Source organism: Pyrus communis, chromosome 11 (genome assembly GCF_963583255.1).
Source record: "Pyrus communis chromosome 11, drPyrComm1.1, whole genome shotgun sequence".
Taxonomy (NCBI): domain Eukaryota; kingdom Viridiplantae; phylum Streptophyta; class Magnoliopsida; order Rosales; family Rosaceae; genus Pyrus; species Pyrus communis.
Window position 1 is genome coordinate 21,005,021 of NC_084813.1, and position 69,133 is coordinate 21,074,153.

At 38.8% G+C, this 69,133-nt stretch overlaps 10 protein-coding genes across 10 annotated transcripts; 9 read left to right on the top strand and 1 right to left on the bottom strand.

Annotated features, from left to right (window-relative positions):
• Window positions 1–10,072: 10,072 nt before the first annotated feature.
• Window positions 10,073–12,675, top strand: LOC137707621 (xyloglucan endotransglucosylase protein 6-like). The gene is made up of 4 exons (XM_068446532.1): window positions 10,073–10,344; window positions 10,788–10,888; window positions 11,168–11,361; window positions 12,050–12,675. Exons 1-4 carry the CDS (start codon window positions 10,194–10,196, stop codon window positions 12,468–12,470), a joined length of 867 nt encoding a protein of 288 aa, XP_068302633.1. The 5' UTR covers window positions 10,073–10,193; the 3' UTR covers window positions 12,471–12,675.
• Window positions 12,676–16,922: 4,247 nt separating this feature from the next.
• On the top strand, window positions 16,923–18,956 carry LOC137708662 (putative dehydration-responsive element-binding protein 2H). Its single transcript, XM_068447784.1, has 2 exons — window positions 16,923–17,052; window positions 18,204–18,956. The coding sequence occupies exon 2, from the start codon at window positions 18,250–18,252 to the stop codon at window positions 18,841–18,843; it is 594 nt and encodes a 197-aa protein (XP_068303885.1). The 5' UTR covers window positions 16,923–17,052; window positions 18,204–18,249; the 3' UTR covers window positions 18,844–18,956.
• Window positions 18,957–26,538: 7,582 nt separating this feature from the next.
• LOC137709185 (uncharacterized) lies at window positions 26,539–27,783 on the bottom strand. Its single transcript, XM_068448293.1, has 2 exons — window positions 27,240–27,783; window positions 26,539–27,131 (listed from the first exon to the last, which is right to left on the bottom strand). Exons 1-2 carry the CDS (start codon window positions 27,781–27,783, stop codon window positions 26,539–26,541), a joined length of 1,137 nt encoding a protein of 378 aa, XP_068304394.1.
• A 1,175-nt stretch (window positions 27,784–28,958) lies between these two features.
• Window positions 28,959–31,802, top strand: LOC137709389 (F-box/LRR-repeat protein At3g26922-like). Its single transcript, XM_068448481.1, has 3 exons — window positions 28,959–29,958; window positions 31,038–31,211; window positions 31,315–31,802. The coding sequence occupies exons 1-3, from the start codon at window positions 29,020–29,022 to the stop codon at window positions 31,570–31,572; spliced, it is 1,371 nt and encodes a 456-aa protein (XP_068304582.1). The 5' UTR covers window positions 28,959–29,019; the 3' UTR covers window positions 31,573–31,802.
• A 556-nt stretch (window positions 31,803–32,358) lies between these two features.
• LOC137709390 (F-box/LRR-repeat protein At3g26922-like) lies at window positions 32,359–35,262 on the top strand. The gene is made up of 3 exons (XM_068448482.1): window positions 32,359–33,371; window positions 34,459–34,632; window positions 34,736–35,262. Exons 1-3 carry the CDS (start codon window positions 32,424–32,426, stop codon window positions 34,991–34,993), a joined length of 1,380 nt encoding a protein of 459 aa, XP_068304583.1. The 5' UTR covers window positions 32,359–32,423; the 3' UTR covers window positions 34,994–35,262.
• A 5,365-nt stretch (window positions 35,263–40,627) lies between these two features.
• On the top strand, window positions 40,628–41,089 carry LOC137709187 (uncharacterized). The gene has a single exon (XM_068448294.1). It carries the CDS (start codon window positions 40,628–40,630, stop codon window positions 41,087–41,089), a length of 462 nt encoding a protein of 153 aa, XP_068304395.1.
• A 2,689-nt stretch (window positions 41,090–43,778) lies between these two features.
• LOC137709188 (F-box/LRR-repeat protein 25-like) lies at window positions 43,779–45,396 on the top strand. Its single transcript, XM_068448295.1, has 3 exons — window positions 43,779–44,711; window positions 44,848–44,902; window positions 45,124–45,396. Exons 1-3 carry the CDS (start codon window positions 43,834–43,836, stop codon window positions 45,394–45,396), a joined length of 1,206 nt encoding a protein of 401 aa, XP_068304396.1. The 5' UTR covers window positions 43,779–43,833.
• A 442-nt stretch (window positions 45,397–45,838) lies between these two features.
• Window positions 45,839–49,255, top strand: LOC137708513 (F-box/LRR-repeat protein At3g26922-like). Its single transcript, XM_068447608.1, has 3 exons — window positions 45,839–47,036; window positions 48,294–48,467; window positions 48,586–49,255. The coding sequence occupies exons 1-3, from the start codon at window positions 46,098–46,100 to the stop codon at window positions 48,889–48,891; spliced, it is 1,419 nt and encodes a 472-aa protein (XP_068303709.1). The 5' UTR covers window positions 45,839–46,097; the 3' UTR covers window positions 48,892–49,255.
• Window positions 49,256–52,154: 2,899 nt separating this feature from the next.
• On the top strand, window positions 52,155–54,163 carry LOC137709475 (F-box/LRR-repeat protein At3g26922-like). Its single transcript, XM_068448571.1, has 3 exons — window positions 52,155–53,224; window positions 53,362–53,535; window positions 53,644–54,163. Exons 1-3 carry the CDS (start codon window positions 52,292–52,294, stop codon window positions 53,926–53,928), a joined length of 1,392 nt encoding a protein of 463 aa, XP_068304672.1. The 5' UTR covers window positions 52,155–52,291; the 3' UTR covers window positions 53,929–54,163.
• Window positions 54,164–61,025: 6,862 nt separating this feature from the next.
• On the top strand, window positions 61,026–63,561 carry LOC137708715 (F-box/LRR-repeat protein At3g26922-like). The gene is made up of 3 exons (XM_068447849.1): window positions 61,026–62,041; window positions 62,880–63,053; window positions 63,171–63,561. Exons 1-3 carry the CDS (start codon window positions 61,109–61,111, stop codon window positions 63,438–63,440), a joined length of 1,377 nt encoding a protein of 458 aa, XP_068303950.1. The 5' UTR covers window positions 61,026–61,108; the 3' UTR covers window positions 63,441–63,561.
• Window positions 63,562–69,133: the final 5,572 nt, after the last annotated feature.

Here is a 69,133-nt window from a genome sequence, read left to right on the forward strand (position 1 = left end):
TACGTAGTCGATAAGCTTCACCTCTGCCAAGTGCGGAACGACCTACATCAAGTCCTAAAGTGTTATGACACTTGCTACGCAACCTACATAATTGAAGAAAGCTAAGGTTAACAACCTAGTGGTTACGCGGACCTGTCTACTTCTATAAGTAAGGCGTCCGACTGCTAACCCTATGGCTAACAACTTTGCAAAGTTCTACACCAACACTTACGATTGCATAGTCTACGTGGGCCTGTTTGCTTATAGAAAAGTAGCACGCCTACCACTGGTCTATAAAATCTAAATGTTTGGGCATGAACAAAAGAAGCGAAGATGGAGAAAAGCGAAGGAAACAAGTTTATTAAATTTTCTAGCAAAATTGATGAACAACTAGCAAAGACCAATGGAGTTCAAGCGAAGCAAAAGCAACAAGGAAAACAAAGAAAATCTTAAAGGCTACCTAGAAGACTACTCTTCAGTAGCTTGGATATCTCACGACTACTCAATCACCACACCTTCAGTAACCGCGACGCTCTCAGTAGCAGCATCATCCGGTGTTTCACCCCTAACTGCTCCAGCCTGGGCACCAACTTATTCGACTACTTCACCAATAGAAACCTCAAAAGTAAAGGTAAGCAAATCTTCTAAAGAAATAGAAAATGTCTCAAAATCTTTACTAGAAAACTCTAAGTTAGACGGTCGCCCAAAGAGATGGTCTACATATCCCAGCTTGTAGAAATCAACTTGACTCTGAGTAAACGAAACCTCGAACCCTTCAACTGCTCATTCTCCTCGAGCAGACAAGCATGAACCCGTTGCAGCTTCTCCACTTCTTTCTTCAGACTGTTGTTGATCTTTAAATCACCTTGGAGTTCCTACACTTAAGGCTCAAGCCTATTAATGACCTTCTTGAAGCGGATCACTTAGTTGTAAGCAGCGATCAATTCTTCATCATTTGCGTAAATAGTGGAGCGGAGCTCATATACGACACGCTCAAGGTCTTCAATCTGAGGTATGCAACACCCGATCTTCTTCTCTGCACTTTCATACTTTGTTTAAATCGCGTCAAGCCTAGTCTTTAAATGCACGATCTCTTAGTAATCGATCTCAAGCTGCAAAGAAGTGGAGGCGTAAATATTAGACCATTTCAAAACAGCAAGCTCAGATTCCAACTTCTTGATTTTCTCGGTCGATGAGTAAACTTCGGCTACCACGATTCTTACCATTTCCTTGGCAGCCTTAGTATCCTCTTAATCAAGGAACATAGACTCAGCTACTAGAATCGCCGTTTTCTGCATCATAGCTAGTAGAGCAGTCCTCATATACTCAGTCTATACTTCGCAAAAGAACTTAGGCCAACAACCCCCTCGACGTCATCAACAAACTTAGCACACACATTTATATCCTCGAGCAGATATGGTCTCAAGAGTGCACAAATCTCAACAGTTTCCCCAAAAACTGACTTGGTGGATTTCTCACAACTGTCCGCCGCACGAGCAGTTTCCTTCTTTTCAGCAGACGAATTGGCCTCAAAAGCAGATGGAACGGGTTTTGGCACTATTTCAGCAGGCAAATACACCTTGTCACTCTTCATACTAGCAAGCTTCTCCAATGGTGAACCAGACTTTGCTCCAAACAGACGTTTTGACACAAATTTCAGCACTATGGGCATAAAGGAACTTCTACGCTGAGCAATCCTATCAGCAATCGAGCTAGCCAACTTTGAAACGGCAGGCGTCACCCGTACGGATCTAGTAGCCTTATCATTCTCACCTTTGGGAGAAGTTAAGTCAATCATAAGCTTGGGAGCAGCCAACGAATCTTTGTGAGCAGCGAAAGAAGTCTGTGGTTTTTTCTCAGCCGGCGTCTCTTGAGCAGGCGGGGAAGAACTCTTTTTCCCACCTTCATTTGTAACAAGCTCCACCATAGTGATAGGACAAGTCAACGCCTCAGCCTTTATTCACTTTATCTTCTATCTTGGGGACAGCCCACCTTTCTCCCTATAAAGAGGATTAAGCAGCCAACGTCACTCCCGATACTCAAAGGGAATGCCTAGTACGATATGCACCTTCCTTATGTCTGGAGAAGTCTTAGGAGTAAAGCCAAATTCTGAATCTGCAAAAGCAGCATAAGATAACTAGAAGATTAGAGAGTAGCTTAGCGCAAATACAAAGCAGCTGAGAGATTAAGCAGCCTACTTACCGGATATAGACATGTTATTCCGTTGAGAGTGTGAGTGAAGTGTGTCAAAGATGGTAGCAACTGTGAGCCATGTGGTAGGGCTCGGAAAACCATCAAGTTCCAACCTTACTACTTTGTGTTGGGATTTACTTTTCCCATGCATTGTTTCTTCTAGGAAGTACTTTACTCTATGAAGTGTGCCCTCCCTCAATGTTCTCCAAATACGATTCGTGTGATGGTGGGATTTCTAAATCTAAGCTAGTTTTTTGACTTAGATCTAACCGTCAACGAATTTTGGTACTTCTTTGACATAGGCCACATCGAGGGAGTTGAGCAGACCTCAACGAAATCTCTAAACAAATCACCAGAACCAGCTTTGAAGTAGCCAACCTTGCTCAAAGACCCGCCTTGACGATACAATGGCGGCACCCCATCATCATTCTTGTGGCTTGAGGAAAATATGCTTGAAGAAATTCTGCAAAGACGCAAAAATTCGTTAAACGGCTGCTTGTGAAAAAAAAATAAAAAAGGGCTCGGCACAACAAGCCTCACGGTCCAAGCAACTCTCGGCCTCTTTCTCTTTCTCCTCTTGAACAAGGGCCCAGGCTCGTAAGCAAATAAAATAAAATAAAATAAAAACAAAAGCAGCCAACGGCCCGTAGCTTAGTCCGATTCCATAGCCCAAAAATCCCTTGGCCTATTCCTCTTCTTCCTTAGGCACGACCCCGAGCTTCGCTTTACAAAAAAAAAAAAAAAAAAAAAAAAAAGGCCCTCGCCTCGCCCCCTAGCTCGACACCAGCTTGGGCCAAGCCCAAACCACGACACCCAAACAAATCAACTCTCAGCCCAAGCCGAGATAGGAGCTGTGCCAAAATCACAAGCCTATCCCACGACAACCCTTGTGTCGTGACCTTTCCAAGACCTTTCTCACACTTCCTCGACCACTTGTCAAGCCAATTTAAAGCCCCGAGGCTCCCAAAAAAATTAAGAAGACAAGGAAAATTAATTTTTTTTTCTTACCTTGAAGTGGCGTGAAGACAAAGCAAGCAACGAAAGACGATCCTTTGCACGGGCAAGAGTAGAAGATTGCTAGGGGAGGGGGAACAAATATCCTCTAAGCTTTCTCTCTCTTGTAGGGAAAAATAAATCGCTCTCCAAAGTTGATTTCATAATCTACTTAAGGTAGACTTAAATAGGCTTTGAGAGAAATTTATTTCCCTTTCCTAGAAGGATTTAATTTCCAATTAAAGAAGGAATCAACATCAAAATATGAAACAATCCAATGTTTCCTAAAGTAAGAGGATCTCTACATCTATTGCCCTTTCCTGCGAGCAACCCAACAGGTGTGGGGGCATTTGTGGAGCCAAAAATGATCCAGAAAAATATGGTGGCGACACGTGGATTCTAAGGTAAAAAGATAAAATTACCCTCGAGGCACACCAAAGCTTTTATGCGCGAGCAGCAAACAATCATCACTCAATCAAGGTCAAAAGTAATCAAAATAGGTATTTATTCAAAACCTATTTCATTTATGCTCATCAAATCCTCCCCACAAGGTAACTCCCAATTATTTCTTTCAAATTATATTAATTGGCTAATTAATTGATTTACTACTCAATTAATTTATTAATTAGCTAATTGATTGTAATTAACACCAAAAAATACCTCATATGGTTGGTCTTCATTCTCCTAATAGGTCCGGCCATACCCCTATAAATACCACTTCATTTTCTCCAAAAACCTAAGTTGAATCCTCTTGCAAAATTCTCTAAATTCTCCAAACATTTTTCCCTCAAAATTCTAACTTTGGCATTGATGGTTCTTCGGCTTAAGCCCTCCCTCATTCATCGTGGGTTCATGAGGCTCTTGGTCTTGACCTCAGGTGTTAATTGTTTTTGCAGGTGCATTTTCATCCATGAACAAAAAGGAAGATATTTGCATCCACAAACATCATGTGTGACTCCATGGGATTTGGCCTTTTCCCTTTGGCTCTTTTCGTTTCAACACAGATTTACAATGATAAAATAGCCATCGCCTCTATCCAATAAAAAATCACCTCCATTTTTCAAACACATTTCACTTGCAAACACTGTGCCTTTTCGGCTCTTCCCTCTTTCATGTGGAAATTAAAAGAGACTTACACAAAACGAGATCATTGCACGCAAAGTTTAAGTTTAATAGTGCAGAGTAATGTGTACTCTTTTTTCTATTAAAAAAAATGCGTTATTAGCCTGGAAAGGTATAATGACGACAAGTTTGTTGCATATAAATTGCTCTTGTGAAAACTTAGACTAAGAGAGGTTCATTGTCACGTGGTGGCTAAGTCTAAATCTAGTAGCTAGTGCATTGTTACGTGCAAGTTTCTCTTCATATGTTAATATATTATTCCATAAGAGCATCACAATGACAATAAACTCATTTTATTTAAGTATTCTTAAAAATCTAGATTGAGAAGCAACAAATTACCACAAATCATAAAGAGAAACGTAAGGGTTACAACTTGAAGTGGACATTAATAATTTTAGAGAAGTGTTATTGACACTTCAAAAATCTCATTCTACACTCCTCACAAGTGTATTTTTCTTTCTAAATATTGAAAGTTTGGAGTGCCGAATAAGAAATTTGGAGTGCCAATAACAATTCTCTAATTTTATTGTGATTAATATAGTATAATAATAGGGATTTGAAAAATGAGTGAGGGTTGTGAGAGTGCGTGAAGATGAGAAATGTTAATAGGACTCTTACAAAAATTAAATTTTTTATGTACCTTATGTCACTATATGTTTTAAAATTAATACTTATACTAATATTATAAAAGAAATTGTTATTGACACTTCAAAAATCTCATTCTATACTCCAAACGTTTTATATTTGGAAAGAAAAATACATTTGTGAGGAGTGTAGAATAAGATTTTTAAGATACCAATAACATTTTCCATTATAAAATACTGTATCAAAATTATAAAATGACAGAGTTCATAAAGAATTTTATTTTTGAAAATCTTCGTTAGTAGTTTTTTGTATGAGGATAGAAAGCTTTATGATCGAAAAGACATTCACGTCAAAATGCATGCACTCTTCATCATATTGCCTCTGCCTCCCCATAATCCTTCTCTATTTTTAATTTGACACGTGATTTGAATATTTCATATTCTCAATTCTAAATTATTATAGGGAATTTTAACGAAAAATTCATGATACTGTTAACTTTAATGAAAAATCATATTTTTACACTAAAAAGTCAATTCTGGTACTATTTACTTTACCCTTTATTTTGTCCTTATCGTTAAACTCAAAGTTTTCAAACCATTTTCATTAGTTTTCCTATTATTATAATCTTCATACAGCTGTTTCAAACTTTGAATGTTACGAGATCAGCACAGTTTTATTCAACTGATCGAACCATTTATGTTAAACCGTATACTATTTAGAGTATGACATTGTCAATGTAGAAAACGGTTAAAATTAACACTAAAATCCCAAGTGTGCGTGCTTCTGATAAAGAAACATAACAAGTGCTTCCTATAAGCACTTCCAACCCTTTTTCAAACAATCATAAACATCTAGTAGTCATATAAAACATTTTTAGTCATTTCATAAATGATCTCAGTCGTGCCCTTTGTACATATTTTAAAACATATCATTAACATGTATACCCACAATAAACTAGAACGAATCATAAGTTATATTGTATCGAACTCACTTCAAATCCTAAGTGATGTCATATTTGTGCGAATTGTAACTAAACCTTCCTTCAACCAACTAAAAATCGAATAATGCTAAACCAACTGATCGTGTCCAATTTTCTCCCATATTGCTTTGGATCCTCTTCACAATATTTAAATTTTTATAGAAACGTCATCAAATTCCAAATGGGTTCCAGCTACACCATAATCTATAAATGGGTAGAATCTTGAATCACCATTTCAATTTAAGGGGATCTAGAAAATGAGTGCAACCAAAATTATAGTCTGAGAAACTCTGATGCGATTCAGAAGGGGCATAAATGCCAGAGTCTATTATAATTTTTGTTAAATACGAGTTTAAACTACATTATTGTTAATTTATTATAAAGTTTGCTTCTTTCCATCAGTATATATAATACTGTTTCTTAAAAAAAAAAAAAAATTACAAGTGAATTGGTACGTAGAACTGTTTTGCCAATAATAGTCCTATTACGTCATGAGCCTATAGCCCTATAGTATGATGTGTCACAGGCCTCATAGTTACCACCATGCCCTTGTTTGCAAGAAACCATCAATGCCATTACACTTACTCACACAAGATATTTTTCTATAATTTAATACATATATCTATATGTATGGGGTATTGCTACTTGTCATCATTCATTCTTCAATAATATTTAGTTAACCAAAATTTCCACCAAACAATTACAATATCACTCGATTTTTTTAGGTATTTTAATGAACGACAGTAATTTTATTGAAACAATCGATATTTCTGAGATTATGAATAATCATAAATAGATTCGTTTTGAGGTTGTAAGTATATTCTGGCATTGGTAATAAGAGTAATTAACTTTCCTTTAAGCTTTTGTTATAACAAATAAATAGGTTCAGCTTTTCTTTATTTTAAGCATTAACAACACTAGTTGTTGTCATTTAGTATCACGATCTAGTAGTATTCTTTTTCGTTTGTAAGTAAGATGTCTTATGTTTGATTTTTACTAAAGGTGATTGCTAGCCCATTATGAGACTTAACCCACCCTTCACCCTTTTAATGTAGATAATACCGTTTGTTCAAATTTGTTTTTGGGGAGAATCAAACATAAAACCTCTCACTTATAAATGAAGAGGAATATCACTAAATTGTAGTACTAAAAAACAAACGACACTAGTTTATAGATATTAAAAGAGAAAATATAGGGAAAAAAATTGCATTACATTTACCAGGAGGATATATTTTTGTATAATATAACGTAAATTGTTATTGGATATTTGAAATTTTGAGAATTTGATTTGTAATTTACTTTTAGTTATCGTCTCAATTCAATAAAATTGATCACTTTTCATTTATTTTTTTGGCAACTCGTAAAGTAATGATATTCATACTATATTTTTATACCATATTTTCATACCACCTTAGGTGACACTTGATGTGGATAGTTATATCATTTGAATTAATCAGATTTTTAAATTTAGCTCATTATTTAATAAACTAATAATTAAGAAAAATTAGTTAATTAAATGATGATTATGGTATACGAGATGTCACCTAAGATGATATAAAAATATAGGATAAATAGCATTACTCTAAAATATAACGTTTTTTTTTTTGCAAAATAAAAGGAGAGAACATTTTGGCAATTATGTTTTTCGTCACCAGAAAAAACATCAAAGATGGTTCATATAATTTCAAGGAAAAATCGTACTAAATAATAAATCCAATTGAACTCTGGGGACCAGCAGGCCTGCCAAATTTTCCACGGCTAGGTCCCACAATGAATGTCCACAAATATCTCTTGCCATGTGGATCTGTGCGATTGAATGATTACATCAGAAGCCTTCCTTAAGGCTGTAGACCAATAAAAGCACATTGCAGAAATTTTTGTGTATATGACACTTTTCTATTGTAAAGGGTTGATTTTACCATATACAATAATTAAAATAGTACATTTTTTTTTTAGAAAAACAATATATTTTTTATTAAAGAAAATAAGAGAGTTCGGTTAAACTACACAATGAACAGCCTAAGTAAATTAGCTTTCTACGAGGTCGAACCTAAAATCTTTTACTTAGACAAACTCCAGTGGTGGGTTAAAAGCCAAATTACCCCCTAAAATTTTCCCCCAAACCCACTCCAACCCAAGGGAAAATTTTGGGCTAAATGCTAAACCAACGCCAAATTCCCCAAAAAATTTAACCCAAAAATCGGAGTGGACTTCACCCAAAATTTAGTCTACATATTTATTTTAAAAAAAAATTAATTTAACAAGAAAAATAGCCTAAGTTCATTCTTTAATAATTCAGGGCTAAAATTTTAGGCTAGAACGGTTGGAGCAGAAAAGCTGTTTCTAGACTAAAATATTTGGCTTTTAGCCCAACCATTAGAGATGGTCTTACAAATGAAAATGAATATCACCAGATCATAATACTTATTGGATACAATAGTAGATTAAATATATTATACAGTTTTTTAGCATTCTAAACACTCATGTTTAATTAAGTTCGTTAATTTTATTTGATTTATTCAATTTAATAACTAAAAATAACACGTAAAAATCACCTCTCTATACACATAAGTGCTGGACAGCTTCTTCTCTCGGCTAACCTGAACTTTATCGGTCATTGTTAAATGATTTTGTATTATTACTAGTTGGCGTGTTAGTACAACCTTTTTTTTTTTTTTTTTTTTTTTGGAAAATAGTGTAGTAAAACAATTTAGATCGGAGTTTCATGAAAATATCTGTAACTATCATTGTCAGAGTCCTTGCAAAATATTTACCAATCTTTGGACCCCCATCGTCCTTCACACTCATCATCTTTACAAACTTCAGAAATCAAGCTGGTAATTCGTGTTAGTTGGATGTGATAATGTTCATGCCATGTTAAATATAATTTTTACTATTTAAGTAATCACGACAAAAAACTTAATACTAGCTCAAGCTGTTTAATAACCGTATTTTATTGTGATTGATACACAATACATTGTGAGTCATTCGTGTTACATTCGTATTCATTTCAAGCAACAATCAATCTAAACTCAATAATTATGTATTCAACATAAGTTGTTTATGTACTTGTTGGATGTGCATATGGTTTTAGAACAATTTGTGTTACATCCACATTTGTGTCAAGTAACAATCAATCTACACTCGCTCATTTCTTATCAATTCGAGAATTTTGTTATAATACTTAAAAAGTACTAAATACTATTAGACATCTAAGTACTAAATATTGTACGAATATTCAAGCCGTGTTATTTTGTTGAGTATAAAATTATCGTCCTGTAATAATTCAAAAGAAGTTCCGTACACACTAAATCCCTCAATAAAAAATTTAGAAAAATTCTTCACAAAAAGGCACGCATCTCAATGACTCAAAAAAAACAAAGGTTTTGTTGCCATCATAGCAAATGGTATAGTGCGATTCTATTGAGCTGGCATTGTCATTACACAAATCAAAAACTAAACAGAAATGTTACAGAGATTCTCTCAAACTGACTCAACATAGACTATCTGATATATTACTATTTAAAGTTAATTTCAATGTTAATATTATAAAAGAGTAATGTTAAAGAGATTAAATCTGAAAACAAAAAATTTCAAAACTTAAGAACATAGAAGTTAATGATTGATTGATTACTTAAACGTTGATAAACAAGTTTATTTTTATTGATGATATATCATTTAGTTTATAAATTTAGTCTTTATTCTAAAATATTATTTTAAAAAATATAAAATAACAAAACACCTATGTAAAGTTTTACTTTTGAAAGAATCTCTTTTAATGTTTTTCAAAACAAAAAAACAAAGATAAAGTGAAGAAAAAACCATTCTCACAATTTTTCCCCAATTCCCATTCCCCAGCTTTTCTTCCAATACCACCAAGGGGATGCTTCACCCACAGCTGGCCTGGCCAGTGAACCAGCTGGCCTGTACCATGCTTTTGGGCAGGGACATGTCCTACACTGTAAGGCACTAGTGCCCCTCCACAGCTTCACAGCGTTGGCCAGCTAATAAGTGGGGAACCCACACAGGCCAGATTAACGGCTACATTTTTAATCTTTTTGGCTCTGTCCACTCCATGCATTTATCGAAATTTGAAATCCTACGTGGTGGCTGATGTGGTGTTTGAGCCGGTGACGTGGATCGTGAGTAGCTGTTGAGAGAAGTGGCTTTTGAAAGAAGCCGAATTAAAATTGGGCTATAAAAGCCATTGTCTTTGGTTTGTGTCTCCACAGACTCAGAGCAGTTCAGTGAAGAAGAGGCTCCAATCTCTCTCTCTCTCTCTCTCTCTCTTCTCACACTGTTCACACTCTTCTTCTGTTCCAGTCTCTTCTTCTTGTGCTTCATGGCTTTTTCTCTGAGTGTTTTTGTGAGTCTTGCATTGCTGGGTTTGGTCAGCTCAGCAAAATTTGATGACCTTTTCCAGCCAACCTGGGCTCTCGATCACTTCACCTATGAGGGAGAGCAAGTTCACATGAAACTCGACAACTTTTCCGGTATTTAAAAAATCTCCCACATAAAAACAACCAATCAATTCCCAAAAATGTTTTCTTTTCAGTTTTGAAGCAATTACGTTCTGATTTTTTCACACCAAGGAAAATAGCTCTGTTTTTTCGCACCCTCAACGAAATCGTTAATTTTCTTGTTAAAAATACTTTCTTTGCTGCGGAAACACTGACATACAACCCTCGAGTCACCGCCGCGTCCTGCGTCGATATCAATAATACAATGGTCCTCGTTTTAACTTTCGCACGTAACATTGTATTATTGATCTGCGACGCCGGACGTGGTAGGAACGTCTGGAAGCCTTTCATTTCATTGACTAATGACATGCTGGGTTTAAAATTTGGGTGCTGGGTTTTCAATTTAAGAACTTTATGGGTGTTTAAATCATAGACCTCTTGCTGGGTCTAATATATTGCTGGGTGTTAAATTTCAGGAGCTGGGTTTCAATCCAAGAACAAGTACTTGTTTGGAAAAGTGAGCATTCAGATTAAGCTCATCGAGGGTGACTCTGCCGGAACTGTCACTGCTTTCTATGTAAGTAAAAATCCGAAGTGTTATTTTTTAGGAATAATTAGAAAATATTTATTTCTTACCTACTTCCCCTGTTTTCCTCGTGAAAATTCTGTACTTTTCCCCATTGATCTGCATTCATTATTTTTTTGTTTCTATCTATATTTAGTAATTAATTTAAATAAATTTAATTAATCCCAGTAAATAATATACTCTGATCGCTCAGTAATTTTATATCTTTATGGTCCCAGCTAACATCTATCAGTTTCTGACACTGATATTTTATTCCATTTATCTGATTAGATGTCATCGGACGGTCCACAACACGATGAGTTCGACTTCGAGTTTCTGGGGAACACTACAGGGGAACCTTATTCAGTGCAGACCAACATATATGTCAATGGTGTGGGAAACAGAGAGCAAAGGTTGAACCTTTGGTTCGATCCCACCACGGAATTCCACTCCTACTCCATCTTCTGGAATCAGCGCCAAGTAGTGTAAGCGTTCTCGACTTCTCGATTACGAATTAGTAAACGGACATTAATCGTAAACATAGCAAAACAAAAAGATAGTGTCACGAAATCAGCGTGTGTTGGTCTGTGGGCCACTCTGCATAAATTATATAAAAGTTGGAAAGAAAAACAAAAGCCAAGCCATGAAAAATGGGGAACGAATCTTGCATGATGCATGTAGGGACAGAAGTATTCTTCTGCTCTGTTTTTCTGTCATTGGCATTTTTGCATGACATAACTTATGTACAATCGGGACCCCGAGTAAGACGGTATTCCAATCTAATCAAACATTGTTATTTGCACTAACCTACTTATATACTAATATTTAATTAGTTTGAGATACCACTAATCAATCAAGCATTGTTGCTTGTTTTATTAGTTTAGGATACTGGGACAATAAAATTATAGTTCTACTTGACCCCAATAGAAACAAGAAAATAAAATATAAAGTGTCTTCAATGATGCGTAGAACTTAGTGTTACGGTTATAATATTCTTCTGAAAGTTCTCATCTTTGATGTTCCCAAAAGAAACCCATTATATTAAAACAAAAAGAAAGGACCAATAAGCAAAATTATATGTGGGATTTGCATAAGTAGTTGACAATAGACATTGGCTTATATTATATTCTTCATCAATTATTGACATTTTTTGTTTGTTTTTATTTTTGTCAGGTTCCTAGTGGATGAGACGCCCATTAGAGTCCACACCAACATGGAGAACAAGGGGGTGCCCTTCCCCAAGGACCAAGCCATGGGTGTCTACAGTTCAATTTGGAATGCAGATGACTGGGCCACACAGGGTGGTAGGGTCAAGACAGATTGGTCCCATGCACCCTTCGTCGCAACCTACAAGGGCTTTGACATCAATGCCTGTGAGTGCCCAGTTTCTTTTGCAGCCGCAGATAAGGCAAAGAAGTGCAGCAGCAGTGGTGACCAGAAGTACTGGTGGGATGAGCCTACTTTGTCCGAGCTCAATCTCCACCAGAACCACCAGCTCGTGTGGGTTAAGGCTCACCACATGGTCTATGACTACTGCACCGATTCCGCTAGGTTTCCGGTGACTCCACTTGAGTGCGTGCACCACCGCCACTAGTTGATGGTGCGAGCAATAACAATCGAGAACGAGAAGGCGAAAGAAAGAAACATTGTATAAAAGAAATCAAGAAGGGGGTTAAAAAGCTATATATAAACATGTGCTCCATGTTTTGTTCAATTTATTTTTTCTTGTTTCTTTTGCTCGTGTAGCTTTCGGGTTGTATGGTAATTTTAATGTGAAATATGAAGTTCTCTTTTTCAAACTCTTTGGGGGATTTTGTCCAATTTTGCCGACTTGCTACTACCAAAAATTGTACAATTATGGTATAGGTTGCATGCTTTAACTGTGGATTAGGTCACGGGAAAAACAATCGTATGAAAGAAATGGTGAACCCCAACTTTTGATCATTTTTGTATGGGGGTAAGATGTAAGTTCAAAACAACTCGGGTATAGCTCGGCTTATTAAGAGTATTCATCTTAACTTACTACAAGAGCAAAAGTAGTGAAGTAGCTCGATTGGTTAATAATATTTACTCTTACAACTAAAATTATTACGTATGATTCTCCCTCCTTCAATGTCGTTTTTTATAAAAATTTTGCGTACATTTCAAATTGTAATGGCTTTTTAGCCAAAATGGTTCTTGAAATTGGCATAGCATCTCACTTTGGTCCTTAAAATTTAAAATCGAGAAAAGTGATCTATGAGTTTGTCTACCGCCAATCATTTTAGATCTTGTATAAAAAATCTCTGTTAAATAAAGATAAAATGACAAAATTTAGATTTTTATTTAATATAAATTTTTACGGAATAACCAAAATAATTGACGGTGAATAAACTCATAGATCATTTCTATCGATTTCAAATGTCAATGATCATTTGGACAAAAAAATCAATCGTAAGTAGATTGTATCTTCCAGGATTGGATTTTTACCAAAAAAAAGGAGGATTGGACCACCGGGTACTAAATAATTGTAGTCCATGATTAAAGTGAAGTAACAAGGAACCAAAGTGACTGGCCATAAGTGTTTGTGATTCAAATTTTTGAGTCACGGACTTCAAATCACTTTCCTTGTAAAAGAGGAATGTGGGAACAAAGTCTTTGTTGGTAGTTGTTACCTTGTATTTTTAACACTGATATGACATTACTTGACATTGTCTTAGACAACACAAGAGTTTGAGTCTTTGGGAGGAAGAAATCAAAGAAATATAACAATAATACACTTTGAAAGTTTCTCTTTCTGCTTTTCTCGAGTTATTTCTCGTTCTAATGTAGTGTAGATTGTCGTTTGCATAAAAAAAAACGGTTATGTTGCGTTCTTGCTAATATTGTTAAGAGTATTTTAGTTAAAATAGTTTTTGAAATTAGCATAACTTCTCATTTGGCTTCTGAGATTGGCATAACCTCAATTTAATAAACAATAATACCAAATGATTTGACAAAATCTGTGTGTATATTTGTTATTTTAGTCTTATTTAATGGATTTTCACGGAATGACCAAAATGATTGACGGTGAACAAACTCATGAACCACTTCTATCGATTTCAAATTTCAAAACTAAAATAATGAGTTATGTTAATCTCAAAGATCACTCTGATACCATTTTAACTAAAAAGCTTATTGTTGAGCCAAGGCTTACGTATAGCCCCTGCGACAAACATGTGAAAGACCCTATAGTGATTAAAACTTAGCATTATATGCATGATTGAGTTAATAAAATAGCTTTTTTTAGTTAATTTTATGGATCATAAAGGTTCCTTTTTTTGGGTCATCAAATCTTCAATTGGGTGTTTCACTACAGTCCAAAACCGAGTGTAATTTGGGATAACTTTACTGCTTTTGTGCTAATGATTTTTGGACATAATTCAAAGGACTAAGGTCCCCCATATAAGAAAGGATAAGAAGGGGGATGTGGAAGGAGGTGGTATTTCTCCAATCACATTGAAATAATCTGGGGCATTGTAAATAATGGAAGAGGACACTAACAAGAATTAAAAGATAAAAATAAATAAAAATGTGCCATTTAGTATTACTGTCTGATGATATTCCTCTTTATTTGTAAGTGAGAGGTCTTAGGTTTGAATCTCATGAATGACGAATTCGATACCAAATTAAGTTGCCCATTGTGTGGCTTAGTCAAACTCCCCTTCCTCTTAGTATAAAAATATATCATTGTACTTAGAAAAAATTGTGCAGAAGGAGAAAATAGTGCGCAAAATTATCTTGCATAATATAAAGCCTGAAATAAAAAAAAAATGGTTAAGATGGTTTGGACACGTGAACAGAGTACTTACAAATACTCTAGTTAGAAGATGTGATTATAAGACAAAGGCTCGGGATAAAAAGGTAGAGGAAGACCAACATACAGTACTTGGAGCTAATGGAAGACTTGGCACAAAACCGAGCACAATGACGTTCTAAAATTCATAAAACCTCATTCCTAGTAGAATAAGGCTTTTTTATTGTTGTAAAAAAGTGTAAAAGCTAAATGAAGCCATATTATTATAACAAACTAAATGACTCACCTAAGGTCCCTCTTCAACTTAAAGTAATGCTTAAGAGTTAAGATCATATAAAATTATAGCTCTGAACCCGAACGAAAATGACGGATTGTCTATAAAGTGTCAATAATGTTAGTAAATAATATATCAAAATGCTATCAACTCATTATCGAACAAAATTAAATTTTTCAAAAGACGAACGTCATACACTGAGACTTACAAGCTCATGACAAAGACCGCTCAGCTCTAGTGCTATGAAGAGATGGAGCTACCACTCATTTAAGAAGTATAAGATAAGGTGGATGATCAATAGTAAAGGCAATAATTATATGTGTTGTGTGAGTAAACACATAAGGTCCCATCCCATTGATGCCCACCGAATTTTAAAGACTGGAAAAAGGGTTGATCGATCATTGAGTACAAGATACAAGTGAAAGCATCAGAATATCCACAGAAAGACAATGATGGCATCGAATTTGGAGTTCATTGTATATGAAGTGATCAAAGTGGGAGACAAAGCTAAATGTAAGATGACCTAAAAGCGATATTATGCATTTGTTGAACAGAAAAATGAACTGTATATTATATGTAAAGGAGAAAATTAGATGCTTTTAGAGAATATCATAGATTTAACTATGGATGGTTCAATGGTTGGGGACGAATTTTAAGTTTGTATTCCACACAGCAAGTACATGGTTCGATTCTTGACGTGTGTGAATCCTATGATGGCGGGCAGAGGGAGGCCGAAATGCCTTTGTGTGAGTTTTCCTAACCCCTGATAAAGTAGACTACCGTGACAAAATCAGGAGTTGGTCTCTATTTATAAAAATAAAAAAAATAAAAAATAAAAAGAATATCATAGATTTAATTACAAAGAGCCTAACAAAAATGTATGAAAATATTTCATCTTAAGTACATGTATTAGTAACATGAGGTGGCGATTGTATAATGGTCACGAATCAAATCCAAGGTTTACATGGTTAGCCATTTTTATTTTTGGAATGGAATAGTGACTATTTTGAATACATGTGATATTGTCTACATCAAAGGCAGGGGAGTAGAGTAAGTCTTACAATGGGTTAGCCAACAATAATTTGGTTTGAATTCACCTTTGATAAGAATCGAATTTGTCTTTCACTTACAAATGAAGAAGATTACTAATCATAGGAAACTATCCAAACTACGAGTGTCATGTCAATAAATTAGGATGTAGGATGATTATGAGAATAGAGATCTTAGACACCATATTTAGATTGACACTCTATTGATTTGGAAAGAACAATGATTTTCACTCATGTTTTTTTCCTTCTGTACTCTAAGAGTCTAAGGCATTGTTTTTATCTCTGGATTTTACTTTGATTTATTTAATAGCATTAAAGAGGAGAGAAAATTGGTGTGCAAAAATCATTCCCAAAAAGAATAACAAAATTAAAAATTTTAACTAAAAAACAAAAGGATACTAAATAGACAATCAATCGTGTATGAACCATGGTTTAGTGCCCTTATCCCTCGAGTTATGTTTTGACTTGAAGGTTTATAAGTAGTTCATATTGTATATAATTTTTGCAATAAACAAGAAATACTAGAAGTGACAGGCTGAAAATGCTTATAGTTTTTTAGAGTGCTTAGAAATACGATATCTCTATGACTCGGAGAGCGGCGTGGCTAATGTGTTAGCAAACTGATTATTTGGTGTGAAATACATTTTTAGGGGTGCATAACGTTCGTAATTTAAAAAATATCTCTTGCATATGCGAAAGTGCGTGCAGAGACACTAGTGATAAAAAACAAACTTTCATTTAGGTTTTGAGCCCAAAATTATTAGTTTCATGGGCTCTCTTTCATCCCACACTTGACAATATTTGGGCCGGAACTAGTGTCTAAAATTCAAATAATGAGAAAAATCCCAAGATTAAAAAAAAAGGAGCTCCAAAATTTACAAATCCATCTCGGGGCAAAACTGAGGCGTTTAGGGCTTATTTGGTTTTTTCCCTTGTCATTTTGTGCTGTGTCAGTTGTGAGCTTGAACCTCAAACTCTCTTTCCATGGAGCATTGACCATTTTTCTCTTCCAAGCTCTGCTGCCCCCTCTTCAGATACCAGCCTCAATTCTTAAAGGGGGTCCCGGAACAAAAACAAGGTAACAGTTTCGATTTTTTTTTAACATCAAATTTTGCTGAGATCTGTGCTAGTTTAAAAATTATTTGACAGATTTTATTTTTCATCCATAATTTTAGATTTTTGGTATATAAATTTTTTAAGTTGCAAAGTTGAGGCTGTAGGAAGGGTAATGTTCATCTTAGTTTTGGGTAATGTTCATCTTAATTTTAAATTTTTATAATTTTCGATAGAGCTATATGACAATGTTCATCTTAGTTAAATTTTGTTATTTAGTTATTTTTTTAATTGGAAAGGTAATGTAAATTACAGTGGAAAATCTTAGTTGATTAATTGCTTGGTTTGAATGGTTTGTGCGGGAAAATTGAAGAGAAATTCATGTGGTTTTTTGGAAATTTGGAATCGTATTGCTGAAAAAGTCAACCTTTTGATTGACTGTTTGTATGCTTGTGTCGTGCCTTTCGTGCATTCGAAAATTAAGAAGTTGGAGGTAATTTTCGTGATTAGGAATCTATTGTTTTGAGGGTGAGCCTTGGCGCAACGGAAAGGTTGTTCCCTTGTGATTAAAAGGTCGGGGATTCCAGCCGTGAAAATAGTCTCTTTGCAAAGCAAGGGTAAGGCTGCGCACAATAGGCGTTCCTCCCCCGACCGTCGCAAAGCGAGGAGCCTTGTTGGCTTAAGGTCACCTTTTTAAGAATCTATTGTTTTGTCCAATGATAAAGTTGTTGGGGGTGTGTAGTCTAGTGTCTAGCTTAAAGAGTGCATTTTCTCGATAAGTTGATGGCAGCTGCTAATTTGAAAAATGTGTTAGGTTAGTACCGTATCCAATTTCTCCATGCTTAATCATGCTTTTTAGAGGTTAAAAATCTTAATCTTTCGAAGGTAGCGAAATCATCTGCGTTTTCTACCTTAGAAAGACAACTCCTTTTGTGATAGCCCTTCACTCCGGAGGGAGCTTCAAGAGGTCGCCGTCTAGGAGCTGCATTTCTGTTAGTTTCAGTGTACACTGAATCAGTACTAGAAGGAATTGTAGTTGCATTGCGCCCATATATTGGTTTGATCGGGTATTGGGTGTGTGGTGCATGGAGTTGAAGCAAGCAGTTTACCAGTGATTAAGTATTGCTTTGGTAATAAAGGTCATTTCTAAAGACAAAGTCCTCTTTGTATTGGCAGGTTACTCATCATTATTTTTCCTGTTGTTCAATACAATTTGAACTGCATGCCCAAGTTGGTCAAGATTGATACAAGACGGGATGGACCTAATCCTGTGGCCGAGACTCTTGCGAAGTGGAAAGAGTACAACGACCATTTGGATTCATGCAATGATGAGGGTGGACCGTTCCGTAGAGTACCAGCCAAGGGATCAAAGAAGGGATGTATGAAGGGTAAGGGAGGACCTGAGAACTCTCGCTGTAACTACAGAGGTGTTAGACAGAGGACATGGGGCAAGTGGGTTGCAGAGATCCGGACACCCAACAGGGGAAGTAGGCTCTGGCTAGGCACTTTTCCAACTGCCATTGAAGCTGCTCTTGCTTATGATGAAGCGGCAAGGGCCGTGTATTGTTCTGCTGCCCGGCTTAACTTCCCTAATATCTCAATTTCCACTTTATCAAAGGATTCTTCATCGACAAAAACTCTGTCCTCCCTTCCTTTGTTAGCATCATCTGCAGGTTCAGAATCCTCAGCGAGATCAGACCACTCGGGGGATTGTGCTGATCAGGATGAGGATCAGGTGAATGGTCTTTCATCTAATGTAGAGAATGATGATACGACAAATGTAGATCGAACAAATGAGGATCGAGATGATGAATGAAGAGTCGGTCTTTGATCTTCTTGGGCATAATGTACATATTCAGCATACATGCACGGTGACTGTGGGAGATGAGCAATTTTTTATTTTATCAGTCGAAGTACACTTGGGTTGGATGAAGTTTTCATTCGTTCCAATCTTTTGTCTTTTGATTTTATAAAGCGATTTAAGATCTTCGTCCTTCAGGTTTTGACACATTCGTATAAGCATGGGGCATGCCATGGGCATTGGTGGTTTCCGACCGTTAATGAGTTTATTGTAGGCTCTACATCCATCAATTAGGGTTTAGGGTCTAGAATTGTAAAAATCCTCGAAAAAATTATCACTAGCACTGCCAAATCAGGTACTTTTGGTGGAAGCAATTTTGAGTGCTTTTACGAGTCTGGAACCTTTTCAACTTTTTTTCATGTGATTGACATAAGCGTTTTTGGTTTTCTGAAAGAGCTTTTGGTTATCTAACACAGTTCTAAACAAACGTGTAGTCCAAGACTCATCCTATCAGGCTCTACTCCCGGCACATGGACGGGGTGCGTATGTTGTTCAGCTTCACTTGCGAGGAGGCTCGAGAACTTTTCCAGCGATTTCTGACTGAGCATCCGGATCCCAATAACGAAAATATGGTCGGATATTATAAGAAGTGGTGCTGGCCAAGAGAATGACGGTATCCTAGCTCTTGGAGGTGTTGAGGCAATGCACTGCATTCTGCCGACTCATTCTGATCTTTCGTGCACTGCATGTGAAACATACAAAAAGCATGAAGCACGACATCGAGCTTGGCATGCCGATGGAGCACTATCTCCGATTCACCAGGACCACCGCTCGATCCATTTCCTGGAGTTCTGCAACATGAAGCATTGAAGAATGAAGTATCTTAAGCCGTCAGAATTTGGATAAGGTAGTCGTTGCCAATGCTATTCGGCCAAAGACATGGTTTGCTATTGACATTATGGGCACAAACATGCCGACAAATGTGTTGCATCTATCAAGCCAGGCAAACATGGGATTCGAATTTAAGGGCAGGATTAGCATACCTCAACTGAAAAACCAAGGCCACAGGTATCCCCAACTAACCTAATTATGCACTCAAGTCTTGACCTTAGGAAGAACCTATGTGATAGTTGCAACTTACCAGTCCTACACATGGCCACTATAGGACCACAAAGCTCCCTTAAACATTACAATCAAATAATACATGTCATTATTATCATATCTTATGTATCGTTGTAGTTCAAGATGGCAAATTCACATAAATAATCCTTGTTAAGGTCTCATAAAGTTATGAGTGAACGTGATAAAAGATCGATGTACCTAAACTCGATATATCTTGATCACATATTAGAATTTTTTGTGGGTATAAATTGAAGAAGTTATTTTGTGCAACAATTCATTCGTATGGGATATCACACTCAGACTTGTAAAACTAATGTGGAGCTGGATGAAACCAACTACAATTGCTTGTGCTTTTCAGAAAGTGTGCTTTATGGAGCAAAATGACGACTTTTGAGTTTTAAAGTGCAAAGTGAAATCAAAATCGAGTTCCAAGAGTCAAAGTGAGATCAAAATGGAGTGAACTTGACAGAAAAAACATAAACATGGTAAAGTGGAGCGAATATTGAGTTGCAGTAAGTAAAGTGATGACTTTTACGTTACAAAAAACAAAATGAGATCAAAGTCGAGTTCCAACAGCGTAACTAAAAATAAACCTAACACTAATTATGGTAGTTCCAAATGGAAACCATGTCCACTCAATCCGGCTAAATTGTCATTGGGAAGGGATGACGCCATCCTGGTTAATTTGTCCTTGTTCTGGTTGACCAGTGAGTTCACCTAAACCTAAGTCACATAAATGTTGAGGAAATGGAAGCATGCGCATGAAAATGTGAAAAAAGAACCGGCGATGCGTTCATAACTTCATATAGTATTTTCCAGAATTCCACTGTATTTTAGGGGATATGAAAAGAGAATTGAATGTGCGGCCAAAAAAGTATGCGTTTATAACTTCTTATAGCATTTTTGAGAATTTTATAATAATACGGTGGCATGCATCGAATGAAAAGGGAGCTAGATGATGGTTCGGACACCCCAAAAATAGTTTTAGCTCTCTCTCACACACATCACACATGGGACCTACCCTCCCCCAACAACACCATACTCCCTTGAGCACCAAGCAACTGAGAGGAGAAACCCCAAATTAACACCACATATTCATTCCCCTCTATAAAACCCCCAGCTCCTCCCAAATCTCTCCCAACCCTAACCAAAGGTTCAGTCATTCAGCATCTAAAAGCGTCAAATTCCAAACCAAATAATACCCAGATTCTCAAACTCTCAAACTTTCAACCCAATGGCAAGACTTGGTCTGATTTCCGTCCTCCTTGCTGGGTTCCTTCTGGTTTCTGCAATGGCTGCCAAGAAATCTGATGATTTGGGCAGGGATACAGAACACTTTGCTTCCACTGCGGCAGAGCCATCGTCGGATAGTGAGAGCATGGAAGAAGTCGCAGCGACGGAAGCTCCATCTTTCCGGCGTTTGGGACCTGTTGGAAAGGGTGGAAAGACTGGAGAAGGTGAAAAGAAAGCTAATAATTCGGTGGCTGGTGGTGGTATTATTATTGCCGGGCTTCTCACTACCATTTCTGCAGCTGTCTTCCTCTACATCAGGGTCACCGGAAGAAGGGGTGGAGTTCAGTGATTATCTATCAGGACTATATCATCTGTAAAAAAATATACACCAAGAGATATCATCTTGAATATGGACTAGGATTCTCCTCCTAATCTCCTTCATTTCCTTCCCCTCCTTTCATACTTCTCTCTTTATCTTTCTCTTTCTATAAAAAGTTAACACAAGATGTTAACATAGTTTAATCGTAACCGTTCAAATAGGAGGAGAGATTTGGAGATGAGAGAATTCAAAGATATTGCCTTCATGGATCTTCTCTAGCGGCACTCCTTGGTGGTTAGCAGCTTTTAAAGTGCTTTTTGCACTATTTGGTAAAATTATGGGAGTGCTCATAAGGCGAGTGGCTTGTCTACCCCAATTTTATGTTGATTCATTTGGTTCATTGGTTTGTCTTCTAGGTGGTGGCAACTCAGCAGTCGTCGAGTAGTTGATATGGTGGAGGCGGCTGCTTGCTTTTTTCAATTCTAGGTTTTTAGCTTTTGTGTTAGTATAGGTAGTCTCTTTTGAGCCTATTTCATTGTAGTTTCTTCATGTGGAGTTCGGCTTTGCTTGACAGTTTTGGACTCTCTCTTTCAATCATCCTCATTTTTGTATTAGCTTTTTCTTTTAATGAAATTTAACAAAAAAAAAAAGGGTAAATTACATTTTACCCCATCAGGTTTGGGATCAATTACAACCTTATACAATATCTTTAAAATCCGTTAAGTGATGACGTGGCAAATATAAGATCCACATTTGTGCTGACGTGGTTGCCAAATTTGTGTCACGTGGCAAAAATTATGCATTTAAAAGATAAGCATTTATCCTATTAAAAAAAATTAAAAACCCTAAAACCCATCTTCCCCGACCCACCTCCCTTTCCTCCGCTCTCTTCACCTCCCCTCCCCTCCCTTCTCTCCCCAAATCAACCATTTCCTTCCCTCTACCAGTCCCCATTCACCACCCTACATTTTCTTTCTTTATTAATTTCGAAAAAAATATCAGCAAAAAAAAAAAAAAAAAAAGGCATCCAAAATTTGCCTTCACTTGTTGGCATATCTGGAAAGCAATGTGTAACTTTCTGTTTAATCACTCTCCTATTAATCCTTCCCAAGTTCTTCTTGCCATTCCACTTCCATAGGCGTGTTCCTCAGAGTGACGGAAGCTCATCCTCTTTCCTCCTCGCCTATCACCATGGGAGAAGTTCTGGCAGCTCGGTGGTCTCCTCCTCCATTTCATTTCCTCAAGGTAAATGTGGATGCTAGCTGGTCTGCATCATCTCTTACTGGTTTTGTTGGGGTTGTCATCAGATATGAGAGGGATTTGTTTGTGGATGTAGTCTAGTCTGAGGTTCAGGCTACGAATGCAACCACGGCTGAAGCTGTGGCTATTTTAAGAAGGTGTCAATTGGTTGCCTTTTTAAGGCATCGTAGAATCATCAATGAGTCTGATTCGAAGGACATCATTTCCTCTTTATCTACTTCATCGGACAATGGCAGATGGGAGGCCTTCCTTACCTTAACGGTTGCTCAGCGGTTAGGGAAGTCCTTTCAGGACTGTAGCTGGTCTTGGATTTCAAGGTTAGCCAATATGACGGTGGTGTTTGAAATGGTATCAGGCATGTTGTTTTGGTTGATAAAGATTGAAACTTTGAATAATGGTTTGAAGAAATTTTGTGTTTGTTTTTCTAGAGAGAAACGGAAGAGCAAAAGTCAGTCTGTATATTTCTTATCTCAAAAGACAAATTACAAAGACTATATCTTTCCACAGCTGGTCTAAAAACCAGATCCTACATATAGGGACCTAGTACTCCTCTCCAACCATTAATGGTTATCGGAGGATATCATCCATCCACTTGGAAGAAGATGAGAATGCTCAGTACAATTAAAAGATAAAAACACCGGCTGTAATCTTTCTAAAACTAGAAAAAGAAACTAGCCGTTGAATTTAAAAAGCTCATTCTAATTTTAGTAAGGTCTTCATTTCTTCACACTTTTCTGCTTCCTTTTGATTTCATCTACAGGATTACCTTCTGCAGGTTAACTCTAAAGCTAGGAGGCAGCTTAATTCTCAACAGCCTCTCCTAAGCTGCTTACTGGCTTCACTCCTAACTTCATCCTCAAGTAATTGAATCGATCTTTAGGCAAAGCTTTTGTAAGTATATCTGCCAACTGTTCTTCACTCCTGCAATATACCACATCAATGGATCCTTGCTGCAATGCTTCCCGAATAAAATGATATTTCCTGTTTATATGTCTGGTTCTCTAATGAAAGACTGGATTTTTGACCATCGATATTGCTGACATGTTGTCACAAAACAATGGTGTTGCTTCAGTTTGCATTTCACCAAAATCATCCAACACAAATCTTAGCCAGATAGCTTGAGCTGTTGCCTCAGCTACTGAGATATACTCAGCTTCTGCAGTTGACAAAGCAACTGTGTTTTGTTTCACTGAGGCCCATGAGAATATACCACTTCCAAAACTGAATGCATATCCTGATGTGCTTCTACTGTCATCTTCACTGCCAGCCCAATCTGAGTCACAAAATCCAATAAAAACAGCATCCTTGTCCCTCGTGAATTCAATGCCATAGCTGAGAGTACCTTGAATATATTTGAGAACTCTTTTAGCTATTCCCAAGTGCTTCTTCGTGGGACCATGCATGAATCTAGATAACAAACTGGATGCATACATTATATCAGGCCTGGTTGCAGTTAAGTATAACAGGCTGCCAACAATCTTCCTAAACAAACCTTCATCAGCCAGCTCACTTCCATCAACTTTCTTTAGTTTCTCACCAGTGGGTAGGGGAATTGTCACTGACTTACAATCCTCTAGGCCAAACTTTACAAGTAAGGACTTTGCATACTTGCTTTGATGAATGAACACCCTTTTATCAGTTTGTAGAACTCTCATTCCCAAGAAATGATGTAAAAGTCCTAAATCTGTCATCTCATACTTCTGCATCATGTCTCTTTTAAACTCACTGAGTAATGCATTACTGCTTTCAGTATAAACTATATCATCAATATATATAGAGACAATGATCAGCTTTCCTTCTTCATCAGTTCTGGTATATAAGGTGGCCTCATTGGTGCTTCTTTTAAAATTGCAACTAGTGAGATAAGTGCCAATCTCACTGTACCAGGCTCTAGGAGCCTGCTTCAAACCATAGAGGGCCTTCTTTAACTTATAGACCTTATGACTTGCATTTTCCACTTCAAAACCCTCTGGTTGTTCAGTGTAAACCTCCTCCTCAAGTACTCCATTCAAGAAGGCTGACTTAACATCTAATTGGAACAACTTCCAACCCTTTTGTGCTGCAAGTGCAATCAGGGTTCTAATTGTATCTAACCTTGCCACTAGGGCAAAGGTTTCATTATAGTCAATACCAGGTTTCTGAGCATACCCTTTTGCCACAAGCCTAGCCTTGTGTTTTTGAACTGTTCCATCCAGATTCAACTTAGTTTTGAACAACCATTTGACTCCTATGACTGGTTTGTCTCCGGGCCTTTCCACCAGTTCCCAAGTTCCATTCTTCTCAATAGTTTCAATCTCAGCATTCATTGCTTCCTTCCATGCTTTGTCTTCAATAGCTTCATGATAAGTTTCAGGTTCAATAATGGTCATATGACATCTTGCATAAATGTCCTCCAAACTTCGCAACTTTACTGGTGTATTGCTTGGTGATGACTCTTGACTGGTACTGCCAGTGTTGCTTCTAGAAACATGTTCATCATCTGAGACTAATTGAATGGGATTTGAATAGTCAATGCTTTGAGTTTCATGAGAGAATTCTTCTGTTTCAGTTATCTCAGAATTTTCATTTCCAAAAATGAGAGGCATGTAGACTGTTTCAACCTGCTTGCTTTCCCAATTCCAGGATTTGTTCTCATCAAATACAACACTTCTTGAGAGTATAATCTTCTCAGTTTGAAGATTATAGATCCTGTAGCCTTTCTCACAACTGCCATAACCCATAAAGATTCCCTTGCTTGCTTTGCCATCAAATTTCTGTCTAATATTTGATGGAATGTGACTGTAACAAATGCTTCCAAACACCTTCAGGTGTTTTACACCTGGTTTTCTTCCTGTGAAGGCTTCAAATGGAGTCTTGCCCTTCACTGAGGTTGTAAGACACCTATTCTGCAAGTATACTGCAGTTGCAACTGCTTCAGCCCAAAAAACCACAAGGATGTTCTTCTCAGCCATCATTGATCTTGCCATTTCACCAATGGTTCTATTTCTTCTCTCATCCACTCCATTTTGTTGAGGGGAATATGCAACTGTTAATTGCCTCTCCATTCCAGTGTTAGAACAGAAATCTAAGAATTCATGAGAGGTATATTCACCTCCTCTGTCACTTCTCAGCTTCTTAAGCTTGAAACCACTTTGTAGCTCCACAAAGACTTTAAATTTTTTAAACACATTGAACACATCAGATTTGTTCCTGAGGAAATACACCCAACACATTCTTGAGAAATCATCAATGAATGTGATGAAGTACCTGTTGCCACCAATAGATTCATTCTGCATTGGTCCACAGACATCAGTGTGCACCAGTTCTAGTGGATGACTTGCTCTCCACACTTTTTCTTTATCAAATGGTTCTCTGTGCATCTTCCCAGAAACACAACTCTCACATATTTCCTTCATTTCCGATAATTCAGGCAAACCAAGCACCATTTGTGTTTGCTGCATTTTCTTCATGCTAGTAAAATTCAAGTGACCCAATCTTTTATGCCAAACCCATGGATCTTCTTGTATTGCTGATTTCCTTGCCACTGAGTTGACAGATTCCATGGACAATGGAAAACATCTATTTCCAGTCATTGCAACTTTAGCAACAACATTATCAAGACTACTATCATCACATATTAATGCATAGTTTCCTCCAAACAGAATGTAGTACCCATGCTCCATCATTTGCCCTATGCTCAGTAGGTTTTCATCTAATCCAGGAACTAGCAGCACTTCATTTATGTTTTCATCTAATCCAGGAACTAGCAGCACTTCATTTATGTATCTTTTCCCTTTTCATGTCTCAACTACAAGTGTCCCTTTTCCTGTAGCTTGAACAAGGTCTCCAGTGCCCATTTTTACTTTGCAGGTCACTGACTTATCAAGATTGATCAATAAGGACTCTTGAGAGGTCATGTGATTGCTACATGCGCTGTCCACAAACCACACAGATTTGCTTGATGCAATTGAACTTGCATGACACGCATAGAACATTGTTCCTGTGACTGCATCTTCTTCTTTTGCACAGTGTGCAACCTGTTTACCATTGTCACAATCCTTATATCTGCATCTTCCACACTTGGGTTTTCCTTTATATCTGCATATACCAAAATGGTATTTGTCACATACTTGACATAGCGGTTTCACATTTCCTTGGCTGCCACTTGATTGCCTGTTGTGTGCAGTAAATTTGTTGTTCCAGCCACTACCACTGCCATTATTCCAGCTGTTTTGAGACCAGTTCTTACCCTTCTTATACTGACCCCATTTTGGGTTTGTCTTATACTGAGACCCTTTGACACTTCCAGTCCCATTTCCATTTCCTTCGACTTTAAGGCTACTGAAAGCTCTCTCAGTACCTGTATATTTCTCTCTTTCCTCATGCAAGTCTTCTCATTTATCATAGACTTTCACTGAAGCTAAGACTTCCTCAACTCTAATAGTGTCTAGATCTCTGGTTTCTTCAATGATTGACACTATGGACTTATATCTCCTACTTAGACTCATCAACAGCTTTTGAACAATTCTTTTCTCTGTTACATCTTCTCCTAGAGATTTCAAGTTGTTTACTATCTCAAAGAACCGAGCCAGGTAGTCATCCAGAGATTCAACATCATTCATCCTTAGATATTCAAAATCAGCTCTAATGGCTTGTAATTTCACAGCTCTTACCTTTTTGTCTCCTCTGAACTCTCTTCTCAGGATTTCCCAAGCACCCTTTGCAGTATTCTCATTTCGGATTCTGGGAAAAAGTTCATCAGTGATTGCTCCTTGAATGAGGCTTAGAGCTTTGGCATTCTTGATCTTTTCCTCCTTTGAAACAACTGGTCTTTCAACTGGAATGTGCTCTGACTCGCTTTCTCCTTCTTCCTCAGAGATTTCCTCTCTGGAAGTTTGTTGTCCAGCAAGACCAACTTCAACCACATCCCATAGATCGTAGGCTATGAGAATGGTTTCCATTTTTACAGCCCAAAAATCGTAGTTTGAGCCATTAAATTGTGGTGTTCGTAAATCACCACCGGAGGAGCTTGATCCAGCCATCTTCTCAGGCAGCACCACTCAAATGGTTATAAAGGTACCACCTTTAAGGTTTTTTTTTTTTTTTTTTTTTTTTCGGAGATGGATCTCTCTGACAATATCACGCCCTTTCTTCGGAATCAGACCCGGAGCTCTGATACCATGTTTGAAATGGTATCAGGCATGTTGTTGTGGTTGATAAAGATTGAAACTTTGAATAATGGTTTGAAGAAATTTTGTGTTTGTTTTTCTAGAGAGAAACGGAAGAGCAAAAGTCAGTCTGTATATTTCTTATCTCAAAAGACAAATTACAAAGACTATATCTTTCCACAGCTGGTCTAAAAACCAGATACTACATATAGGGACCTAGTACTCCTCTCCGGCCATTAATGGTTATCGGAGGATATCATCCATCCACTTGGAAGAAGATGAGATTGCTCAGTACAATTAAAAGATAAAAACACCAGCTGTAATCTTTCTAAAACTAGAAAAAGAAACTAGCCGTTGAATTTAAAAAGCTCCTTCTAATTTTAGTAAGGTCTTCATTTCTTCACACTTTTCTGCTTCCTTTTGATTTCATCTGCAGGATTACCTTCTCCAGGTTAACTCTAAAGCTAGGAGGCAGCTTAATTCTCAACAGGTGGATACTTTGGCGTTGCGCAAAAGTACGGATATGTGCAACACCACTTGGGTCTGCAGACCCCCATCTTCGTTGGTACATGTCCTCAATAAGGATGGCTTACCTTGTTCCCCTTGATGTCTGGTGGCAGTTGATGGGGTGACACTTGAATCAAGTTCTTGTGTCTTTCTTCTTATCCCTTTCACTACTTTGTTTTGCTGCTCTGTTCTCTGTTGGTCTTGGTGTAGACTTTCTTTGTAGCTGTTTGGCATCTTTGCCATGGTAATACATCTCCAGTTTCCATATTTAAAAAAAAAAAAAAAAAAAAGGAAAAAGAAAAAGAAAGAGGTAAAATGTAATTTATCTAAAAATAAAAATATAACAGTTAAATTATACGTAACATTATCACACCTCTTTTTACTTCTCACACACCTTTCTAATTTTCGGCCGTCGAATCAGATGAATTGAAGATGATCAACAGACAGAAATTAACAAGAACATATGATAAGTAAAAAAACATGTGTGAATGGGACACTCCAACATTAAATTATACGCAAAGATCGCTAACATTTTCCCGTTGTTTAACAGGAAATAAAACGCCTTGCTGACAGAGAAAGAAAACCGAAACTCAGCAAACTGCGATGGAGCCAACAAATGAAAACCCTACCACCGCAATCACGAATCGAAACCTAAACGATCTCCCTGACGAGATCCTCATCCACATCCTCACCTTCCTCCCCACACTAAACTCCGTCGAAACCTCCCTCATCTCCCAGAAATGGCGGCCCCTCTGGTCTCGCGTCCCCTCCCTCGACTTCAACTACCAACTCTTCCCGCCGCACGAGCATCCCTCCCATACCTCCCAGTTCTACGTCGAGTTCGTCGACCGCGCTCTGATTTCCCGCCTTAATTATCCCCTCCACACTTTCCGGCTCTCTTTCCTTTACGACGAACACTACCGCTCCACTGTCGACTCTTGGGTGCGATCTGCCGTCGCCCGCCTCCGCGCTCGGAAGCTCTTTCTCGACTTCTTCATCGAAACCGATGTTCATGACGAGGAGAAACCCCCGTACGATTTCCCTTTCTATGTTCTGAGAGATGGGTGTGTTGAGAAATTATCGCTCACAAGCTGTTATCTTACTCTGCCGGCGAAATTGTCCACCATGCAGTTCCGGTCGATTCGATTCATCTGTTTCAATCACGTTTACTTGGAGGACCAGGCCGTGAAGGATTTGTTATCTGCTTGCCCCAATTTGGAGGTTTTGGAAATTAACAGCTGTTTGGGGCCCCATCATCTGGAGATATGCAGCACAAGTCTTAAAAGGCTAATACTTGAATTTGGGTATATCCCAAAGAAGAAGCAGACGTTATTGGTTGATTGCCCGAAGCTTTGTTCGATCAGTATTGATAGTTGTGAGTTTGAAGAGTGTGTACTAAAGAATGCTTCTTCTTTGGTTGAGTTTCATGTTGATTTTCCGCATCGAATTGATAGGTCGTATCGTCCTTGGAGTAATGTTGTTAGGCTGCTCGAACAAGCACCAAATGTTAAGCATCTTAATGTGCAAAATTGGTGGTTCAAGGTAATCTTTTGACTTGTTTCTCATATATATCGTTGTGGAAATTATGCCAATATATGTAGCTATCTGGTTGGTTTTTGAAGTATGTGTAAGGGTTCTCATAGAAAGGCATAGTTTTGGTGTTTTTCGGCCAAGGATATGCAGCCGTGCACTTGTGAATGTAACTGTGTCTTTTAGGAATTGAAAGAGAAAATAACATGAGAGAATGTAAGGCTTTCGTAGCTTATCGTTGAATCTTGGAATCGGAAGAAAGATGGAAGGGGTAATTAGCTATTCAGGTCTGCTCATTACTACAGGGGTTGGTCTATACATGGGAATTGATTAGTTTTTAATTTATACAAATTGGTCATGGATTGTTCTCCCAGAAAATTTGTCGACTCTTATATGTCCTATCGTTTTGTTTTTTGTAGCTTAGTATGCATTTCTTATGCCAATATTCTTGGTTTGATAAAACTAGATATTCTCCATTTACGTTTCTTCACTAAGCATAGTGATGTGAGTGGTGATAAATGACATCGGGAAGAAAATTGAACTTCCGATCACTCTGGTTGCTCCACCTAATTGCTTGTGGCAACAAGTTATTAAAACATTTTTGGGTATGGAGTTCTCATTCAAAATGTATCAATGAGATGTTTTAACTTAATGACATTGCACAAAAGTGTTTTGGAAAATTGAAGTCGAACTACCAACATAAGGTCCTGTCTATTGTTTCTTATCCAAGAAGACTACCTTGATTATCACTCATTCTAAGAAGCAGAATTAAGTTATAATTAACCACTGGTGCATAGTTGTCTCTCCTGGAGATTGCGTTTTTCAGATCATCCCTCGGAACTAATTATCTTAAAATTGTGTGTCCGGAAATAAGATCTGGTAGCCGCCTGTCTTACTAACCAGCCATGTGATTCTGTGCTAGACAGGCTTTAATCGCTTTCTTACTCTGTCCGCTTCATTGCTGTGGGGTTTGTGGACTTGGGGGGTTTTCAAATTTCATTTTTTACCGCTTAACCTACTGGTTCTTAGAGGGATTATGTTGTCGAACATCTTCTGATATTCGTAATTGTTTCCTTTGCATGTGCCCTCAGTTTCTGACATCAAAGAATACTTTTCCCGAAAGTTTTATTCTCCACAATCTGAAGCTGTTGGTGCTGCGAACTGGGTTTACCCAATATGATCTTGTTGGCATGGCTGCACTGCTTAAACTTTGTCCCAATCTTGAGACACTGATTCTAGAATATCCTTTCAAAATGGAGAAAGACGTGAGTACTTTTACACACAGAATTATAGCAATGCTTGATGTTACTTATCATTCTATTTTATGTTTCGTGCTGCATATCTAAAATTTGATGTTCTAATTTCCAGGAGAGTTTACCAGAAGAGCTCTTAAAGAAACCAGTTCATTTCAGCATGCCGAGTCTCAAGCAAGTTAAAATGAAAGCGTATAACGGACGAAAAAAACAAGGTAGTTTTGTGAAAACCTTGATGAAGCAAGGAGTTGTCCTGGAAAAGATTGTCCTCCTTCTCGACCAAGTTGGCCAGAACGAACCGCTTCCTCCGATAATTCTAAATAGAAATGTTTCACAAGCTTGGGAGATAGTCACAGAACCAAATAGTGGATAGACTATGAGGTTTAAATGGGGAATGCAAAACCCTGGAGCTCTGAGGCCTTCAACTTTAAACTTTCAACTGCTGTTTTCGTATATTGAATTAGACTTTTGGATTGAGCTCTGTAATTAGATTTCTATGACATTGACTGGGACTGCATTTTCTTGTTCTTGTATATATGAAGAGTTTGCAGCATGTTTTATGAGCAAATTAAGTTGCTGAAACATATAAATCTCAATACTAAATTGCAGCATATAATTTGGGAAAGGTTTTTAACTAAAATGGTCCATGAATTGACACAACTTCTTACTCTTGTCCTTAAGATTTGAATTCAATAGAAGTGGTTTGTTAACCATCGATCATTTAATCACCCTGCACGTCCGTTGTTTTGAAGTTTTCACCTCAAAAACTCACAGAGGTATGCTATCCGCATATTTTTGTTTTTTTTTTTTTTTACTTTTCACACACTCCTTATTAATTTATATTCCTTGATCTTGTTCAATTCATCTGATCTGATTATTGAAAATTAAAAAGGTGTGAGAAGTAAAGTCATACCAGATGGTGACATGCACGTGATTTAAAGCTGTACTAATATTTGACGACAAGATGGATGAAATTTTATCGAATATAATGGCCGTACCCGTATTTGACGGTAAAGAGAATGAAATGTCATCGAATTGGACAATTGAGAAGTTAATTGGGAAGTTAATTGGTTTATTTCCAAATAGTCAAGGTGAATTTACCCGAAATGTAATTAGGTGACGGTTTCAACTGGGTAACAATTTACCCAGAAAAGAAAAATCGATTTGGAGGTCAGTATCAGAGACTTGGCAAAATGCTCTGCCGATTGCAGAAGCAAAAATTAAATGAAATCGAGGATGGAGGAGACGAGCAGTGAAGCCCCAAACACTCGAAACCTAAACGATCTTCCGGAGGAGCTCCTCCTCCACATCCTCTCCCTCCTCCCCACATTGGACTCCGTCCAAACCTCCCTCATCTCTCGCAAATGGCGCCCCCTCTGGTCCCGCGTCCCCTCCCTCAACTTCAACTACCAACTCTTCCCGCCGTACGAGCCGCCGCTGGACACCCGCCAGTTCTACGCCGAGTTCATCGATCGCGTCCTCATTTCCCGCCCCAATTCCCCCGTCCACACTTTCCGCCTCTCTTTCATCTACCACCATTACTACGCCTCCCACGTCGACTCCTGGCTCCGATCCGCCGTCACCAACCTCCGCGCTCGGGAGCTCTACCTCCACTTCTTCATCGACCTTAATTTTTACAATGACGAAAGCCAGAACCACATCTATGATTTCCGTTTCTCTCTTCTTAGAAATGGGTGTGTTGAGAAATTGATCCTCATGCGTTGTGATCTTACTCTGCCGGCGAAATTGTCCACCATGCGGTTCGGGTCGATTCGGTTCATCTGTTTCGATCACGTTTATTTGGAGGACCCGGCCGTGAAGGATCTGTTATGTGCTTGCCCCAATATGGAGGTTTTGGAAATTAACGGCTGTTTGGGGCCTCACCATTTGGAGATATGCAGCACAAGTCTTAAAGGGCTAATACTTGAATTTGGGTATATCACAGAGAAGAAGCAGACGTTATTGGTTGATTGCCCGAAGCTTTGTTCGATCAGTATTCATAGTTGTGACTTTGAAGAGTGTGTACTTAAGAATGCTTCTTCTTTGGTTGAGTTTCATGTTGATTTTCTGCATCAAATTGATAAATCGTATCGTCCTTGGAGTAATGTTGTTAGGCTACTCGAACAAGCACCAAATGTTAAGCATCTTAATGTGCAAAATTGGTGGTTCAAGGTAATCTTTTGACTTGTTTCTTATATATATCATTGTGGAATTATGCCATATATATATATATGTATATATGTATATATGTAGCTATCTGGTTGGTTTTTGAAGTATGTGTAAGGGTTCTCGGTGTTTTTCGGCCAAGGATATGCAGCCGTGCACTTGTGAATGTAACTGTGTCTTTTAGGAATTGAAAGAGAAAATAATATGAGAGAATGTAAGGCTTTCGTAGCTTATCGTTGAATCTTGGAATCGGAAGAAAGATGGAAGGGTAATTAACTATTCAGGTCTGCTCGTTACTACAGGGGTTGGTCTATACAGAGGAATTGATTAGTTTTTAATTTACACAAATTGGTCATGGATTGTTCTCCCAGAGAATTTGTCGACTATTATATGTCCTGTTGTTTTGTTTTTTGTAGCTTAGTATGCATTTCTCGTGCCAATGTTTTTGGTTTTTGATAAAACTAGATATCCTCCATTTACGTTTCTTCACCAAGCATAGTGATGTTTGTTGTGATAAATGACATTGGGAAGAAAATTGAACTTCCGATCACTCTGGTTGCTCCACCTAATTGCTTGTGGCAACAAGTTATTAAAACATTATTGGGTATGGAGTTCTCATTCAAAATGTATCAATGAGATGTTTTAACTTAATGACATTGCACAAAAGTGTTTTGGAAAATTGAAGTCGAGCTACCAACATAAGGTCCTGTCTATTGTTTCTTATCCAAGAAGACTACCCTGATTATCACTCATTCTAAGAAGCAGAATTAAGTTATAATTAACCACTGGTGCATAGTTGTCTCTCCTGGAGATTGCGTTTTTCAGATCATCCCTCGGAACTAATTATCTTAAAATTGTGTTTCTAGAAATAAGATCTGGTAGCCTGTCTTACTAACCAGCCATGTGATTCTGTGCTAGACAGGCTTTAATAGCTTTCTTACTCTGTCCGCTTCATTGCTGTGGGGTTAACCTTTGCGGACTAGGGGGGTTTTCAAATTTCATTTTTTACCGCTTAACCTACTGGTTCTTAGAGGGATTATGTTGTCGAACATCTTCTGATATTCGTAATTGTTTCCTTTGCATGTGCCCTCAGTTTCTGACATCAAAGAATACTTTTCCCGAAAGTTTTGTTCTCCACAATCTGAAGCTGTTGGTGCTGCGAACTGGGTTTACCCGATATGATCGCGTTGGCATGGCTGCACTGCTTAAACTTTGTGCCAATCTCGAGACACTGATTCTAGAATCCCCTTTCAAGATGGAGAAAGATGTGAGTACTTTCACATACAGAATTATCGCAATGCTTGATGTTATTTATCATCCTATTTTACGTTTTGTGCTGCATATCTAAAATTTGATGTTCTAAATTCCAGGAGAGTTTACCAGAAGAGATCTTAAAGAAACCAGTTCATTTGAGCATGCCAAGTCTCAAGCAAGTTAAAATGAAAGCGTTTAACGGACAAAAAAGACAAGGTAGTTTTGTGAAAATCTTGCTGAGGCAAGGAGTTGTCCTGGAAAAGATTGTACTTCTTCCCGACGAAGTTGGCCAGGACGAACCGCTTCCTCCGATAATTCTAAATAGAAAGGTTTCACAAGCTTGGGAGTTAGTCACAGAACCAAATAGTGGATAGACTATGAGGTTTAAATGGGGAATGCAAAATCCTGGAGCTCTGAGACCTTCAACTTTCAACTTTCAACTGCTGTTTTCGGATATTGAATTAGACTTTTGGATTGAGCTCTCTAATTATATTTATATGAGTGCATTGACTGAGACTGCATTTTCTTGTTCTTGTATATATGAAGAGTTTGCAGCATGTTTTATGAGCAAATCAAGTTGCTGAAACATATAAATCTCATTACTAAATTGCATTATATAATGGGAGTTTTAATAAAACATTCATAGTACTGTTTACTTTTAACGTTAAGGACATTTTTACTTTAAAAAGTCACTCTTAGTGTTATTCACTTACAACATTTTTTTGTCCTTTTGATTAAACTCAAAGTGGTCCATGAGATTGACACAACTTCTAACTCTAGTCATTGAGATTTGAATTCAATAGAATTGCTTTGTTCACCATCAATCATTTTAATCACCCTGCATCTCCATTGTTTTTAAGTTTTCACCTCAAAAAATTATAGGGGTATGTTACCCACACATTTCTTTTTACTTTTCACACACCCCTTGTTAATTTATATCCTTGATCTTATTCAATTCATCCGATCTGACTGTTGAAAATTAAAAAGACGTGTGAGAAGTAAAAAAGAGTGTAGATAGCACACCCGAAATCAAATAGTATGGCTACAATACTTCAGAGTATGGCATGCACGTGATTTAAAGTCGTATCAGTATTTGATGAAATGATGGATAAAATTTTATTGAATGTGATGGTCGTACCAGTATTTGATAGTAAAAAGAATGAAATTTCATCGAATCTGATGATGAGATGAGGAGTTAATTGGTTTATTTTCAAATAGTCAAGGTGAATTTACCTGGAATGTAATTAGGTGACAGTTTCAACTGGGTAATAATTCAAGGGTAAAATGGCAGTTTACCCAAAAATGAAAAACCGATTTGGAAATCACTATCAGAGACTTGGTAAAATGCTCTGCCGATTGCAGAAGCAAAAATGAAATGAAAGAATCAATCAATCGAGGATGGAAGAGACGAGCAGTGAAGCCCCAACCACTCGAAAGCTAAACGATCTTCCGGAGGAGCTCATCCTCTATATCCTCTCTTTCCTCCCCACATTGGACTCTATCCAATGATAGGGCCTTACAAATATTAGACAGCTGTTAATTCCCACCATTGTGTTCTTTTGTCTTATCTATGTAGAAGTTGGTTTCATCCAACGGTTGTAACGGTGGAGATGTGTTCCAATCTGTGCTCTCCTCCTTTAGGGTTGTATATAAGCCCCTTTCACCTTTTGGGAAAGGCATGAAATGAAAATGAAGATGTTTTAGTTATTTCTTTCCTTTTTTCTGCCTCCTACACTGTTTTATCTCTTCGATCCTATCATCTAGTATCATCAAGCCAGGTTGCTGCCATTCATGGGCAAAAGCAAGGCTTCCGTGGTCGCGACCAACGTCACGGAGGCTGATCTTGAACTGTAGTACCAACAACATCAGATTTTGGAGCAATTTAATGGTTTCCACGACTCGGTGTCTCTGTTGGCCATACGCTAGGAATCCTTCCAGTCGAACTTGGCAGAAATCCAAGCCTCCTTAGCTAATATTAGCCTGGTCCAGACCCATCTGATAGAGGAGCTTCGTGCCTTCAAGCAACAGTAGCCCACGTCCACATTCCATCCTTAGATTCCAATCGGGTCACTTTCAGATCCTTATGGGGTCGTTTTCCACCCCGCTGCCTCAACTGTTCCAACCCACCCCGCTCTCACACCCCTCTCAACCCCCTTCCGTTGTTCCTCCTCCAACCTGGGGTTCCTCTACTCCCGTTCCCCATATGTTCCATTTTCCCTCCCACCAACTACCACCCTTCGTACCCACTTCTCGTCATCTTCTTTGCACCCACCTCCACCACCTCCACTTCTTTTGGGGACACAACCCACCTTCACTGGCCCTAAACATATGAAGATCGAGCTTCCCCATTTTTCAAGGGACGATCCACACAGCTAGCTGGCTCTTGTAGAAAAGTACATGGATTATCACGAGGTTGATGTGGCACACCGGGCCACCATTACGAGGCTCCACTTTACCAAAGATACGGCCCTCTGGTTCAAGTTGTATAAGCTTCATATTGGATCTGGACTATGGGCCACATTCACGGACTCCCTTCTCCAACTGTTTGGGCCTGTTGACCAATTGAACTTCAACATGTCATTTTCCCATGTTTCCCAAAAAGGCCCGTTGGATGCCTATATCAATGATTTTATTCGGTTATCTTGTCGGGCCCAAGGCTGGTCCGATTCACAACTTTTGGGGGTTTTCATTGGTGGGTTTAAATTAGAACTCTAAGATGATATTTTGGCCCAGGCCCCACACTCATTGTCCCAGGCCATCGAGCTTGCCCGCATTAATGACAATAAGCATCAACGCCGCCGCGGCCCTTTTTGTCCCTTCAGCCCGTGACCTCTACTTGCACCCTTGACGCCCTCGTCATCGTCCCCTCTACCTCTACCCTCCGAACCAGCTCCCTTCTCACCAAATAGACCCCCTCTCTGTCTCTCTCCAAACCAGCTCCCTCCCCACCAAATAGATCCCCTCCACCTCTACTCGTAGACAATGCCTTTACTGCCTGGAGAAATACTACCCTGAACACACATGTGCCACACCACACTTGCTCCTCTTAGATGCTGCTGCCATCTTCGAGGCCGCCTCCGACCCACTTGTCGATGACCCTCCGACATATTCTGATGAGACCCCATTGAAGGACACTGCATCAGTCACCCTCAACGCTCTGACTTCCCTTACACGCACCTATGAACGTGTGATGCACTTGATGGGTCATATTGGGTTTCTGCCAATTCGGGTTTTTGTCAACTCCGGGGCTGATTTAAACTTTCTCAACCCCTCTGTCGCTTCCCAGCTCGACGTCCGCATTGACCAATCTATTATTGAGCCAGTAACCGTTGCTAATGGCCGCCTTTGTTACACCAAAAAGATTGTTTTCGATGTTAAAATATAATTGCAGGACTACGTTTTTCTTCCGATATCAGAATTTTGTCAGTAATTGGATGTGACCTGGTACTTGGGGTTGAATGGCTGGAATCTTCATGCTATATTGGATGGCATTTGAAGGAAAAAATCATAGAGTTTCAACTGAATGGGTGTAACTATCGTTTGGTGGGTCTCTGTGCCCCCAACCCATCACCATCCTCTACTTTTTCTCGGATGAACTTGGGTTCCCTGGTAATTTCCCTCCTGCAAGATCATTCGCCTCTGGCAACACTTTCTCCCACCCCGTAACCTATTGTCCCACTCTTGGACACATATTTGGACCTTTTTACTGCTCACACGGGTCTCCCTCCTCTGTGGGACATTAACTATCAGATCACATTGTTGCCTAACATACAACTGGTGAATGTCCGCCCGTATCGATATGCCCATGTCCAGAAGGCAGAGCTTGAACGCTAGGTCTCTTGGTCCAGCTCGAGTCCCTTCTCCTTGCCTCAGCTCGAGTCCCTTCTTCTTGCCTGTTCTCTTGGTCCACAAAGCTGATAGTCCTTGGAGATTTTGTGTTGACTATTGTGCTCTTAATCAGGTCGCTATTAAAGTTCCTTTCCTAGTACCGATCATTGACAAGCTGCTGGATGAACTCCGTGATGTGACCATCTTCTCCAAATTGAACCTTCGTTTGGGTTTCCACCAAATCCGCATGCATAAGCCCGACATTCCCAAAACTGTGTTCCGCACGCACGATGGCTGCTTCGAGTTTCTGGTGATGCCTTTTGGCCTATGCAATGCTCCAACCTCCTTGCAGGCCTTAATGAATTCTATCTTCAAGCCTTTTCTATGCAAGTTTGTGTTGGTCTTTTTCAACGATATTCTCGTCTTTAGCCCCACCTTGCAGACCCACCTCACACACTTGGTTTCTGTATTTGAAGTCCTCCGTGCTCATGACTTGAAGGTTAAGGCCTCTAAGTGCTCATTTCGCCAAACCATAATGGCTTATCTTGGGCATATTATCTCGGCTGCCGGTGTGGCTGTTGACTCTCAAAAGTGCAATGCATTATGGATTGGCCTCCGCCTCACACACTCAAGGGCTTAATAGGATTTTTGGGATTGGCAGGGTACTACCGCAAATTTGTACGACATTTTGGGATTTTGGCTCGTCCATTGACAAAGCTCTTGAAAAAAGACAATTTCAAAAGGTCACCCACTGCTGACACCATTTTTTCAGCCCTCAAACAGGCCCTTGCCTCCACTCCTGTACTGGCCCTTTCGGATTTCACCAAGCACTTTACCATCGAATAAGATGCCCCCGTTACCGGCATCAGGGCCGTTTTATCCCAAAACCACCACCCAATTACCTTCCTGAGTAAATCCTTGGCAGACAAGCATAAGGCCTTATCAGTTTATGATAAGAAGATGATGGCAATTGTGTTCGCAGTTAAAAAATGGTGCCCTTATCTGATTGGGCATCTTTTCACCATCCTGATAGACCACTAAACACTGAAATACTTTATGAACCAGAGAATCACCACACCAACATAGCAGAAATGGCTCTTCAAGCTCTTAGGTTACAATTACACCTGGAATTTAGTCCGGGTTCCTCGAACATCACCGCTGATGCATTGTCCCAGCAACATGAGTGTCTCATGCTTATGGGTCTCTCCCAACCTATCTTTGATTACATTTCGGAAATACAAGCAGAGTATAATCAGGATTCAGAGGCCTCGACTCTTCTCCATACTTTCAACAACAGCCAGCAGCCACGCGCCCATTTCTTTCTTCGTGGAAACCTTCTGTATTACAGAGGTGGCGTCTTCGTTGTGCCTTCCTCACCGTGGTGACATCGCATTCTTCAAGAATTTCACTGTTCCCCCGTAGCAGGCCACTCGGGATTTCTTCAAACTATAAACGAGTTCGTCAAAACTTCAACTGGCCGGGGTTAAAGATAGCCGTCAAATCCTTTGTTGCCAGCTGCGATATTTGCCAGCGAAACAACTACTAGGCCATTAAACCACCAAGGTTGCTTCAACCACTTCCCATCCCTTATCAGATTTGGACAGATATTGCCATGGACTTTATTGAAGGTTTTCCCCACACCCACGGATGCAATGCAATTTTAGTAGTAGTCAACCGACTCTCCAAGTATGCCCACTTCATTGCCATCAAACATCCATATTCAGCAGCCAAGGTGGCATACATATTTCTCTGTGAGGTTTTCTGCCTCCATGGCATGCCTACAACCATCGTCAGCGACCAGGATCCTGTTTTCATCAACACCTTCTGGGAGTCCTTCAAGCTCCACGGAACGCAGCTTTGCCGCAGCTCGGCCTATCACCCCTAATCTAATGGTCAAATAGAGGTCCTAAATTGCACCTTGGAACACTACTTGCGTAGCTTCGTTGGCAACAAGGCCACCTCTTGGGTTGATTGGCTGCCATGTGCGGAGTGGTGGTACAATACCACTTTTCACTCAGCCACCAAGATGACTCCATTTGAGGCTGTGTACGACTACCTTCCCCTTGGCGTCTCATCATATCTCCCGGGCTCTTCCTCAGTCAACCTTGTGGACACGACCCTTCGGGACCGAGATGCTTTCCTCCACCTCCTTTGTGCTAATCTACCAAGCTCAAGATTGCATGTGCCATTATGCAAACAAACAGCGCTCAGAGCACGAGTTCAAAGTGGGAGATTGGGTTTTTCTCCGCTTACAACCCTACCGCCAATCCTCTGTCAATCACACAAATTGTCCCAAACTGGCACCCCGATTCTACGGGCCTTTCAAGGTCCTCGCTCGCGTAGGGAAGGTTGCATACACCTTGGACCTGCCTCCTGGTTCCTGTATCCACCCCACGTTTCATGTCTCGCTTCTCAAGCCAAAACTCGCCTCCAACGTGGTTGTGTCTACCGTGCTTCCACCTCTGTCAGATGCGGGGCTAGTGACCTGGACACCGGAGAAGGTTCTGCAGCGTGGCATGTTCAAGAGAGGAAACTCGGCTGTCACACGTTGGCTTATCAAATGGATGGGCCTTCTCAACCATGATGCTACCTGGGAGGATGTTGACTCTATTCTCGACCGTTTCCCAGATTTCAACGCTTGAGGACAAGCTCATTCTTATGGGACATGATTGTTAGGACCTCACAAATATTAGACAGCTGTTAATTCCCACCCTTGTGGTCTTTTGTCTTATCTGTGTAGAAGTTGGTTTCATCCAACGGTTGTGACGGTTTTGGTCGATTTTTATGATACTGGTAGTGGAGTCAATGAGACAGTTTCATCAAAAGGCTAGTACTTGAGGTTGGGGATTTTAATGATACTGGTAGTGGAGTCAATGAGACGGTTTTGGTCGATTGCCCGAACCTTTATTTGATCGATTTCAATGGCTGCTGGTTTAAGCAGTTGGTGCTCGAGAATGCTTCGTTCCTCGTTGAGTTTCGGGTTGATGTTATGCTCCTAATGGAAGGCTATAATTATTGGAGCAAGGCCGTTAGGCTACTCGAACAAGTGCCTCATCTTAAGCATTTTAGTGTGCAAAATTGGTGGTTTTAAGGTAATTCCCCAAAACTTTGGCCTTGATCAATTATTGTTTTTGTATTTCAATTTTCACCAACTTTAAGCTAAATTTTGGTATTCTGATGACATTGATAGGCTACATTTTAATGTTTTTCGGACTTTGAGATATAGCCGTGTGTTTTTGAATGAGTTTGTGTCTTAATATAATAACATGAGAGAGGATTTTTAGCTTGTCCTTAAATCTTGAAGTGACAGAGGGAATAATCAGTGCTTAATTTGTGCAAATTGGTCATTAAATAGGTGAATTAAGACTAGATATCGTGCATTAGGATTCTGCTTCTGGCATAGTGATATCAGAGGTGAGTTTGTCAGGAAAGTAAAACTTCTATTCACTCTGATTATCGTTCTTCATTGCCTATAGCGCAGTTAGTTGTGAGTTTCATAATAGTTAGGGCATTTCTATTGTTGTTTATGTTCTGATCAATCTGTTCTCATTGTTTCAAATTAGGTTAAGTTTAAGCAGTTTCACTTTTTTTGTGTGGAAGTTATGCCAAAATTTCGTGCTACGTGGTTGCCATACTGAATTCTGATTATGTGGAAGACTCCTCAAACATAGGTTTAATTTGGTGTTTTTCGGACGCGGTGATTAATAATAAACTTTCTCATTACTCTGGTTTTGAACCTAATTGCTTGTGGTGCAATAAGTTATTAAACTTTCACTTGGGCATGGAGTTCTCATTGCACGGAATTGTTGTCAAAAATTGAACTACCAAGAAAAGGTCCTGTCTATTGTTTCTTATATAAAAGCGGGTTCTATCTGGATGATCACTCATTTCAGGATTCGTTGATGCTTAATCATGCCATTGTGCAGAGTTAGTTTTTCTCCTCAATGTTGTGGCTTTGAAGAGTTTCTGGGAGCAGCCATGTGCTTCTGTGCTATACGTGTTTTGGTCTGTTTCGAACTCTGTCCACCTCCACCTCATTACTGCTTAGCCTCTATGGTTTTTTTTCCCAACGTACAACCACTGGTTTCTAAAGGTGTTATGTTATGGAACATCTTCTAACATTCATAGTTGCTTTCTGTGCATATGCCCTCAGTTTCTGACATCAAAGCATACTTTCCCCAAAAGTTTTATGCTGTACAATCTGAACCACTTAGAGCTACGAACAGGGTTTACCCAATATGATCTCGTTGGCATGGCTGCACTGCTTAAAATCTCTCCCAATCTCGAGACAATGGTTCTGGATTACCTTTGCAAGTTTAGCGAAGATGCAAGTACTTTTACATACAGAATTGATGTTTCTGTATTACTTATGCTCATCATTTTTTTGCCATGTTCTGTGCTCCATATCTAAAATTTGATCTTCCGATTTCCAGGAGAGTCTACCAGGAGAGTTGCTAGATAAACCAGTTGAGTTCAGCATGCCACGTCTCAAGCAAGTTACATTGAAAGTACATAACGCTCAAGTTGACTTTATCGAGATGTTGATTAGGCAAGAAGTTGTCCTTGAAAAGCTGGTACTTGTTCCCTGCAAATTTGGTGAGAAGAAGTCGTATCCTCCAATGGTTTTCAATAGAAAGGATATACAGAATTGGAAGCACGTTCTCTCCTTCGCCGAAGAGCGTTCAGACTCCAAGCTTTAGATGGGGAATCCATTGGCTCCGCCTCATTCCAAGGTTTCTTGTTTTCTCAACTTGGATTTTGAATCTTAGATGAGATGATTATATCAAAATCTTGTTTGGGTTTTCTTTCTTGGATCCTTCTCCATCTTATTTCTTCATATAAATTACATGTTTACCGGAATAAGAGGGAAGGATCGAGGCCTATCCTATTAAAAAAAGTTTTAAGAAGTTTGAATCAAAGCCTAGCCTATCCTATCCCAAATTCAACCATTCGTATTGGTATCTTATGTATTGTTAGTTTGATACATACTGATGTTAAGGTACATTTTGTAACGTTGATTTGGCACTTGCTAATTCTTTAGTACGAACACTAATATTTAGTTATTGGTTTGTACAACAACCCTTTTTCAAACATATTAGAAGTTGATACGTTATGTATGGTCAAATTTGGTTTGTCGCTTTATATAAGTACATTATGTAATAGACGTATGAAGCATACTAATACCTTTGTACATTATATAATGTACATTCAAGATGTTCTGTTCATTTGGTACATAACGTAATATTTTTTAGGAAAGTTGGTAAGTAACTTAAAGAATCCAAGTACGAAGGAGACTTAGACCCGAGGGGAAATTACATCCTTACCCCCCAGAGCTTTTATTAACCAAAATCCGACGAAAGTCGAGACCTCCATGATCGACATGTAGATGGAGGGAAGCAATGAAATCACAAACACTCGAAACCTGAACGATCTGCCGGAGGACCTCCTCCTCCACATCCTCACCTTCCTCCCCACATTGAACTCTGTTCAAACCTCCCTCATCTCCCACAAAAGGCTGCCCCTCTGGTCCCGCGTCCCCTCCCTCAACTTCAACTTCCAACTCTTCCCGCCCTACGAGCCACCGTTGGACACCCGCCAATTGTACGCCGATTTCGTCAACCGCGTTCTCATTTCCCGCTCCGATTCCCCGATCCACACGTTTCGCCTCTCTCTCATTTACCACAATCACTACCGCTACCATGTCGACTCCTGGGTTCGATCCGCCGTCACTCACTTCCGCGCCCGGGAGCTCTACTTCGACTTCTTCATCAACCAAAATTTTCACAACGCCGAAGAAGCCGAGACCGAGGATCACCACATGTACGATTTCCCATTCTCTGTTCTGAGAAATGGGTGTGTTGAGAAAATGAGCCTCGCGCGGTGTTATCTCAATCTGCCGGCGAATTTGCCCACCATGCGGTTCGGGTCGATTGGGTCAATGGTTCTCGACGACGTTTATTTGACGGACCAGATGGTGGAGGACTTGATTCTGGGTTGCCCCAATTTGGAGGCTTTCGAGATTCTTGGGTGTTGCGGGCCAATTCATTTGAAGATATGCAGCAAAAGGCTCAAAAGGCTGCGAATTGTATTGGGGTATTATTTTCCTGATGATCCTGAAAAGAGACAGACATTGTTGGTTGATTGCCCCAACATTTGTTCGATTGTGCCTTTGAGGAGTCTACTTTTAAGAATGTTTCTTACCTGGTTGAGTTTCGTGCCGATTTCGTGCACCGAATCCATCAGTCTTATCATCAGTGGAGTAAGGTTGTTAGGGTTGTAGAACAAGCGCCTAATCTTAAGATTCTCAATGTGCAAAATTGGTGGTTTAAGGTAAATTCTTGTACCTCTGTTTTGATCAATTGTTGTTTTTGTTGTTTCGATTTTCGTTAACTTTAAGCAGTTCCTTACTGTTTTACTTCATTGTGGTAATTATGCCCAAATATGTTAGCAATGTGGTTAGTCTAACATTTCATTCATAGATTGCCTTTAGAAATTACTGCTTAAACTTTGTCCCAATCTCGAGACACTGGTTCTCGAGTTCCTTTTCAAGGTGGAGAAAGATGTGAGTACTTTTACACACATTTTATAGCAATGCTTGATGTTACCATGTTGCTATTGCTTATCATTTTACTTAGTTCCGTGCTTCGTATCTAAAACATGATCTTCTAATTCCCAGGAGAGTTTATCAGGAGAGTTGTTAGATAAACCGGTCGAGTTCAAAATGCCATGTCTCAAGCAAGTTGCAATGGAAGCGTATACTGGGAGCGAAGACGATGATAAGTTTATGAAAATCCTGATGAGGCACGAAGGCGCCCTGGAAAAGATTGTAGTTGTTCCCTTCCAAGGTTTTGAGAATGGCGAGAAGAAGTCGCTTCCTCCGGTGGTATATAGAAGAAGGGTCTCGCAAGTTGGAAGTACGGCCTCCTCCGCAGCACCAAATGGTATATAGACTCCGAGCTTTAAATGGCGAATCCAGAATTCTGAAACAAGACTTTTTGATCGAGTTCTAAGCAGATTTTCCAGTTGAAAAAGAGAATTTTTGAATGATTTTGCGGCATATTTTTTTTTTTTTTTTCTTGAGCAAGTTAATATGCTGGTTTGGGATTTGCTTTAAAGGTGATTAAAAGCATTTTTTATAAGAAAATATTGTTGAAACCAATATTTAATAAAAATGCATGTGAATCTTAAAAAAGCACTTTGAAGTGTGTTAAGTGCTTTAAGAATCTATGATTTTCGGTTATTTTAAAAATACTTTCAAACGAGCTTTAAAAATATAATATATCATAAGTAATAGAAGGTTTATTTTTAGTTATGTTCTTGAAACTCGATTTTAATCTTCCCAATCCCTCAGGAACTCAAATAATTCTAATACGCGTTTTCAAACACCAGCATGTGCGAAGTTGATAATATTCGTCTTTCTCTCTATATTCAAATTTGAATCATTTTCTATTGTAATTAGATGAATTTACAATTTAGTATGAATTAATTATTCTATAATTTATAAAAAATGGTAAAGTTTGAAAAATGAAGAAGATAAAATATTAACAAAATAGATAAAGGGCGGGTAGAGAAAAATCTGCGTCAGTCAGCTCCTCGAACAGAGTTTATAAAATCTTTTGCCGGTTGAAGAAACAGGAATCCAAACCAACCATGGAAGAATTGGGAATCAATGAAATCCCAAATCGAACCCTAAACGATCTCCCCGACGAGATCCTCCTCCACATCCTCTCCCTCCTCCCCACACTCGACGCCGTCCAGACCTCCCTCATCTCCCACAAATGGCGGCCCCTCTGGTCCCGCGCCCCCTCCCTCAACTTCGACTACCAACTCTTCCCGCCGCGCGAGCCGCTCGAATACACCTCCCAGTTCTACGCCGAGTTCGTCGACCGCGTTCTCATTTTTCGCGCCAATTCTCCCGTCCACACTTTCCGCCTCTCCTTCATCTACCACTCTCACTACGGCTCCCACGTCGAATCATGGGTCCGATCCGCCGTCACCCGCCTCCGCGCCCGGGAGCTCTACCTCGACTTGTTCGTCCACGACGATTTTCACGATGTGGAAACTGTAAATCACTGGTACGATTTCCCTTTCTCGGTTCTGAGAAATGGGTGTGTTGAGAAATTAGGCCTCACGCGCTGCTATCTTACGCTGCCGGCTAAGCTGTCCACTCGGCGTGTTTGGTCGATTCGGTCCTTGTTTCTCGATCAGGTTTACTTGGCGGATCAGATGGTGAAAGATTTGATATTGGGTTGCCCCAATTTGGAGGAATTGGAGCTCCAAAAGTGTTCGGGCCATCGTCGTCTGAAGATATGTAGCAAAAGGCTTAAGAGGCTAACGCTTGGGATGTTCTTTGAATCTTCTAAACAAAGAGAGACGCTTTTGGTGGATTGCCCGAACCTTCGTTCGATCAGTTTTAATCGCTGTAGCTTTTTCAGGTTGGAGCTTAAGAATGCTTCGTCCCTGGTTGAGTTCCGGGTTGATTTTGTGCATATGATCCACCTATCCTATTCTTATTGGATTAAGGTTGTTGGGCTACTCGAACAAGTGCCTAATCTTAAGCACCTTCATGTGCAAAATTGGTTGTTTATGGTAATCTTTTTTTATCTCTGTTATGATCAATTGTTGTTCATATTGTTTCGATTGTGCTTAACTTTATGTAGTTTTTTTCTTCTTCTGTTGTGTGTGCATACTATGCCAAAAATGTGAGGTATATATAGCAATGTGGTTGGTATTGTGATTGCCGGAAGGCTTTTCGTAGATTGGCGAAATTGGGATGTTTTTCGGACATGGTGGTATATCCATGTATTTTTGATTGAGACTCTTAGGAATTGAAAGAGATAAGAAAGTAAGGCCTTAGTTAGCTTGTCACTGAATCTTGGAGTTAAAAGGAAGAGGAAAAGGGTAATTAGTTTTTCAGGTCTGAGCATCATTACAGGAATTCGGTCGTGTCTAGATAGAGGAAATGATTAGTTCCTGACTTTTACAAGTTGGTCATAGATTGTTCTCCCAGGAAATTAAGAAGTGGTGGGTGAACTGCACAGGAAATTAAGAAACGTAATAATGCTCTTTGTGGACTGTTATCTTATGTGTCCTATCATTAATCACATTGGGAGATAAGTTTCTGCAATAAACCTTTTGATGTTGAATAATATAGCCTACATTTTCCGTGCCAGCATTTTTGGTTATTGATAGAACAGAAAGTAGATTTTTGTTCAGTATGGATTACATATTTGTCGTGAAACGGAAAAAAAATTCCTCAGCTGGTTTTTGCACCAACTTGATTGTGGTTCACTAAGTTATTTTACTTTGAGGTCGGGTATTTATTCCCTTCCATCATTCCTTATCCCATAGGTTTGATCTTGTAGAATCTAACCTATGGAATTCTCACTCAGAGTGCATCGATGAGATATTTGAACATAATGGCATTGTACAGAACTGTTTTGAAATATGAACTACCAAGAAAAGGTCTTGTCTATTAGTTTGATTGTCACTAGTTCTAAGAAGCAGGATTAAATGATGATTAACCGATCCTGGGAGATATTTTCATATGAGAATCAGTCTCACCAGAAATGAAATCTGGTTGCCTGTCTCAGTGACTACTGACCAGCCATGTGGTTCTGTGCTTGACATTTTTTGGTCGCTTTCTAACTCCTCATTTCTGTGCAACATTACATTCTTAGATGATAGAGCCAACCTCTTTGCCTTAAACTTCATGAAATTGGGGATTTTTCAAATATCACGTTTTACTGGCTTTTTCCGCCTATGTGTGACCACTGGAATGCGAAGGGATTATGTTGTTGAGCTTTTTCTTATATTCCTATTTGTTTTCTTTGCATATGCCTTCAGTTTCTGACATCAAGGGATTCCTTCCCGGAAAGTTTTATGCTCTACAATCTGAAGATCTTAGAGCTACGAACTGGGTTTACCCAGTATGATCTTGTTGGCATAGCTGCACTGCTTAAACTTTGTCCGAATCTCGAGACAATGATTCTAGTATACCCTTGCAAGTGTGACCCGGATGTGAGTATTTTTACAAACATATAATTATAGCAATGCTTAGTGTTTCAGTGTTACTATTGCTTATCGTTCTCTTTTATGTTCCTTGCTGCACATTAAAACTTGAGCTTGTAATTCCCAGGAGAGTTTACCAGAAGAGTTGTTGGATAAACCAGTTGAGTTCAGCATCCCAAGTCTCAAGCAAGTTATGATCAAACCGTATACAGGAACAGAAGATGAAGGTAAGTTCGTGAAAATCTTGACTGAGCAAGGAGTTGTCCTAGAGAAGATTGTACTTGTTCATGGCCAAGTTGAGAACAGAGTAGTTGTACTTGTTCATGGCCAAGTTGAGAACAGAGTAGTCGTTCTGAAGTCGGTTCCCCCGGTTGTTATGTATAAAAAGGGTTCACAAACTTGGAACTACTCTCTCCTCCGCAACTCCAATTAGAAAATGGACTTTGAGCTTAAAACGGGAATCCATCGGCTCCGTCTTGTTCCAAGGTTTACTGTTGTTTGAACTTGGATTATGAATCTTAGATTACATGGTTATTACAGATATCAAAATCTTATTTCGAGTTTGTTTGCGAATATCTTCCGTCTTATTTCTTTGTCAAAATGACGTGTTTTTATTAGACATAGTTGTAAGGTTGATCGTGTCCATATTATTCCCTTTATCATGCTTTGATTCCATTAGAATTGGTCTTGTTTACAATGTCATACCAAATCTTACTTGTTCAACAATCAACATGATAAGATAATACAATGTCTTATTTGACTAAATGGGATTGACTGCATTAATCCTAGAACGTCATTGCGCTAGGTTCTGCGTGACACGCCCGACCTTGATATTCCCCAAACACCAGGGTAGGCACGTGTTAGCCGACATTCGAAGGTGATGAAGCCATATTAGAATGCATGAGAACAAAAAATAAATAAGACTTATAAATTTAAATGTAATTAATATGCAAATGAGGAATGTGTCCAGAGCAAACAACTAATTGAGAACACTAAAAGGAAATAATATAAAATTGAATGAACAAAGGAATAGGTCATACATTGAGAGGACTCGAAGATGCAGATGCGGAAGTGTCTTGACGCCGAATTGTACGCTTTGAATCTAAATCCTAAGGGGGCGCAAAACAAACATGAGTGGACCAAGTTGATATATATATATATATATATATATATATATATATATATATATATTATTGAAACAGTCATCAATATACTAACGCCCAGAGTTTAAAGAAAACTCATAAGATAATATGTAATAGGTTTTCGAAAACCCTAGCATGCCATAAAACCTTCATAAAACATATCTTATATATAGTGTGGTAACTAGTGGTATCCCATTCACCCGTGGTGTGCCATAAAACCTTCATAAAACATATCTCGTATATAGTGTGCTAACTAGTGTTATCCCATTCACCCGTGGTGTTCAATAATTATATCTCTCGGCCCACAGCCAACAACTATGTCTCTCGGCCCAAAACCAGAGATTATTTCTCCCAACCCGAAGCCAACAACTATGTCTCTCACCCGTAGGTAGAACAGTGACCACTAGATGAGCACAAAACATTGAATATACTCTTTCCAAACATAGGTACATATATCTCAAAAACATCTTTATAGCATATAGTCATCCATCATATATACTATAAAGAAGTGTGTAAAAACATGTTCATAAATAGTATATAATCATCCATCATTTATACTACAATGAACATAAGTTCGGTAAAATATGGTATTCCAAAATATTCGCAGTAAAGCATGATATAATATAAGTGTAAATCTAATTTACTCATAAAACGTAACCATTAAATCATGCTTTTCATGTATGCATTTCTACTATTAAAACATGCATTTTAGAAGGGGTCCACTCAAAGATACTTCGTCGCTAAGAGCCACGCAAACTAGCGAAGACGGAAATGCCACAATAAATGCACCTAAGCACATAAATGGTCCAATTAATAAAACTATACTATAATGATTGAATTTGAGAAAAACGGAGGTCAAAAACGAATTCAGGACGTCGAATTACCCTAAGAAGGGTCCCTGGTAAATTTCAAAAAAGTCAACAAAAAGCCAACACTAGAATATTCCATCAAGTTTGGCTTGGGTTAACAGCTAGGTTGGGCTTGGCAAACTGGGCTGGGTTTGGTTGCCTGGCCCAAGGTTTGAGGGCTGGGTTTAACGGGCTGGGGTTGGGTTTAGTGGGTTTTGGGGTTGATGGGTTGGGCTGAAGGCCCATGTTAGTAAAGCCCAAAGGCTTGGGGCCTTAAGGGTTTGTATTGGGGCTTGGGCTGCCCAAATGGGCTAGGTTACTTGGGTCGGCTTTTGGCATGTTTGTTAGGTGGGTCGCCGGAACCAAAGAGAGAGAAGGCCAGTTTTCGGCTTGGAAATTCCTGAGCTCCGAGGGAAGAGGAAGAGATCTAAACCATTAGTTTCCTCAGTTGTGGCCAGAGTCGGCCGGAAAAAGGCCTAGAAGCCACTGGCGTTCGCTGGAAACTGGAAAGGTCTTCCCAAGGTGTTCTTCATCAAAAAACCACAAAAAACTAATTAGAAACGTCTCAAAAACACTCCTAAACAAGATCAAGGGAGTTCCAAAAGCTTACCATGGTCGAGACTGGGGAGGCGGTGTACAGTGACCACCCACGGTGCCATGAGACGTGGAGAGCTTGTGTGCTTCTCCTTTTCTCCAGATTTCGTGGAACTCACAAGGAGAGAAGAATGATGGTGTGGGTGGTGGTCGTTGGAGTGGGTATAATGATGGTGGTCTCGATGATTGCTCATGTGCAATGGCGTAGCCACCCACAAGGCTAAGGTGGGCTGTAGCCTAGGGAGGTTTTCTGTAAGGGTAATGCTATCCATGCACTCATTTTTACTTTTTACACACCTCTTTTAATTGTCGATTGTTCGGATCGAATAAATTGAAGATGATCACTAACAAAATATTAATTAGGCTGTGTTGGAAGTAAAATGGGTTTGTGAATAGATCTATTCTTTTGTAAACTCATGCTTATAGCCTACTCAATTTCAATACAAATTATTATTTTGACGTATATTTAGTAGATGAGAGGTAGTGAATAATACTTTTTACGCTAAAAATTATAAATTAGTTCTATCTCTAGTCCCCCTTTATTTACTTATTCTTGATTTAATTAGTAGGTTAATTATTTATATGGTCCTTGAATTTATCGGTTCGGATTATGATTTTGAGAATAGTATATAATATATTGTTGTTCTTTTATATTGATTATTATACAATTTTATATAAGCAAAAAATAAATAAACATATAATTTTATGGTATTGTTTTCAGCTAGCCCATCCAAGAAAAAAAATCCTGGCTCCACCCTTGCTCATGTGGAGGAGAGAAGAGCGAAGACGAGGGAGAGACAGAAATGGAACAAAGTGGGAAAGAGAGAAAGAGAGACTTGGACCCCGAAGAACAAAACCAAAACAAATGGGCCCAACGTGCACACACATTAAGACCAAAAAACAATTTTTTAAAAAATCCCAAACTTAATGAAATTACAAAGATACTCCTTCGTACAGTAAATTTCGAGACGGGTTACTACACTGCGCCTCCTAGATGAATGAGTCTCTTTTTGCTCTCTCTCGAAGTTTGGGTGTAGCGTTAACGATGGTTTGTCTATGCTCTTAAATTATTTCTTATGAAAAAGGAAAAAGAAATTAAATCGATTACACAGACTGTTTATTCTCTCTTTATTATATCCTGATTAAATAGTTAATTGACTTTAATATTTAATGAGGATTAGACTCCGCCCAAACCTCTCCTCCCACATCAAGAAACCACATTTCGTTTGGTCAACAATCCAGAGAAAGCATGGAAGATGTAAGCAATGAAGTTACGAACCGAAACTTGAACGATCTCCCTGATGATATCCTCCTCCACATCCTCACCTTCCTCCCCACACTCGACGCCGTCCAGGCCTCCCTCATCTCTCACAAATGGCACCCCCTCTGGTCTCACGTTCCCGCCCTCAACTTCAACTACAAACTCTTCCCGCTGCGCGAGCCGCCATTGGATACCCGCCAGTTCTACGTCGAGTTCGTTGACCGTGTTCTGGTTTCCCGCACTGATTCCCGGGTCTCCACTTTCCGCCTCTCTTTCATCCACCACAATCACTACAGCTCCCATGTCGACTCTTGGGTGCGATCCGCTGTGACCTGCCTCCGCACCCGCGAGCTCTATCTCGACTTCTTCATCCACAAAAAGTTTCACAACGAAGGTACCCGAACTAACTGGTACGCTTTCCCTTTCTCTGTTCTGAGAGATGGGTGTGTTGAGAAATTACGACTTACGCGATGTGATGTTATATTGCCCCCTGAACTGTCCACCATGCGGTTTCGGTCAATTAGGTCATTATTTCTCGATCAGGTTTACTTGTCGGACAAGATGGTGGGGGATTTGATACTGGGGTGCCCCAGTTTGGAGGATTTGGAGCTTCAAAACTGTTGGGGGCATCGTCATTTGAAGATATGTAGCAAAAGGCTCAAGAAGCTTGTACTTGGGCATTTTTATGATGATTCTTATATCCGAGCGAGGATTTTGGTCGATTGCCCAAACCTTTGTTCGATTAGTTTTGATTGCTGCAGCTTTTATATGTTTGAGCTGAAGAATGCGTCATTTCTGGTTGAGTTTCGTGTTATTGTGCACCTGATCGATCTATCCGATTGTTATTGGAGTAGGGTTGTTAGGCTACTCGAACAAGTGCCTAATCTGAAGCATCTTTATGTGCAAAACTGGTGGTTTAAGGTAATCTTTCTAACGTCTGTTCTCATCAGTTATCGTTTTTATTGTTTTGATTACGGTTAACTTTTTGCAGTTTCATTCTTCTTCCGTTCGTAAAGGGATTGTATTGTTGAAGTTGTTTTCTTTGCATATGTTCTCAGTTTATGACATCAGATTTCTTGCCTGAAAGCTTTAGACTCCACAATCTGAAGCTCTTAGAGCTACAAACAGGGTTCACGCAGTATGATCTCATTGGCATGCTTGTACTGATTGAACTTTCACCCAATCTCGAGACAATGATTCTGGAACACCAACACAAGATTGAAGCAGATAATGTGAGTACTTCGACACACTTCATTCTTCATATTTCTGCGTTCGTTATGCTTATCGTTCTTTTTTAGGTTCCGTGCTGCACATCTGAAATTCGATCATGTAATTTCCAGGAGATTTTATCAGAAGAGTTGTTAGATACTCCAGTTGACTTAAGCATCCCGAGTCTCAAGCAAGTTACTATCAAACCGTATACCGGAACCGAAGATGAAGCTAATTTTGTGAACATCTTAATCAGGCAGGGAGTTGTTCTGGAAAAGATTGTACTCGTTCCTGGCCAGGTTGAAGAGAACCGAAGAGTTGTTCTGAAGCCGCTTCCTCCGGTTGTTCTACAAAGGAAGGATTTCCAAAGTTGGAAATGTACTTTCTCCTCTGCAACACCACCTGTGGATAATTGACAAGTTATTGTGAGAGGGACGTTGTATGCATTTGTAATCAATTGTTATTCCGACATTTTAATATCTTACTCTCAATAATTGACTCTTATTTGTGCTGGCCTTGAACATCTAGATGGTCATGACTAGTCAATTGTATACAACGTGTGGACCTCAACTACAAACTTTTCGCAGTTGTCTCTTGAGAATATGGTTTTGGACATTTCGCGAAATCTTTATAGAAGTAACATTTATGAGATCATGGACTATATTCTTATAATCTCAACAATCTCTCACAATGATTATCTATTTACATTTCAACTATCAAATGTGTGATAACATTTTTTTAGGGAAGTGTTATAGGCATTCTAAAAATCTAATTCTACACTCCTCACAAGTGTATTTTTCTTTCCAAATATAGAACATTTGGAATGTAAAATGAGAATTTTGAAGTGCCAATAACAATTCCTTTTTTTTAATAGAAGATATACTCTTACACTGAATTATACTAAAATGAAGGGAAAAGTTTGAACTTGGGACGTAATAGGTTAAAAAGAAAAGCCCCCACAATTAAGATAATCCACCACTTGAGATTTGATTACATTATTTAACAATAAAAAGAAATTAGGATCATTTAACAAATTTTCTAAATTAAAAAAAAAAACCCTCAAAATGCTTAATAAATTAAGAAGCTAACTACATTTTACACCCTCAAGGTTTGAGGTGATTTTTAAAATGGTCTTGAGGTATTTCTCGCATTGCATCCACGGTCGTCTAAATATCCATTTCTTAAATTTACTATTATTAAGGGTGGGGGGGGGGGGGGGGGGGGAGTTTATTTATTTATTTTAGTATATCGACATTTTTACACTAAGGAAAGGAGAATTCGGCTAAGCTACATAATGGGCAGCCTAATTTGGTATCGAATTCGTCATCCACGAGATTCAAACCTAAGACCTCTCACTTCTAAGCGAAGAGGAATACCACTAGACCGTAATACTGAGTGGCAAGGGAGGGAGGAAAGTTGAAACTATTGAATTAATTTTGGGGAGGGTGGAGTTTCGAACCCATGACAAGTGGGTGGAAACCTAACATCATATTCATTAGGATATTAGACCACAATGTCTGCATATATCCATTAAGTTGATGAGTTTTTTTAGTCAATGTGGTATAAATGTAGTATACATTTTATCGAAATTACAGGTTTTGTGCTCACTGTGTCATGAATTTAAAGAATATTCAAATACTTCATTAGACAAAAAGTGTAAATTGATACAATTTGAAAACCTTAAATGTGAGAAAATGAAAACATCATGACTCATTTTAAAAATCAACCTGAGAGGGTGAGTTGAGTTAGCCCTAAATTAAGTTTCTCAAAATTTTGAGTTTACTACTCATAATTTGTTCGTCTCACTGTTATGTTATATATAAAGTATTTTTTTTTTCACTTTTTTAATTTATGTTAATTTTTTACGTCAAATGCTTAGGTAACTAATGGCATGGCGTTGCTTTGGACTAACAAAAAGTATAAAAATATGTTTGGGTAGATCAAACAGAAGAAATTTTATAGTGTGCTCTCAGCACGGCTTGATAAATCAAGTCTAATAATACAATAGGTTGAAAATTTAGAATTTTTTAGCTAATTGTATTATTATTGTACTAGACGTGTTTCCGGCACAATAGAAAAACAGAGTATTTATTTAATATAGCCAAATATTAGCCCCTAATTTTAAAAATGTCAAGTTTTATAAAAACTTTCAAATATATCCAAAATATCACTTAAATAGACACAAATACCCTTAAGCTTTAAACCTAATAAACTAAAAACCCAAACCCTATTAGATGAAGAGTTATCATGGCTAAACCTAAAAATGACACTTTCTCTTATACCAGTTGACACACCCCAACCCAGAATGTCCATCTGGACATCCGAATCGCAATGTGATTACCGACATTTAAAAGGTGACAAAGTCATAAAGTGTAATGATGTGAGAAAAGTGAATAAATTAAAACCTAAAGTGGCTAATTTAGAGTGCGCATGTGAGTGGGACTGAATCCATATCACACAAGTGATGTCAGAGTATAGATAAATTACAGTAAAAGAAGAGTACAGACATTTATATCAAAAGGAGAAGTCTACATGACACCTTTTACCAACAATCCTCGTCATCACGAAACCTCTGCCACTAAAATCCTGGAGGGGCGAAAACAAGGGTAAGTGGGCCTGAAAATAAAGTTTTGTAAAACCTTTTCAAAAAATGTAACTCATCACTATAAACAAGTATATGATTTTCCAAAAATATGGTACCCTGCAGCAAAAGTGAGTGAAAAGTGTAAGGTACACCAACAAGGTATCTCAACATTAAATCACAAAACGTTATTACAAGAAATCAATGCTCATTAATTTATGTAGGCACACAAGTCCACTGTAGAGATATTCAAACAATGGAATAGGCTGGGTGTAGGTTTTACATTCTAGTACTACATCATGTGAGTTGCGCTAGTCGCATCACATACAAGTCCAACACATCACACAAAATGACAGGCTAGCACCTAACTCTGGATCCAAATCGAATGGAAACGATGCATGTGAACTACATGTGAAGCTAGTCCTTGGCCCAGGACAATACAAATAACTAAGAGACACTGTACAAACATGTAGTAATGAGCAGATAAAACGCAAAGATGTCATGTTACAAGTTTGTGCTCACAAATAATATTAAAAACATAAAGTGTACAAAAAGTCTATTTGTAAAGCTAAACATGACATGTCACATCATAATATATAAAAGCATTTGTTGGGAAAATCACACACACACACATATATATATATATATATATATATATATATATATATATATATATATACATAAAAACAAAAGTCCCACTCACGTAACCAAAGCGTGCTCGCCCTTAGTGAGCTTTGTCGTTTGTTGATCCAAATAAGCGTGTACCTATACCAAGTCACATTGACTTTAGCAAAGTACTTAAACATAAATCATACCAAAAATGGACAGATTAACTATAATATGTCCAAATTTCGCATTTTACAAAATTACCCCTCAAATTAGAGGCAATTGCAAAAATGCCCCCAACTTCTTAGCGTTACCAAACAGCCCTAAAGCTTTAACAATTTGTACAATTTGTACAATTTGGTCCTTGTTGTAAAAACAATACGGCAACATCATTCTTTTCTAAAATTTCCCACTAAACCAGCATATACTATATGAATTAGAACTTGGGACAAGAGAAACATAAGTATACCAGAGGGTCTTAAGGTGGCTTGCAAAATCGAATTGGCCGAAATCTCACAGGCTAATAAAGGGTTTTCGTCAAGTTTCATAGTAGTAGTCATGTAATCGAGCATACAAGGCTCAAACTAGGTCTAGATAACTTGAAGATGGGACAAAATGGGCATGGCCTTGTTAAAACGGCAAGATTTGGCTAGAATCTTTGCCAGAGTTCTCTGCAAGAATAAGAGAAGAAAAGACATATCAAGCCTTTGGTTTTAAGCTCACGGTGTGGGTTCTAAGCTTACATGCAAGTTCGAAACCAAGCTAGAAAACGGAAACTAAAATGAGAGGGAGTAGTATGGAGGCTTACCAAGTTTAGAGCTCGAGAACTCGTTGGGGTATGCGATGAACAATAGTGGAACCCATTATGCAGAACTAGGTTTGGTTTAGTGTCCTTAGTAGATTGCATGAGGGTGTTGGCGCCTATCAGTGTGTGTACGAAGGGTTTCAGGAAGTGGTGGTGATGGTTTTTTTTCTTCTTTACTTGGCCGAGAGAAATGAGGAATGCAAAGAAAATAGAGGGAAAATGAGGGAGAGGGATGTGAGGGGGGAGAGAGAGAGAGAGAGAGAGAGAGAGAGAGAGAGAGAGAGAGAGAGAGAGAGAGAGAGAGAGAGAGAGAGAGAAAGCTTTGGATCCATCAATCATCACCTGAACCCCTTCATACTTTGGACTTGAGTTAATTTCTATGAAAACAAAAACTACTGTTTCACTATTTGATTATATCCTCAATTCCCAAAAGAAACAAATAAATAGTAGAAGCCATGTGGAGCATCTTTTCAAGAGGAAATCCTTTCATTCCCCGATCTGCCCAATTTGCCAAATTAGTGATGAAACTGTGGAACATCTTTTCCTTCAGTGTCTGTGGGTGGAAACAATCTGGTTTGGTGAGGTGCTATAGAGTTGATAAGGATGGCATCTCGACATGGGCGCAATGGCTTCACTCCCTTATCAAATCCAATTTCAGGGCTAATCAGGATAGAGCTTGATTGCTTTCTCATGTTGGAAGGCGAGATGCAACTTCCTTTTTTAACCAAATCAAAATTAATCCTTCACAAGTCCTGCTTGCCATTTCGAATGCGACTGGTGCATTTTTTGTGGCGGCTCGCACACCTATGGATCCTCAAACCCTAAACTCATGTGGTTGTGTTCAAGTGGTTCGATGGTCCCTTCCAATTTTTCCGTTCATCAAAATCAATGTTGATGTAAGCTGGAATGCATCCAATGGATCGGTCTATGTGGGGTTGGTGGTGGGAGACGCTAAGGGTAAGTTTTTGGCAGCATCAAGGTATGCAATTACGGCACAGAGTGCTGCTCAGGCCGAAGCCTTGGCACTTCTTCACGGATGTCAAATGGGCATCTATTTGGGTTGTGGAATCCAACTCTCTCGAATCTATCTCGTGCTTAAGAGATTCATTGGAGATTGGCAGCTGGGAGGCTTACCCTACTTTGGTGAAGGTTAAGCGCTTAGGGGATTCCTTCCAAGACTGTCGCTGGTCTTGGATTTCAAGATCAGCCAATATGGCAACGAACTTCTTCCTCCTTCTTCTTCTTCTTTCGCAGGGGAGTTGATGGTTTTCAAAAAAAAAAAAAAAAAAATTTCCTCTTCTTCTTCTTCTTCCTCCTTCTCTTTCTCCTTCTCTTTCTTCTTCTTCCGCAGGGGGAGGTGTTGATGGGTTTTCAAATTTTTTTTTTCTTCATCTTCATCTTCTTCTTCCTTCTCTTTCTCCCTTCTTCTTCTTCTGCGCCGACCGGGGCGGGGGGAGGGGGGAATATTTTTTTTCCCTTCCTCCTTTTTTTCCTCTTCTTCTTCTTCTTCTTCTTCCTCCTCCTCCTCCTCCTCCTCCTCCTTCTCCTTCTTCTTCCACAGGGGGGGGTTGTTGGGTTTTCAATTTTTTTTTTTTTTTTTTTTTTTTTTTAAGGTTTGGAGGTGGGGGGAAGAAAATGAAGATGGGGAGAAGAGAGAGAAGGGGGGAGGGGGGGAGGGACGAACTGATGGTGTTTTTTTTTATTTTTCATTTTACTTTTTATTATTATTTTAATATTTAAATAATATTAAATAATTTTTTTTTTAGTTTTTAATAATATTTTAATGATTTTTTTAATAGAAAGTGGACCCCGAATCAAGCCACGTCAGCATTTAACTGAAAAGTAAACGGCTAAGTAACGGAGGTATAATATTGGACCAAATTCTAAAGATGAGGTATGACATTGTCAATTTTAAAAGATGAGGTATGAAAGTGTCGTGACACCAACAGTTAAGGTAGTTTTTTGTACTTTACCCTTATTTTTATGGGGAAAAGTAATTGCAGCAGTACAGATGATGAGAGTTGAGAGATGAGAGCAAGTGAGTGGAAAGAGAGAGAGAGTGACGTGTGAGAAAAGACTCAGGAGAGGGGTTTGCTGAGATGAGGGAAAAAGCAGAGGAAGATGGTACAATACATCAAGCAATGGTCAAGATAATCAGGAATAGATGAAGAAGTTGATGAAGAAGGGCAATATACTATTTTCATATAGCAGCAAGCGAATGATAACCTTTCATTGACAAAATAAATCTAATTTTTCTAATAGGAATTGTTATTAGCACTCCAAAAATCTCATTCTACATTCCAAACTTTCTATATTATGAAAGAAAAATACACTTATGAGGAGTGTAGAATGAGATTTTTGGAATGCCAATAACACTTCCCTTTCTAATATGCTTTTTACACTTTCTAAGAATAGAACAGTCTCTCGATTCACTACCAGTCAATGATAACTTTCAAAATAGAATTTGGACACGGACAACACCCTTAATAATGCAAAGGTGTGGAAAATTAAATACGAAGCACATATAATCTAAAGGAAAATTGAGATCAATAACGTTACAAAGATTAACAGTTCATTCTTCGATAAATATTCAATTGAAGGGAGAAACTACAAAAGCAAAGAGAAAAAGTAGATGAGAAAAAAATACAAGAAATTAACCATCTATGCTCACCTTCATTTAGGGGTGCACAAGTCTCCACCAATAGTCGATGCCTTCACTAAATCTCCACCATTATTTAGATTTAGCCGTGAGAACTCTTCATCTAATAAGAATTTTTTTTTTTTTTAATTTATTAAGTTTAAAGCTTAAGAGTATTTTTGTTTATTTAAGATGCTGCTTGGGAGGAGAATGGTTCATATGGGGGTATTAAGGTTATAGTTTGAAATGCCACAGGAGGTTTCATGGCTGCAATGGTGAGTCGGGAGTGTGAGATCGGTTCGACAAGCAGGCAAAAGCTGCAGCTACACGGGCAGCAGCTGTGTTTGCGCAACGATGGAGTGAGGAACAGGTACAGATGGAAGGTGATGCTCTATTGGTGGTAGCTGCTATGCCGGATCAACATTGCATGGTTATATTGGTCATCTCTTTGCGGATACACGGCAGATCCTTCAGGGGTTTAAGCAATGGAAGATTCTTTCGGACCTAGAGAGACGAATAAAGTGGCACATCGACTTACACGGTTGAGTCTTAAGCTTGATCATCCACTTTCTTGGTTCGAAGAATCTCCTGATGTTATTAATGATTTATTATTAGAGGATAGTCTTAATAATTAATTGGTACGGGACACTCTTTTTTCCTTTGATCGAGTTGAAAGTCTTTCAAGGTTTTTATTGAGACTCATTGTTAGCGCCCTATCCTTAATTATATACGTATTTCTCTATTCAATAGATATCGTACTTATCTTAAAAACATGATATTTAAATAAAAATTAACCTTTTTAAAATTAGAAACTAATATTTGATTATATTTGATAAATGCTCGAAAACACTCGCAAAACAGATTCTGAGTAGAAGTAGGAAAAGCTGAAAATTGGAAGTAGAAAAATGCAAATTACCAATTAAAAATGCTTCCCCGATTGCAGGAGCATTTTACACGAGAGAGGAGATGGAAGAAGAGGAGGCAAGCGATCAAAACCGAAGCCTAAACGATCTGCCGGAGGACCTCCTCCTCCACATCCTCACCTTCCTCCCCACATTAGACTCCGTCCAAACCTCCCTCATCTCCCAAATATGGCGCCCTCTTTGGTCCCGCATCCCCTCCCTCGATTTCAACTTCGAACTCTTCCCGACGCGCGAGCTGCCGTTGGACACCCGCCAGTTCTACGCCGAGTTCGTCGATCGCGTTCTGATTTACCGCTCCAATTCTCCCGTCCACACTTTCCGCCTCTCCTTCATCTTCCACGGTCACTACCACTCCCACGTCGACTCCTGGGTGCGATCCGCCGTCACCCACCTCCGCGCCCGGGAGCTCCACCTGGACTTCTTCATCCACAGAGACTTTCACAACGACGAAACCCGTGATCACCGATACGATTTCCCATTCTCTGTTCTGAGAAATGGGTGTGTTGAGAAATTGAGCCTCACGCGGTGTTATCTTACTTTGCCGGCGAAATTGTCCACCAAGCGATTCTGGACGATTCGGTCCTTGCTTCTCGATGAGGTTTGTTTGCATGACCAGATGATGAGTGATTTGATATTGGGTTGCCCCAATTTGGAGGATTTGGAGCTTCAAAACTGTTGGGGCCATCGTCGTTTGAAGATATGTAGCAAAAGGCTCAAGATGCTGGCATTTGGGTTCTTCTATGATTCCGAAATCAGAGAGACTCTTTCGATTGATTGCCCAAATCTTTGTTCGATTAGCTTCGATTGCTGTAGCTTTTACAAGGTTGTCCTCAAGAGTGCTGCGTCTCTCGTTGATTTTCGTGTCCAGATTGTGAACATAATGGAACAGTACTATGACTCGTGGAGTAAGGCACTTAAGCTAATTGAACAAGCGCCTAATCTAAAGCATCTCGATACACTAAACTGGTGGTTTAAGGTAATTTTTATTTATTTATCATCTCTGTTCTGATCAATTATAGCTTTTCGAGCTCGATCGTGGTTTTAGGTTGTTTAATTGTGTTTATTTATTTATTTTTTTTGTTATAATTATGTCAGAGATTTGAGTAATATGTAGCAATGTGGTTGGTATTCTGATCATGTAGAAAGCTTCTCATAGTCATAGATAGGTTAAATTCTTGTGTTTTCGGATCTGGTGGTATAGCTGTGTTTTTTCGAATGAGATTGATAGAGACAACGTTGATTGATAATGATCAGTGAGGCTTTAGCTTGTCACCGAATCTTGGAGTCGACTGAAAGATGGAAAAGGTAAGTAGTTGTTGAAACTCTGCTCATTGTTGCAAACATTTGGTCTAGACCGAGGGAATTGGATAGCAATTGGTCATTAGGTTTCAATATATAAGTTTATTCAGACAAGATATCCTGCGCTTATGTTTCTGCTGCTGGCATTGTTACACCTTGGTGAGTCTTCAAGAAACGTAAAACTTCACTCGGCTTATTGTTCCTCATTGCCTGCAGTGCAATTTGTTTTTAAACTCTCATAACATGTACGGAGCACTCATTAAGAACGGTGTGAGTGAGATTAAATTCTTTGTTCACCTCACGTATGTGCAACATTAAATTCTTTGATGATTTTCAGATGGTCAATCTCTTTGCTTTCACCTCCGTTAACAGGGGGATTTTTCAAGTTTCACTTTTTGCTGCTTAGCCTCTTTGGATTTTTTTCCCCTACATATGATAACCACTGGTTTTTAATGGGATTACGTTGTTGAACACCTTCATGTATTCCTAATTGTTTTCTTTTCATATGCCCTCAGTTTCTGACATCAACGAACTCCTTCCCCGAAAGTTTTATGCTCTACAACCTGAAGCTCTTAGAGCTACAAACAGGGTTTACCAAGCATGATCTCATTGGCATGGCTGCGCTGCTTAAACATTGTCCCAATCTCGAGACAATGATTCTAGAATACCCTTTCAAGTTCGGGGAAGATGTGAGTATTTTTACAAATATAATTATAGCAATGCTTGATGTTTCGTTGTTGCTACTGTTTATCCTTCTATTTTACGTTCCGTGCTGCATATCTAAAACTTGATCTTCCAATTCCCAGGAGAGTTTACCAGAAGAGTTGTTAAATAAACCAGTTGAGTTCAGCATCCCAAGTCTCAAGCAAGTTACAATCAAACCGTATATAGGAACAGAAGATGAAGGTAATTTTGTGAAAATCTTGACTGAGCAAGGAGTTGTCCTAGACAAGATTGTACTTGTTCCTGGCGAAGTTGGCGAGTACGGAATAGTTCTGAAGCCGGTTCCCCCAATCGTTCTGTATAAAACGGATTCACAAACTTGGAAGTACTCTCTCCTCCGCGACGCCAGATGACTCTGAGATTTAAATTGGGAATCCTTCGCCTTAGCCAAATTCCGTCTTATTTCTTAGGTTAGATGATAATTGGACGGATCAAATATTTTCTGAGTTTTGCTTATGATTATTTTCCGTCTCATTTCTTCGTAGAAATGGCATGTTTCTGTTGGAGATAGTTGCTAGGGTTGCCAATCGTGTTTCCATCATGTTCCCTCTTTCATCTTTTGATTCCACAATAATTGGTCTTGTTTACATCGTCCCTTTTATACAAACAATTGGATAATCTACACTAATTCATCTAATCTTTCAAAATTAAAATAAAAAAAAAAATCATCTAAACATGGGCAAGGAAGGTTTTGGACTCCGAACACAGCGAGTTAAAGATGGAGGTCTTATCTATTAGAGCAATTTGCCACCAGTTGCTTGTCATTTCAAATATTACTTGTTCAGCACTCAACGAGATAAATATAAATTAGGGGTAGTGCTATCCACACACTTATTTTTACTTCTCACATATCCCTCTTAATTTTAGACCGTCTAATCAAATGAACAAAAGAAGATCAATAACATAAATTAACAATAGTGTGCATGAGGTAAAAAGAGGTAGTAACACTTTCCTAGTTTAGAATTAAATATCCAGTAGGTACCAAGCTTACTTTGTGTGTCAAGACAAGTGTAAGGATTGTATATTTAGTTTACCTACATATTTGCCCTTATTGCACAAGACCCAAGCCTACCCGACCCATCGCCGGAAAAGGTCACCGAAAGTTTTGATGGAACAGTTTTTCCATCATCGGAACTTGGCCGGAATATGTTTCCGAATTGTAATGATTGTACTGATGGTAGAAGAACCACATGATTTGATATCTAACACAAGTGTTTAATTTCTCCTAATGATATTTTTCTTTCTTTTCATCAATTTGGGGAAGAAACAAAATATATAGAACAGTGAAATAGAAGTTTCCGTTAAAGGTAAGGGTGCACAAAATAAAATTGAAAGTTCTTACGTTCAACATGTATCTTCGTGTGTAAGGTAAATTAGCACAACACCCGAAACTCTAAATTTCAGAAAAATTGACTGCCATAGACGCTAGTCCCGAGAGTTGTAACTTCATAGATCGGGATAAAGACTTGTTATTAAATATGTTTTGTCGACCAATTGATGCGGCATATTTATCTATGCAGGTTTTATCGAGAATATATTTTGAAGGCGGCCTACCTTTTTCATTTATGAATCTTAGGGGATTGTATATTTATTCTTATGGTTTAAGAAAGTATGATATCCCTGGTTTAGCATGCATCCTCAGGAGCTCTCCTAATGTTTACACTATCCAAGTTCTAATATCCCCCAATAGAACAAATGGGTTAAGGCCGGTCTGGCATAGTTCAACATGCTTTTATATTTTAAAATACCACTGCCAAATCCCTACGATATGTGCTTTTCGGTTCACCTAACTGATTGATTCATTTATCTATTCTAAAACTAGAGTTCGAAATGGAATAAAATTTGTTGGACAATGCTGGCTGAAGAGCAATGCTAGGAAAACTGAAGCCCAAACTTTGAATTCTTTCCCGTGTCACCTAAATGTGGTGAAGATTCTTGTTGAGGCCGATATAGAAGAACTTGAGAGTGCAGTTAAGATGACAAGCTTTTCGCTTGAACAAGGTACAGGCTCGCAAGAAGTTGTTCTTCATTTGCCGCAATCTAAAGCCAATAATCTAGCTTATTGGGAGTACTATAATATTGGTCTATTGGGAGGGATCTGTCCCAGCATCTCCTCATGTCAACATATCACTATTTCCAGCTCCTTCCAAGTACACAATGGCTAACAGAACTTAAGTCCAATCGTTTTTGTTGTAGATTTCCTCCATTCCTCCTGTTTATTTTAAGTGCTGCAGGTTCTTTTAATGTTCCATGTTGAAGACTGAATGTATTGGGTTTTTTTATTTTTTATTATTAGGTGCTATGCATGCGACTTATAAGATGTACTCATGTAATAATGCGCCTAGTAGCTATACGTACCAACTTTACCGGAGTAACTTTCTTGGACATGATGGTGGTAACTGTTATTAACAGATGAAATTATTCACCAGATTTAACAATTGAAGAAGGAAAGATTAAACAAAGAAAGCTTGCAGAAGAAGAAGACTGAAATCTTTATATCTGTTTTTAACAAAATGAATGAATCAGTTCAATACAGAAAGGGAAAAAGACTTATATATCTACTTCTAATTCTACAAAGCTTATCACATAAGCTAACATAAAAGCTATGCTGATGTGGATGCTGATGTGGCAATTGCTGACATGTCACATATACTCAATACCCCCCCTCAATCGTAACTGGGAAGCCCCAGTTTGAGATTGCCACTATGTCGAAGAAAATCAGGACCATGTAAACCTTTAGTGAGAACATCTGCAACCTGATCTTTGGTAGAAACATATTGAACGATCAAATCACCCCGTTGGACACGTTCACGAATGAAATGAAAATCTGTTTCTAAATGTTTAATTCTGGAATGCTGCACTGGATTTAGGCTAAGAGCAATTGCTGACTGATTGTCACAACATAACAGAGGAGGATTAGGCAACACAACACACAAATCCTTTAAAATCAACCTGAGCCAAGCAACATCAGCAGCTGCATGAGCTAAGGCCTTGTATTCAGCTTCTGTGGAACTCCGAGAAACAGAATGTTGTTTCTTAGACTGCCAGGACACAGGATTAGCACCCAAGAAAATGACATAACCAGTAATGGACCTCCGTGTATTAACATCAGCTGCCCAATCAGAATCACTATACCCCTTGATTTGCAAATCAGTTCCAGCAGTAAAAGTCAAGCCACAAGTCATAGTCCCCTGAAGAAATCGCAATATTCTCTTAACCAAACCAAAATGAACATCTGTGGGAGCACTCATGAATTGACAGACATTGTTGACAGCAAAAGCTATATCCGGTCTGGTAAATGTCAAATACTGTAACACGCCAACAAGACTGCGAAAGAGTGTAGGATCAGATAATAGTTCCCCTTCAGCAACCAGAACAGAATTATGTGGCTGACAGGGTGTAGAACAAGGCCGGCAATTGTCCATCCCAGCTTTATGTATCAGGTCTATGATATACTTTTCTTGGTTCACAAAAATATCACCATTAGATTGATAGCGAATTTGTAAACCCAGAAAGTATGTAAGCTTGCCCAAATCCTTAAGATCAAACACCCCAGCCAAATCATCTATCACAGATTGAATTAAAGTTGAATTTGAACCAGTGATGATAATATCATCAACATACAGTAACAGAATGACCACATCTGTATTCACTTCTTTAACAAACATGCTGGAATCTGAGAGGGACATTTGGAAACCAAGAACAGTCAAATAGCTTGTGAATTTAACATTCCAGGCCCGTGGAGCCTGCTTTAATCCATATAAAGACTTGACAAGTTTACACACATGTGAAGAATACTCAGAGTCTACAAAACCTGGAGGTTGTTTCATATAGACTTCTTCATGTAATTCCCCATGTAAGAAGGCGTTCTTAACATCAAGTTGCCTAAGAGACCAACGATTTGTAGCTGCCAAAGCAAGAATAATCCTCACAGTGGTATGCCTAACCACAGGACTAAAGGTTTCTGTGTAATCTAAACCTTGTTCTTGACTAAAACCTTGGGTTACTAACCTAGCTTTATATCTAGAAATAGTCCCATCAGGATTTCTTTTGATTTTATATACCCACTTGCAGCCAATAATGTTCTTATCAAGAGGAGAAGGAACAAGGGTCCATGTACCTTGAGCTTGTAAAGCATCGAACTCCTCTTGCATTGCTTGCTGCCATTGAGGAATTTGAGAAGCAATTCTGAAAGTGGAAGGCTCAGAAACATCACCAATGTCTGCAAGAAATGTGAATCCTCCAGAAAAATGATTACTGTCATGTAATTCCAAAGAGTGAATGTGAGGAAACAATGTAGCAAGAGCACTATAATCTTTCCGGGTTATAGTACCAGTCTTTAACCTTGTCTGAATACCATGAGGTACAGAATCAGGAAATAAAGCTTCAGAACCCAAAGGAACATTGACTGGTACCACCACTTCCAACTTTCGAGGAGAATGGACAGGCACCACAGGGGAATGGGAGAGAGTAACATCCAAAGAGGAATCCTATACATTGTGTTCAGAAGGAGAGTGACTGGAAGTTGGAGTACCACCTGATGGATTAGAGGATGCATAGACATGTGGATTAGCAGTACTAGAGGAAACAGGTCCTTGTCTCGGAGAGAAAGAGACTATATTCACAACAATAGGCCGTGTAGCCACATTGGTATTATTGACAGGCCCAGAATTGTCACAGTGTGAAGAGACTGAAGTACTGGCAAAAGGAAAACAAGCCTCATCATGAATCACATGCCTAGAGAGTAAAAGCTTGTCTGTAACCCGATTATAACAGATAGCACCTTTGTATCCAAAGCAATAGCCCAAAAATATACATTGAGAAGATCGAGGTTGAAGCTTATGAGCATTGTAAGGTCTAAGATAAGGGTAGATAGCTGAACCAAAAAATCTAATAGAAGAGATGTCAGGTGGCTTGTGGAACAAAATGCTAAAAGGAGACTTCATTCCAAGATTGTGAGCTGGCATTCGATTAATCAGAAACACAACATGCGCAACAGCATGATACCAAAACTTGAGAGGCAATTTTGCAGCAGTCATCATAGTAAGAGCAGTCTCAACAACATGTCTATGCTTCCGTTCCACTAAACCATTTTGTTGTGGGGTGTAAGGGCAAGAAATAAAGTGTAGAATACCATGAGTATGAAGATAGTCCTTAAAAACATTACTCAAGAACTCACCCCCACCATCAGTTTGAAAAACCTTGACCTTACTATTAAATTGATTCTCAACATAAGCACAAAATCGAACAAAGATACCAAAAGTTTCTGATTTATTCATTAAAGGGAATATCCATACAAATCGAGTAGCCTCATCTACAAATGACACATAGTATCTAAAACCCTCAAGAGAAGTAACAGGTGAAGGTCCCCAGATATCACAGTGCACTTTATGAAATGGAATATCAACTCTATCTAGCTTTTCTGAAAAAGGCAATTTACTCATCTTACCACTAAGACAATCAGAACAAACATGAGTAGTTACATCACTAGCTACTAAAACCTGAGAACTTTGTAACATGGCTGCAAGAATGTCATTAGACGGGTGGCCCAACCTATGATGCCACAAAGAAGACTTAACAACTTTTCCGAATAACGCAGAAGCACGAAGAACACCTGGAGTCAGTAGCTTGGGGAACACATGTACAGGAATCCGAAACAAGTCATTATTGCTACTCTTTCCTTGGTAAAGTACCACCCCTGTGGCCTTGTCCTGCACAAAGAAGTTTAAATCATCACAGATAAACCAACTGTGATTATCTTTGCACAGCTGTTTTACAGAAAGGAGATTAACAGTCAACATTGGAACATGTAAAACATTACGAAGATAAAGATTATTAGGAGGATTTTGAATAGTCACAGTGCCAATATTGTGAACATCCAAACCTGTACCATTCCCAACAACAATCTTCTTATCTCCATTATAAGGAACTGCAGAGTCTAATAAAGTAATATCAGGACTCATATGATGTGAAGCCCCAGTGTCCACAATCCAACACTCACCCTCAGAAGCAGATGATGTAGGTAAATCAGACACATTTGATGACA

Excerpts from the sequence above, each read along its gene's own strand:
- LOC137709188 (XM_068448295.1), top strand. The coding sequence starts at position 43,834 with ATGGAGGGAAGCAATGAAATCACAAACACTCGAAACCTGAACGATCTG. Across the intron at positions 44,712-44,847 it reads CTTATCATCAGTGGAGTAAG|TTCCTTACTGTTTTACTTCA; the intron begins GTTGTTAGGGTT and ends AACTTTAAGCAG. Across the intron at positions 44,903-45,123 it reads CCAAATATGTTAGCAATGTG|GAGAGTTTATCAGGAGAGTT; the intron begins GTTAGTCTAACA and ends TCTAATTCCCAG.
- LOC137708715 (XM_068447849.1), top strand. The coding sequence starts at position 61,109 with ATGGAAGAAGAGGAGGCAAGCGATCAAAACCGAAGCCTAAACGATCTG. Across the intron at positions 62,042-62,879 it reads CACTAAACTGGTGGTTTAAG|TTTCTGACATCAACGAACTC; the intron begins GTAATTTTTATT and ends ATATGCCCTCAG. Across the intron at positions 63,054-63,170 it reads CTTTCAAGTTCGGGGAAGAT|GAGAGTTTACCAGAAGAGTT; the intron begins GTGAGTATTTTT and ends TCCAATTCCCAG.
- LOC137709187 (XM_068448294.1), top strand. The coding sequence starts at position 40,628 with ATGTGCCATTATGCAAACAAACAGCGCTCAGAGCACGAGTTCAAAGTG.
- LOC137708662 (XM_068447784.1), top strand. The coding sequence starts at position 18,250 with ATGCCCAAGTTGGTCAAGATTGATACAAGACGGGATGGACCTAATCCT.
- LOC137709390 (XM_068448482.1), top strand. The coding sequence starts at position 32,424 with ATGAAATCGAGGATGGAGGAGACGAGCAGTGAAGCCCCAAACACTCGA. Across the intron at positions 33,372-34,458 it reads TGCAAAATTGGTGGTTCAAG|TTTCTGACATCAAAGAATAC; the intron begins GTAATCTTTTGA and ends ATGTGCCCTCAG. Across the intron at positions 34,633-34,735 it reads CTTTCAAGATGGAGAAAGAT|GAGAGTTTACCAGAAGAGAT; the intron begins GTGAGTACTTTC and ends TCTAAATTCCAG.
- LOC137709389 (XM_068448481.1), top strand. The coding sequence starts at position 29,020 with ATGGAGCCAACAAATGAAAACCCTACCACCGCAATCACGAATCGAAAC. Across the intron at positions 29,959-31,037 it reads TGCAAAATTGGTGGTTCAAG|TTTCTGACATCAAAGAATAC; the intron begins GTAATCTTTTGA and ends ATGTGCCCTCAG. Across the intron at positions 31,212-31,314 it reads CTTTCAAAATGGAGAAAGAC|GAGAGTTTACCAGAAGAGCT; the intron begins GTGAGTACTTTT and ends TCTAATTTCCAG.
- LOC137708513 (XM_068447608.1), top strand. The coding sequence starts at position 46,098 with ATGGAAGAATTGGGAATCAATGAAATCCCAAATCGAACCCTAAACGAT. Across the intron at positions 47,037-48,293 it reads TGCAAAATTGGTTGTTTATG|TTTCTGACATCAAGGGATTC; the intron begins GTAATCTTTTTT and ends ATATGCCTTCAG. Across the intron at positions 48,468-48,585 it reads CTTGCAAGTGTGACCCGGAT|GAGAGTTTACCAGAAGAGTT; the intron begins GTGAGTATTTTT and ends TGTAATTCCCAG.
- LOC137707621 (XM_068446532.1), top strand. The coding sequence starts at position 10,194 with ATGGCTTTTTCTCTGAGTGTTTTTGTGAGTCTTGCATTGCTGGGTTTG. Across the intron at positions 10,345-10,787 it reads GAAACTCGACAACTTTTCCG|GAGCTGGGTTTCAATCCAAG; the intron begins GTATTTAAAAAA and ends GTTAAATTTCAG. Across the intron at positions 10,889-11,167 it reads GAACTGTCACTGCTTTCTAT|ATGTCATCGGACGGTCCACA; the intron begins GTAAGTAAAAAT and ends TTATCTGATTAG.
- LOC137709475 (XM_068448571.1), top strand. The coding sequence starts at position 52,292 with ATGGAAGATGTAAGCAATGAAGTTACGAACCGAAACTTGAACGATCTC. Across the intron at positions 53,225-53,361 it reads TGCAAAACTGGTGGTTTAAG|TTTATGACATCAGATTTCTT; the intron begins GTAATCTTTCTA and ends ATATGTTCTCAG. Across the intron at positions 53,536-53,643 it reads ACAAGATTGAAGCAGATAAT|GAGATTTTATCAGAAGAGTT; the intron begins GTGAGTACTTCG and ends TGTAATTTCCAG.
- LOC137709185 (XM_068448293.1), bottom strand. The coding sequence starts at position 27,783 with ATGGCTGGATCAAGCTCCTCCGGTGGTGATTTACGAACACCACAATTT. Across the intron at positions 27,132-27,239 it reads AAAGCTGTTGATGAGTCTAA|ACTTGCATGAGGAAAGAGAG; the intron begins GTAGGAGATATA and ends ATAAATGAGAAG.